The sequence below is a fragment of the Phyllostomus hastatus genome, unplaced genomic scaffold (assembly GCF_019186645.2).
Source record: "Phyllostomus hastatus isolate PE091 unplaced genomic scaffold, TTU_PhHast_1.1 phas_scaffold_142, whole genome shotgun sequence".
Classification (NCBI taxonomy): Eukaryota; Metazoa; Chordata; class Mammalia; order Chiroptera; family Phyllostomidae; genus Phyllostomus; species Phyllostomus hastatus.
Window position 1 is genome coordinate 217,585 of NW_025334010.1, and position 69,580 is coordinate 287,164.

General features: G+C 50.9%; 3 protein-coding genes across 4 annotated transcripts; 1 reads left to right on the forward strand and 2 right to left on the reverse strand.

Moving 5' to 3' along the window:
• Positions 1-8,296: 8,296 nt before the first annotated feature.
• TRPV5 (transient receptor potential cation channel subfamily V member 5) lies at positions 8,297-29,968 on the reverse strand. 2 transcript variants are annotated; one of them, XM_045857644.1, is made up of 15 exons: positions 29,704-29,968; positions 27,420-27,517; positions 27,189-27,311; positions 26,667-26,804; positions 26,292-26,390; positions 26,030-26,205; positions 25,487-25,633; positions 23,370-23,582; positions 16,086-16,172; positions 15,913-15,989; positions 15,547-15,712; positions 15,282-15,348; positions 13,788-13,990; positions 10,820-10,926; positions 8,297-10,093 (listed from the first exon to the last, which is right to left on the reverse strand). In XM_045857644.1, the coding sequence occupies exons 1-15, from the start codon at positions 29,829-29,831 to the stop codon at positions 9,796-9,798; spliced, it is 2,127 nt and encodes a 708-aa protein (XP_045713600.1). In that variant the 5' UTR covers positions 29,832-29,968; the 3' UTR covers positions 8,297-9,795. The 2 variants fall into 2 exon arrangements, with proteins under 2 accessions (XP_045713600.1, XP_045713599.1); XM_045857643.1 differs by having other exon boundaries at positions 13,788-14,056.
• Positions 29,969-33,909: 3,941 nt separating this feature from the next.
• Positions 33,910-35,187, forward strand: LLCFC1 (LLLL and CFNLAS motif containing 1). Its single transcript, XM_045857592.1, has 2 exons — positions 33,910-34,161; positions 34,708-35,187. The coding sequence occupies exons 1-2, from the start codon at positions 34,008-34,010 to the stop codon at positions 34,884-34,886; spliced, it is 333 nt and encodes a 110-aa protein (XP_045713548.1). The 5' UTR covers positions 33,910-34,007; the 3' UTR covers positions 34,887-35,187.
• A 328-nt stretch (positions 35,188-35,515) lies between these two features.
• Positions 35,516-54,617, reverse strand: KEL (Kell metallo-endopeptidase (Kell blood group)). The gene is made up of 18 exons (XM_045857590.1): positions 54,532-54,617; positions 54,084-54,228; positions 53,617-53,793; positions 51,975-52,099; positions 51,515-51,661; positions 47,713-47,775; positions 47,432-47,620; positions 47,068-47,216; positions 45,841-45,970; positions 39,706-39,816; positions 38,536-38,634; positions 38,232-38,309; positions 37,697-37,797; positions 37,410-37,520; positions 37,201-37,268; positions 36,828-36,997; positions 36,391-36,486; positions 35,516-35,677 (listed from the first exon to the last, which is right to left on the reverse strand). Exons 1-18 carry the CDS (start codon positions 54,553-54,555, stop codon positions 35,516-35,518), a joined length of 2,145 nt encoding a protein of 714 aa, XP_045713546.1. The 5' UTR covers positions 54,556-54,617.
• Positions 54,618-69,580: the final 14,963 nt, after the last annotated feature.

A 69,580-nucleotide genomic window follows, 5' to 3' on the forward strand; every position in this document is an offset into this window, starting at 1 on the left:
GCAACAGTGTGCCATCAGGATCGCCGGGTCCCAACCCCAGTTCGACCAGAAATCACTGTGTGACCTTGGCAAAGTCACTTGCCTTTTAGCGTCCCAGCCTGCAAAAATAAGGACCCGGAAGTTCTTCAGTTTCCCTGGTCCTTTCAACAGGCAGCCCCACCCCCACCCCAGCCTTCAACCTCCACCTGCAGAGGCTGGAGCTCAGAAGCACCTCACAGCGGAAAGGGCTCTTGTCTGTCAGGTGAAGTCTGTCTGTCGTTGTCTCTGAATCACAGGGGCAGATCTCCACCAAGCAGGGAGGAGAGAGAGAAGGAGGGCAGGCAGAACGGGGGGGACATGAGGCTTCTGGTCACCCTCTAGGTAGCAGGGTCCTGGGACCCCAGTTGTCCAGGGTGAAGAGAGGGGAAAGCTCTGGACGGCCAGAGAAAGGGCTGGGGAGCAGGTGTGTGGTCCTTCCCCATTCCACTCGGGGCCGTGGGATGCTGGGCTCAGCCCACTAAGCCCAGAGCGAACAGGTAGGGCTGCGGCTCAGGACACAGGATCTACTCACTATGCCAAATCAGATCATTGCTCTAAAAACCCCACACGGAAGGGAAACCTTTTCCCAAAAGCATGGGTTCCCACTGGAAACCCAGCGTCCCCCAGCAGCTGGGGCAGCATTTGCACAGCAAGTGTCCCCATCTGCATTGCTCTTCTTGTCTTCTCCCTGCTCCAACCAAGTCCGTGCAAAGGCAACAGCATGGTGATAAGAGAACGCTTTCACATGCTGCACCCTGCCACCTCTGTGATAAACACCGAGCAAATGGCAGACCTGATCTGAGAGCCAGGGCACTTGCTGACTACAGGCAGGGTGCACTGTGTGTGTGTGGGTGGGGGGGACTGGTGTGGGGGGCAGGGGGAGCAGGCAGGGTGTGAGAGGTGGCGGGGGGGGGGGCGGTGCACACAGAGGAGCAGGACGGAGGAGGAGGCTGACGCTGCAGAGGCAGATCTGGGAGGCGGCCCTGGGCCCCCTCTCCGCACAGCCAGGCTTGTGGCTTTGGCCCTGGACCCAGCAGCCTCAGGGAGGGGGCCAGGGCTGCAAGGCAGAACAAGGCTGGGGCGCGAGGCACTGGGCAGATTCTGTGGCAGATACCTAAGCAGGGTGTGGTGGGAGCTGAGAGGAGGGTGGGGAGGCTAGGAGCCAGGGGGCCAGGAGGTGGTGCCCCAGCTGGGTACAAGGCAGGGACTGAAGCCAAACAGAACATTCTCCGGGTAGCTATTGGGCAATTCTGGGCCTACCTGGGCAAGAAGAGTTGGAGGTCCCTGGGCAGCCACTACAACAACAAGTACTAGAAGAGAAAGAAAATACCAGGTGCTCTTCCGTACCTGTCTCACCACCCCGGACACGGTGACCCCGTGCACCGTACTTTCAGGTAGGTAGGAGTGTACCTGTCAAGTGTATTTCAGCACTTCCAGGCTGGTCCCGGCAGGGCATTCCACGATAGCGCTGCCTGTGATCTTCTGATAGGGATCTGCTCGCTGGCCCTGAGGAACCAGCGCATCACCACATACTGTGTCCTGGGGCCAGGACGCAGGCCCCTGGCTCCCCTCCCTGACTCCGCCCCCTCCTCCCGGCCGTCTGAAGTTCCCAACAACAAGAGTGTCTTAGATGTGGCCCCAAGCTACAGGGAAGTCCAGGATTCCTTCGGCAGCCGTCAGCGCTCGGCCTAAAACCCTCGCGGGCAGAACAGAGTGCAGATGGAGGCTCCACAGCGCAGGCGCGCAGTCTGCGCGGAGGGCGCCAGTGCGGGATTCTGCGGCGGGGGTCGCGTGCCCATCCTCAAGGGTGGCTGACGAACGTCCTGAAACGTTTGCTCAGAGGTGTGCAGGTGCCCGGGAGCTAGCTAGCGTCGCACTGAGGTGTCCGTCCTTGAGTGCCGCCTTCTGCATCGGTCCTTGCTAAAGGCTTGGTGTAGAGAGGAGTAGGGCCCCACCTAGCTGGGTCAGGATTTGTCCAGCTGTCCTTACAGGCAGGTGAGGGAGAGATGGTAGGGACAGTTCTCTCCAGGAGCCCAGGAGCCCTGGGTTGGTGTCCAGCCCGGCACCAATGGGATGTGTGACTTCAGTCATACAATCTCTCCAAGAATCAGCCCCCGTGCGTGTGGAAGAGTCACCCTGTCCCATTTACTCCGCAGGGTTGTTGTCGGGACTAAAGATAAGGGACAGGAAAAGACTTTATCCTTGGTGCAGAGTCTCACATGAGTGCGAGTCATCTGCTTTATCTTTGCTTGAGTGGGACTGTTGGAAATTGAACCCATGCAGAAAAATAGCTTTCTGGTGGAGGGAGACCTTGGGGCTGTTTTGTCTCGAGGGCTCCGGATATAGTCACGGGAGGAGCCGCGGCTTTGAGGGCAGACCCATTTGGGCACAAAGTCAGACTGTTCGCTGCTTGTGCAGAGGTCTTGGGCAAAGGAACCTACCGCTTGGGGCCCCAGTATTCCTTCCACTGAGCGAGCACAGCATTAGTCACTTGACCTTATGCCAGGCCCTCGCCCTCTCCGGGCCTCAGCTGCCCGTCTAGAAAAGCGGAACAGCCACAGCCACAGCTGGGGGTGAGAATCCAGTGAGCCAGGTGTGGGAGGCACCTGGCCCCACGGCAGGTGCACAGGGAGAGTCTCTGTTTTTATTTCCTGGGTCTTCTCTTCTGCTGCTGTCTTGGGGCCTTGAAGCTCTTTCAGTGACCGGGGGATAAGTGCCCCCTGGGGACTGGAGCAGACCCAACCTCAGGCTGTTACCCCCTGTACAGCGTGGGCTTCTGCAGCATTCATTCCCCAGGCTTTGCCCCCCGTCCTGCCAAAGAGACCGTTGAACTCCGGCTCTCATTTGCTGTGGAAGCGATCAGGGAAGAGGTGGGGTCTCTGGCGTTTCCCCCCACCGTCAGTCCCAGCCTGGCTTAGGAAGATGCCTCCCAGGAAGTGTCTGGTGTATAAACTTCAGCTCATCTCTTGGAACTCAGCTCAAATGTTCTCTCTTTTCTTCCCCCTGGGCCCATCCTCACCCAGCCAGGGCTGGGTCTCCTCTGGGCTGGTCTCCCCCAAGCTCCCTCATCCCTGTGTTCATGCCCTTTGTGTACAGGATAGCAATGCATTACCACGGAACCTTTGCGGGCTCGCCTCCCCCACTTGCAGAGGCAGAAATGGAGGCGAAATCACAGTGCATCCTTCTTTCCCCCGTTGGAGTACCTGGCATGGAGAATATGTTGAATTGTGTTCTGTGGAGCTTGATCTGTGCCAAGGACACTGCAAGCTACTTAGTGGACGCATTTCCTTGCCTGGGCCTCAAAGGCAAAAGTGGGTCCGTGTGCAAGTGAGGCGCAGGAGGTGACAGAGGGACAAGGGAAGCTGGCAGGGAAGCATGTATGTGTCCTGGGAGGTGGAAGGGTATTTGTCCATCCCCAGCCCACACACAGAGACAATGGCTGCTGTCCTTGAGAGATTAATTGGCCTGCAGGGGTGGGAAGCGAGCAGCGGCTGGGGTGCAGGGGAAGGTGTGGTGAGTGTGTGCAGAAAGCCAGCTGGGGCTGGCTGCAGCCACTCTTTCCCACCCTCCCGTCCTGAGCCCTCTGCTGGCTGGCCTAGGACCCAAGGGCAGGGGGTGATCACCAACCAGAGACCCAGAGGGTCTAGAACAGGGGCCGTGGGGCCTGGGCATGGTCTCCTCTTTGCCCAAGAGCTTTACACATGGAGGAAGAGAGAAAATGAAGAGGCAGAGACTTGTGCCAGGGATAAGGAGGAACAACTGGCAGGTACCCCCTTCAGATCTGGTTTAGGTAGGGAAAGGAGAGGCCGGGTCTCACCCAGAACGGGAGAGCGTGTCGAAGGACAGGGTCGAAGGTGACCTTTAGGTAGCCACAGGCTTTGATGTATCTGTCTCTTTCCCTTACCTCTTATCTCTGAATCAGAAGGCAGGGCCTAGAGAGGGATGAGGAAACGCAGAGAAGGCCTGAGCGTAAGACAGGTGAACTGGGGGACTGCAAGTATATCCTGACAACAGCTCCCTCTGTCGGGGACGTTTTCGTGGCCCACGTGCTTTCCTGAGCAGGCCGCTACTGTACAACTTCATCAGGGAGACGAGCCAGAACCACCAGCTGATGCTGCAGCGGGGCATCAAAGGAAAACGGGACTGTTTACCTGTCCTTCTGGACCCTAAAGGGCCCTTGCTGGCTAGTGAGGTGCTGGGGGAATGCGGAAGTTGACAGACGTAAACCCAGTGGCCCTCAGATCAGCCCAGAACCCAAGGTAGCCAGCTGCTGGCCAACGTAGTCCATGGCGGTGGGGGTGGTGGCAGGGACGGTGTCTATGGAAGGAAGCTTGTGTCAGCCCCCCACAGGTGAAGTCACAGCTTCATCAGGAAGGAGTTAGGCAAGCATCTAACTCAGCAGAAGGGCGGAGAGGAGAGCAAGCATTGTTGAGTAGAGTGCGGCCCTTTAGGGACCATTTGCACGCATATGCACACACAAGTAGACCCCTGTCACAGGTGCCCGACACTGCACAGGTGAGGAGGTCATGCCCACTCAGCCCCTCCAGCTACGGCCTGGCCTTGCACAAGCCCCCACTGCCTCGGGCCCCAGGGCTATCTCCTCAAGGCCAGGATAACAAAGAGGAGGTACAAGCAAAGGGAGCAGGTGTATCCAGTCCCGCCCAGGTGGCTGGTGCCTGGCTGTCCTGCCAGGGCAGGGAGAAGGGACACATTACCCAACCCACTCAGTTTTACCGTCCAAGCGTTTCTTTCCTTGCACATTTCTCCTTCCCCTGTTGGCTTTTAAGAAACAGGTAGGCCTGACCTGGAGAAGTAAATGATCCTTGACCCCACGTCAATGTGCTTTCTTGGCTTTTCATCACCTGAACTCAGGTGTGCGAAGGTGCCTGGTGGGTGCCACAGTTGGTTCTCGCTCCAACTCCATTTTTCCACCCTGGTTTTGCCATGCACAGCGCGTGCCCCAGGCGCCCACAAGCTCCACCTCTCTGGCTTCTCACCTTCAGGGCCCCAGACCACCTCTGGCATTCCCTCAGCGTGGCGCAGGGGAGGGGCAGGGGCCTCTGCCCTTCCTTCCAAGGCCACTGGCAGAGCCACTCCTCAGGGCCCCTCCACGGCCCCCCTTAGCAGAACTTTGTCATAAAACACTTGGCAAACAGCTGGAAGGGGACATATTGGTAAAGCTCAGAGCCTCCCGAGAGAACAAGACATCCCTCCCGTCACCGCCCAGCCTCTGGTGTGGGAAGCACTCGGGAGAGAGAATGCGCTGCCTTCTGAAGCAAGCATGGAGGAGGTAGACAGGAGGGGAGGAGGGTAACCATTTAGGGGTACCCAAAGGGTTCCCAAGGCAGGCATCACGGTTTTTCTTTGCCCCCCGTCTCTGGTCCCTGTCTCCAGAGCCACATCAGCAGGCATGGCGGCTGCCTGTTGGAACAAGGGCATCTGCCGGCCACTTACACCCTTCAGCTCGTGGGCTGCCGCCCTCTCTGCACCATCCTACGGAAGTGGCTGTGCTGGCATCTTTGCCTTCCTCATCTGGGCTCCTGACGGCTGAAAGCTGGAGATTGCCTTGACTGCTTCTTTCAGAAGAACCCACCACACACCAGTTGGTTTGGTGAGATCTGCCCCAGAGCTCTGCGGCTGGGGTTCTTCTCTCCTTGTCTTCTTCCTCATGGTGTTCCACATCTTCTCCACGTCTTCCTTCTCCTCCTTCTTCTCTCTCTCTCTCTCTCTCTCTCTCACACACACACACACACACACACATATGTACATACACATGCTGGAAAAATTTCTCGATGATCACATCTGTATTGGCGTTTTTCCTTTCCCAAGTGTTTCCACTCCTATCATCTGCTCATTTTTAATAGTTCCAGCCCCACTCAAAGGCAAGTACATTTCACCCCACTGGGAGCACTTAGAATAAAAACAGGTGAATCATTCACAGATTCAGGTCATGGATATTTATTACCCACTACCTTGTACAGGAATTATGCCATGCACTGGCAGCACGATGATGAACGAGATGGACATCCTTTGCCTTATAATCTACTAAAGAAGATGGGCATTTAAACATGGGACTTTAGGAAAGTGAAGGATGTGTAATAACACACAATCAACGTCTGATCATTGAGATCAATAGGATGCATACAAGTTACAAGGCCGGAAGGGTGTAATGGGTGCAGAAAGGTAGAAAGGTCCAGAAACTGTGAAGGTCAAGGAGAAGGAGAATATAGCCCCATTGAGCAACTAATAATACTTCGGCTTGATGAGAGAGTGCAAGAGGGGAGGGGTGTGAGGAGGCTGGAGAGGTTGCGAGAGGCCGGCTCCCAGAAGCACGCTCAGGACACCGCCGTCCGAGGCAGAGGTCGCCTTTTATGAAGGTCATTTCAGCTGCAGCGTGCACTGTGGACTGGAGAAGACCAAGACTGCCAGCAGAGAGAGCAGCTGGGGGCCTGCTCCTGTAACACAGGCTGGAGACAGCGGCGGCCCACTTTGGAGTGCCAGTGGGGGCCAGAGAGGCAGAGACAAAGGAACGGGGTGGTTTTATGCTGGATGAGCATGGAACAGTCTTCAAAATATGTTCAATGACAAAAAAAAGAACTGTTTTCCTAATATACTGTACTATTACATGTGTTTTTAAGACGAATGTATACGCACATCTGCTTGGATATGCAGGGAGTAGTTTTGGAAGGATAAATAACAACCTATATTATAAGAAAATGTCCCCAGGAAGAACACCAGAAGGGCTGGGACAGAGGTAGGGAAGCGCTTCTTTCCCCCCGTAGACCTTGTGTGCTCTTACAATTTTGTGATGTATTATTGATTCCTATGAGTTACTTTCCAAAGGAGGTTTTAGGTGATAGAATCTACAAGACTGGAGATTTACTGGAGATGAGAGTTGAGACAGATGTGCAGATGACGCCTAGGATTCTGGCTTGGGCAACTTTGCCTGTCGTTTTGTTGGAAACATTGGTGGAGGAGCAGGTTTGGTGAGGAAGCAAAGCTGTTCAGTTTGGGACATGCTGAGTCTGAGGTGTCTGTAAAATACCCAGGTACAGCTAGCTGTCCCATAGGTGGGCATCCAAGCTGTTCATGCCTGGAGCTCAGGAGACAGATCTAATCTGAAGATAAGGGCTTGGGAATCGCCAGTGTGTCCATGCTAATACAGTCTTCGAAGTGGATGGGGCTGCCCAGGTGGTGAGAAAAACAGAGCCAAAAATGGACCAAAAATGTTGAAGGGACTGGCAGAAGGGAAATCGAGTGGCAGTGCATGCCAGTGGGCATGCTGAGAGGTGGTGAGTGGCTGAGTATAATCTGACAGTTGCTACAGAGACATCAAGCAAGACCGAGACTTTCGGAGGATTTAGCTGTAGGTAGACAGATAAACTTGATGAGGGTAACATCAGTAGCACGGAGAAGTAAGGTCACATCGAAATGGACTGAGGACTCTGTGTGAGGTCAGTGGACAATGGAGTCTTCCCTTAGAAAGTCTGGCCCTGAAGAAAGAGTGAAGAAGACGGGGCAGTCGTAGCTAAAAGGTGGAGGGTGTTTGTGATGTGTTGGAAGGTGGGGAAGAATAGAGCACGGTTATTTGCTGACTAGCACCAGCGGAGAGGGAAAGGTGGAAGAGACACAGATGAGAACACTAGAGAAGACAGCAGTAGACGTGGCCGATGGAAGAGAGAGAAAAGGAAAACTGGGTCTGGAGACAGATGGGAGTTTTGCTGTCCATAGGAGAGGAGGGGCTTCCATGGTGGAAGAAATATGAGGGGTCCCAGTGACTGAGCACTTTCGGAACCCACGCCCCTGGGAACGTGCGCGTGGGAGTGTGAGCATGCAAACTCATGGGACCCCTCACTGTTCCACACTCCTCTGTGCTCTGCGTGAGTACCTAGCTGAACCCGTCCATGGCTTCACAAATCCCACATATCTCTTTGCTATCGGAGGCCACAGTCCTCTTCAGAGTTATCACGGCATCTTGGTAAGGGTGATGGTGGTGCTGGGGCGAGAAGCGAAGGGCCGGAGACAAGAGGGAGGCTGCTTCTGAGCTCCTGTCATGGATGTCCCAGATGCCTAGTTCCTACTTTCCTCCCTGAAGAAGGATCACCCCTCTTCCTTTATTGTCATTCACCCCACAGCTCAGCACAGGGGCAGACGGAGAGGGCGAGATGGTGGTGGCAGCAGACGCAGCTGGAAGCTGCTTCCAGGCGCAAGGGTGATGAGCTGCCACTGAGCCACCCGACAGGCAGATTGGGGACGGTCCCATAAGAGAAACGATTAGAAAGGCGAAATTTACCCCATATATTTAAAAACACACCAGGATGCAAATGAGATACAAACATTTTAGACTCCAAAAGCAAGAATAAGACAACTCAGAAACAACAACAAAATATCAACACAATTCAAACATGGGCGAAGGACTTCGACAGACATTTCTAAAAAAAAAATGTGTTACAGATGGCCAATGAACACAGAAAAAGGAGTTCGGTGTCACTAGGCATTAAGGAAAATGCAAATCAAAACCACAATATGGTATCACTTTACATGCATTAGGAGGGCCAGTGACAGAAGCAACAGCAAAGACAGAAAGTAGCAGGTATTGGTGAGGATGTGGAGAAAATGGGATGCTCATATATTGCTGGAGGAGATATAAAACAGCACAGCTACTGTGGAAAAGGGTATGGCAGTTTCTCAAAAAAATTAAGCAAAGGTTACCATAAGATCCAGCAATTTCACCTGTAGGTATAATCTACCGAAAACAGGCACTTAGATGTCTGTACGCCAACGTTTGTAACAGTACTACTCGCAAGAGACGAGAGGCGGAAACAAATGTGCAACAATGGATGAACGGATAAATAAAACTTGTGTGTGCATACAATTAAATTAGAACGGAAAGGAATGAAATTCTTATACATGCTGCAGCATGGATGAATCTTGAAAGCATTATGGTACGTGAAATACTGCAGACACACTAGAATTAATACTGGATGATTTCCCTTTTATGAGGTGCTGAGAACAGTGAAATTTACAACAGAAAGTAGAATATTGGTTATCAGGGACTATGGGGAGGAGGTAATGGGAAGTGAACGTGTAACGGGTACAAGAGTTTTAACTTGAGATAATGAGAACGTTCTATAGATAAATAAATACTGGTAATAGTGGTACTACAATGTGAATGTAGTTAATGCTGTGGAATTGTACACCTAAAAATGATTAAAATGATAAACTGTGTGTGCATATTACCACAATAAACTTAAAAAAAATAAAGCAAGTATCAAAAGCCTTTCTTCTTACAGTTTGCCAGTTGCCGTTTGGTTGCTAGGTGGGGAGAGAGTGCTTCAGGGCTGCAGGAAAACAGACAAGAGCCCCAGCCGGAGCGCTGTGCCTGGCTCCTCCCACATGACGCACGGGCAGCCCGGCTCCTCCCACAATAAGCACTTGGAGCTCCAACACTGACTACTTCCTAGTACCTGCAGGGGGCAGACATCCTTAGCGTAGCATCCCCATCTCGTGTCTCGGATGGCCAAGTCCAACTTGGCTAGAAAAGAGACCTTCTTTTCCCAAGCTATGGGACTTCCAGAGCATGTGTAGGACAACACAGGCCCATGGCCCGTCTCCAGAAATGCTGAGGTGAAAGCTGAGACGTGGTCTTTGAGAAATATTCTGCCCACAGCCTCCCATGATTACCTGCACGGGAGTCAGATACTGGCCCGGGAAAAGGTCTGTCTGCCTCCCACCCCAGGCCACCTGGAGCCATGTCGAGAGTAACAGGGGTCCTGATCATAGATAAAGATTTTCATCTCCATCCCCCTCGCCAAGGTCCAGTCCAAGATTCCAGTGTCCCAAGGTGTTACGACGAAGGAGCTCCCAGCCCCGGTGGCTGCCGCTGCTGCGGGATGTGGTCCGGGACAGGGAGGGCGTGGGCAGAGTCATGGAGGCTCTGGCTAGAGTGCCACTTTCAAACACAGAAGGATGTTTCTCAGAAAGAGGCTCTTGTTCATCCACCTTGTCTGAGGGCTTGAAAGCTTCCACATAGCGCAGCACTCGCAAGGAGTTTTGGTCGTGGAGGCTCTCGATTCTGAGGAGGGGGAAGGGGAAAGCACCCAGGTGAGGTGGGAAGGCGTGGGCCATAGGGAGAAACCAAGGCACACGGGCCACAGGTAGGGAAATGGACGAGGAGGGAGAGGGGAGTCAGAGAGCTGAGTTGACGTAAGGAGAGCATCAGGGCGAAGGGGAGGAAAGCGCACTAGAAAGGAGGACCAGCTGGGGCAGGGACCAAAGGGCCCTTGCACGCAGGAACCGAGTGTGGGTGTGAGGGCGGGGGAACACGGGTGCATATGACACAGAAACAGAGCCAATGAAGAGATACCCATGTCACAAACACAAGGTGCAGTTCAGGACATAAGTAAGAAAAGAGGAGAGCCAGGTTAGAGCTAAGAATAGAATATGAAGGAGGTTAGGTTTGAGGCAAGGCTATACTAGAAATGGGGGTCAGCAGAGAGCAAGACCAGAACAAGTTGGGTAACTCATGCCCACATGTCCCAGCATGGACACACATAGAACATGGTGCCTTTCACATGTCACTGCCCTGACAGACGCACGGCCCAGAGCCACTATCATCATTCTTTCTATTTCTCCTCAGCTCCAGCCTCCTCCCTCATACCCTTTACAGAGTGATGACTTCCCCTTTGGGTCCAATGTGGACCTCGGGAATGGAGAGGACGGTGACAAATGTGGAGCTGGTCACTCTTGTTCCCACAGGATCCCAGATGTTTTCAGTTCAGCCACCCACGTTGTCACTCACCGTAGGAACCAGCGGTCGCCCAGCCCGTACTGGCAGCCACAGATGCCCGAGCGAGGCCACAGGAAACGCGGCATCTTTCTCTCCAGCATCACCGTGGTGGCCACAACCTGGAGGGAGGAGAGAAGTGGAGGAAGAAAGAGCTCAGAACGAGCCACGAGCTTCGGTGAACACTGGCTGCCGGAGACAGAGGAAACTGTGGAATACGGACACCAGATCGGAGTGAAGGTCACAGTCATTAGCCACACCCTCGCCTGTGCCAGGCACCAGGCTATCTGCTTTACTCATTCGTTGTAAAAGAAGAGAGTGTCTTTTATGAGTGCTTTAAATAAAGCAGTGACTCCTGCCTTAGTATTCCGATTCACAGAAAATGCGTCACTCTAAAGCAATCTCATTGACTTTTTCATAGGAAAGCCAGAGGCCAATTAGCTTGATTTAAATCAAACTATTAAATGGGATCTCTATGATCCGGAAAATGAAGTATGTTGCTGGTGTTCAAAGAATTTGCAGCCAATTAAAGACTCACATCTGAAGGAGGAAAAGAATGGGTTAATTCTTGGCAACTTGGCAGGGAAATTCTAGTGGCGTGTCACATGTTCTGTAGTTTGCCCAGCCCTCATTAATTCCTTAGACAAAACATAGAAGGAAAACTTATCAGACATGCCTGTGACACAAAATAGGGAGGGATATGTAATTTGCAAGGTGACAGACACGAGAGAAAAATGATCTCACCAGACTGGAATGCTGGGCAAAAATTAATAACGTGAAATTTAAGGAAACCAAATGTAAAGTTCTTCATTTGATGTTTAAGACTCAAGTACCTGTAAGTGCAGGAACACAGTGAAGGAGCTGGGCTTTAGTGATTTGTGTAACAGAGATACAGGGTTCTAGTTGATCATAAGCTTAATAAGGGCCAATTGTGTATTTACCAAAAGACCTAAAGCAGTTTTAGGCGCTATTTATAGTACAGTGTCCGAGGCAAGGAAGGGCATGCCCACTCTTCATACCGCATTCCTCCGATTGTATCAGGACCGTTCTAGTTTTGAAAGGCCCATGATGTATCAGGGCATGAACAGAGGGTGCCTTTGGGATGGACTGGGGCCAGGAGGCTCTGTTAATGGAAGGAACTGCCAATCCTTTAAAAAGCCCGATTCTCCACGTTCTGCTCTTGAGCTCCCCATCCTCCTCCATACTTCTCTTGACCTTCTCTGCGTTTCTTAGTTGCACCAAAGTCCCCTCCAACCTCGGGAATCTCAATCTTTCTCTTCCCTTTCCCTGGATAGCTCTTCTCCCTCCTTATTTTAAAAGGGACATTTATTGTTTCTCTTTGGGCCACCTTTCAGCCCATCTTTCATTTAGAGAATCACCTCTTCTCTCCCCTCAGTCCATCCGTTCGAGTAGACTTGTCCGCACACAATTCTGGTTGGTTAGTCTATGCTCCCCCGGACTCCTCTTCCGCCACCACCACCATTATCTAGTCCTTTAAGGATGTGCCTATGACTCCGACTAGTTGCAGTGATATGGGACTTAGACTGGGTTCTCTGGGGGAAAGATGTCCCTTCAAAAGCGCATATTTCACAGTGTCAGGAGGTACCCAGAGTGCAACAGGCACGGTGCCCTTGGTATGGTGCTGGGCAGCACACCTGCTCGTTCCTTTGGGAGTTTAGGGCTTCTCTAAGCTGTGTCACCACCACGATGGGAGAGACTGCCTTAGAGAAGCCGGACAAAAGAAAGCAGAACGGTACAGCTGAGACAGTGTGTGAAATTGGGGCCTGGGCCCCGGTCAGACAGGCCCAAAGCTAGTTCAGTGCTTTAAACTTCCCATTCATGACGACCAGCACAGGCTCCTCCACTGCCTTTTTAAAGTCTAATTGAGTCTGATTTTCTGTTCTGGAGCCAAGAATCCTGAAGGATGCAAACCCTAACCTCTGCCCCTTTCCCTTGTCTTAACTGGCTAATTCTTTCCCGTGTTTAGGGCTCATCTCAAATGTCCTCATCAGGAAAGTACTTGCTAACTTTCCCGTCAGACTCCTCCGTTGCACTTTGTCCTCAACATCTACGTCTCCGTGACACTTTTATTACAACGGTACAGCCTTCTCAGAAGCCATTTGTTTACTGTCTGTCTTCCCAAACAGGCTGTACATTCCAGGGGGGTACAGAGTGCATTGGGGTGTTCACGCTTGTATCTCCCAGTTCCTGGACACTTCCCAGCTCACGGCAGGCTCTAAATAATTATTGTTCCATGAATGAAAAGTCGGCAGGGTTAAACAATAACCGTGTGAAAATCATTGCATGGTGCTCATTTGGGAGAGTGTGTTCTGCATGAGACAAGAAGGAAAGACTGGGACCAAAGAATGGAATTGTAGAAAGATAAGTTTCAGCTCAGTGTAACATGGGCTTTTCCAATAACAACAACAGCAAAAAAAAAAAAAAATTTAAATGTGAAATAAACTCTCTTCCTCCCAAACACTGCCCAAATCTATGGGATAATAAGATCCTAATCAGCATTTAAAATGATATTAACTGACCCTCTGACCAATAAACGATTATACATGGGGTAGAGAGTCAGCCAGAGGGCACTAAAGACATCACCGACTCTGCAATTTTGGTAGCCTATGATGGTGTATAAAAAACCAGACCACAGAGAAACAGGGCCCTACAGAAGCCAACAGAAGATAAGGTCCAACTGAAGAACCGATATATAAGAACAGGACAGTTTCTAGTTGTCACTGGACTCTACCATGACTACTTGATCTATTCTTGCCCTGCAACCAGTGCCCTTCGTTCTTGGGCGTTGATCCTACCCATTGCCACCATTTTATCCCCTCCGTCTATCCAAATGTATCTCTGTGAAGGTGACAGCCCTGCTGGGTTTTCTGTGACTCTCCTAAGAGTCACCCACCATAACATCACATTCTGCTTTTTCTCTCCATCCCCTGCGCCTTCGTCAGACAAATGCTGGTAGACTCACCTGAGCCCGCCAGAGCTCGTCCCGTTCTTGGGCCACCCGCCAGTGAGTGTCGCCCATCATGGCGATGAAAAGGTTGAGCATGAGCAGGGTGGCGATGATGGCGAAGGCAGAGTAGGTGAGGCTGTACATGAAGGGCAGGTCCACGTTGTAGTTGGCGGGGCCGTCGATGAGGGTGAGGAAAAGCTCGAAGGTGCTGAACAGCGCTGTGGGGAAGTCATAGAATTCCCCCAACTTGCTTGGGTCCTGTGTCTGGAAGATGATATAGAAGGCTGTCCCCACCCAAGAAAAGGGAATGGAGGTGAGGAAAAAAGAGTTATCAAAATAAGCATCCATTCTACCTCCAACATATATCCCCATACACTTTTGTGCACACACACAAACTTACACACCCATAAATGTAGATATGTCAATGTATATGTGTAGATCACATTTTATCTGCAGACCTGGCTAATCCTGAGATGTTCTATTACTCTGGATAATGTTAATACTCAGTCACTGAGCAAAAAATTATACATACATATAAGTTTTTACAGTCTTACCCTTTTATAGCTCAGCTGTTGGTACAGTTATTTTGGTCTACTGTTCTGTGGGATCCCTGTTCAACAGGGAATCCCTAGGTCAGGAAGAGTGGTGTTTGTACTGAGTCCTGGTCTTTTAGAGTTGGGGGATCTTCCAATGTCCTCTAGTACACCCCCTTGTCTTATGGATGTACAGTTGCAGACACTGAAGATTAGATTAGACTTGCCGTCCTCTGCTCTTCCTTCCTTTTTGTGCCTTTCCCTAAAAACGTCCTTCTATTCATTTGCTTACCCTGTTTACACCTGTCCCACTCTTATCCCTCTCCCTGTCCCCGTGCCCCCTCCCCCATTTCCTCGCTGCGATCCTCCCTCCCCCTCTGGCATCCTCCCACTGCACCTTGGGGCCTCCGGTGAGCCCCCGCTCCCTCTCTCTCCCCAGTGTCTCTGCACAACTCTCCGCCTGTTTTCCTCTCGCGCTCTTCAAGCTTTCCCAATGTTTTTATTGCTATGCCCTTTTGAGAATTCTTTCCATTTTGACCACTCCTAGCAAAAAAGCATGGTATGTGTTTCTGAACGCTTCGTGTTTCTTCTTCTGGAGTGTAAAGAGAGAAGACTTAAGCACTGCTCTGTCTCTGTTTGCCTACACCATCTCCAAAGATACACAAGTGGCCAGTCTTTCCTGTTTACTGTCCCTCTCACCCCAAAGCTCTTTTCCCACGTTGTCCTTTAGAGAGCTTGCGGTGCGGTCAGGCAACATGAGTGCCTTTGGTTCAGAGATTCAGAGCACATGGGTCTACCTTCTAGGCCAGTCTCAGTGGCCCTGACTCTGTGCACGTCAGCACGCTTTTGGACTCAATCTCCATGGTGGCGGGGGCGGGGGGGGGGTGAGCAAGTAAGAACAGAGAGCAAGAGTGAGAGTGAACTATCCAGAGGCTTGGATCCAAGGGTCTAGTAGGGGAGGGCGCTGTGCTCTTACCCGAGGCAAATCCCATAATAACCACGGCCATCAGCCAGCAGAAACGCAGCAGGTCTCCAAAAATCATCTGCAGGAAACAGAGAAGAGGAGAGAGGGTGGGGTGATCCCTCTTCCGCCTCGGCAGTTATGGCTAATAGATGAGAAGGTCCCCATAGCCCCTCCAGACCCTCCCTGAGCAGCATTTTCCTTTCTGTTCCCTCTCCCTTCCTAGGTCTGGGGAAGCCCCATGGCTGAGGCCAGAGGAAGCCTGGGGGGAAGTGCTGACCTTCTGGATCATGATGCTGAAGGGGCCCAGCATCTGGAACCCTCGGGCGAAGTACATGACACTGCACCAGCCCAGCACCAGGGCGAAGGACATGGGCACCACCTCCCCATTGGTGTCAGTGAGCCTCATCACCATGGTGACCAGCACTAGGGAGGCGGAAGTGATGCTGCAGGGGGAAGAGCAGGGGGCAGGGAGTAAGAGAAGGGCTGGCAATAGTCTAGGTCCCCTCCAGCACCATTGTAACTCGGGGGGCACCCACACACTCAGGCCTAGTTTTTATATCTAAAACACACACACGGGGGGATCAGCTGAGGTTCCAACAGTTCTGGTGAGGGAAGGCATGGGCTGGAAGGAAGGGACACTCACATGATGACATGGAATGGCCCCCCGAGGACAGTCTGTCCGAAATAGCGAGAGGCGCCGACCCTGAAGATGTCTGGGATCTAGGAAGAGGCGAGGAAAACAAAAGACCATGGAGAATGCAGTTTGGTCTGGGGTCTTGGAGGGTGGACTCAGCCTGGACCCCATCTGCACCTCACCTCAAGGAACAGCATGATCAGGGCCCCGATGATGGTCACCAGCTCCCCCACCAGCCGGATTTTGTCCTGTTCCGTGACATAGGCCTCCTAGGAGGGGAAACTCCAGGTGAGAAATGCTTTCTGACGGAGTGAGACTCCAATCCTTTTGGGCAAGCGGTTTAAAGTAACTCAAGTCTATCCTGGATGAAGAAAAGCTCACCTTACCACCACCACCACCAACCCTTGATGGTATTTGTCCTCGTGGCCAGCTCTGTGACCAGGACATCAGTGTGTGGCCAAGGTTTAATCGGGCTGCTTATGCTGACCACTTGAGGTATCCCCTCCCAGGTCACCTGTCGTGTACATGTGGTGAGTGGTAACTTAGAATGCATCCACCAAGATCACATTTCAGAGCATCAGGTTAAGAAACTTACTGTAACAGGAAGAGGTATTAGTGGCTTGGAAGAGTTTCATCTATGTGGAAAGTCCAGCTTTTCCAATCTCATTGTGGTTCCCGGCAGGAAGAACAGACTATAAACATATCATGGTATTCAGTTTCCCACTTGAGGCCAGAACCCACAAGCTCTGGCAAAACCTTGAGTCAGTCTCTCAACCTCCCCTTGCTTTAGGTCTCTCACCTGTGAAGTGGAAACTCTGATGGGTACCTCCCCGGGCTTAATGTGAAGTTGAAATTAGATGATGTATTCGGATGCACTATAAACCATAAAGTACCACAGTTGTATTTGTTGTGGTTTTATTATGAGTTGGCAATAAAGGGCAGTTGCTAATAAAGTGGGGGTGCTAGAGACATATGGATTTTAGTTCTGAGGAAGGGTCCCTGCCTTATCCTGGGCAGTAGGTGTAGAAAGTACCGTAATTTTCAGACTATATGATGCCATCCCCCACCCACATTTGGGAGGAATAATGGTTGTTAATGCTGCTGTTGCATTCTGTTTACATTTACATTGGTGAAATATTGGGTTATTTATGTTATTAAATATTTTACCATATTTTTTGCTTCAAAATTCCCCCCGCCCCCGCCATTTTCCTCCTCTAAAACCTAGGTGCGTCTTATGGTCTGAAAAATACGGTATGCCCCTAAGGTCTAGATGGAGAGAAGACCATCCTCCTGGGCACATCACTGTCCTTTCCAGTGAAAGGCTTTGTAACATGATACAGACGCACTGATAGAATTCTACAACAACAACCCTTAACCTTTGTAAAGTTCTGAGCCCGTCTGAGAATTGCGTAAAGACTACAGCCCCTCCTTCTAGAACACTGTTCGCATGGATGTCACCCCGACATAAAATCGTACAAACTATTTTAGCACATTCAAGCACCCTTCCGGCTTTTGGGAACTGTGCTCCAAGGTCCCATCTCTGAACAGTGCACCCGAGATAGGAGGGGAGGGCCCCCGGGGCCAGTGGGAAGGTTGATGGTCTCAACTGGGGAGGCTGTGACGGCTCCTGAGGCATCAGAGACGCTGAGCATATTTCCTCTGCTAAGAAACTGTGACCTCTGACATCCCTTCGCAGGCTGCTTCAGCGCTGCCCTTGCTGGTCCAGGGAGAGGCATAGCCTTTGAAACAGGAGGAGAGGCCCTGTGGTAAGAGGTAATCTGTGGCATAAAGGAGGCACCCACCAAGGGCCCTGTGGCTGCTCAGAATGGGTAGGTCACTTCAGAAGAAGCCAAGGAGGTAGCCCTTAAGAGTAGGGCCAGACTGGCCAGCAGGTGGTAGAAATGTTTTGAGTCCATCACGTGGGGCCGGGAAAGATGAGGAGAGGGGTTGGTGTCTGTGTGCCTGGAGAGCAGTGTGATCGAACAACCTGGCACTCGACTCGTTACTTTTTTGTCATGTAAAGACTTGACGATCTGTAAATGTCTCTGGCGCGATTCTCTCTTGAGAAACTGGTATATTTTATTTTATCATATAATGGGGAATTTCCCTTTTCCCTTGCTTCCAAGGAAGCTCAGAGTTCTTTCTTTATCTCCAGTGCTAGCTGCTACCACATTTTGCCATGTATAATGCGCACTTGTTTGCCCAAATTTTTGAGGGAAAAATTAAGGACGCACATTTTACATGGGTAGTGCCTGAAATAATGTGTATCTTGTTCTTGTGTTTTGTAATTATTTGTTGCATAAAATTTCATGTCCCATAATATGTTCAAAAATAAATGCTAAAATTCCTCTATAATTCAAAAAACAAGTATCTAAACATAAAAAAAATTAAAAATTTAATTAAAAAATTGAAATAAAAGATTTTTCTTGAAAGTTTAAACCAAAAATGTGGGTGGGCATTATCCACGGCAAAATACAGTACTTTGAATAACCTCTCCTCTGACCTGAAATTCAGTTCATGGGTCTTGTCCTTTATCTTAATGTCATGGCATCTGCCTCCAATTGTCAAACATGCCAATTCCTTCTGAGACCAGGTAGTATGCAGTAGGATACATAAGTACATTAACTATAGAAAAAAATAACATGTAAATATAGAAATCAGTAACTGCATCTATGCCATATATGTGTCCATACAAAATTTTCAAACTCATTTGAAAACTTGTCTCCCGATTGAGGACATCTGCAAAACTGCCAGCAATCTTTCCTTGGCTCAACTAAGGAGAAAAGGAACCAAGTGTGCACAAGTTGGCCAGGTGAGTGGTGGGGGACCCAAGTCCCCCCAGGGGATGCTGGGAGAGTAGCATCACCCATTCCCTCGGGAGACGAAAAGGTGAAACCCCAATGAAGGGAGAATGCTGGGGACAGTCTCCACCACCACCACCTCCTTCTGGGATTTCCCCTCACTAGGACCCTTAGCTTGTTCAACAGATTCCTACACAGGTAGGAATTCCCCTGCATGAGTTCGCCAGTGAGTATCAGAGGTCCAGAGACCCCAGACTTTGCTTCAGCTCCACCTGGGACCCAATCACCCTAAAAAGAAGTTCCTTCCACCACTCTGTCATCAAAGGTCCCCTCCCTTAAACCAGACACTAGAGTGCTACAGTCTCCTTCCTCGACCACATTTTCCTGGCTCACCCTTACTTAATCCCCAAGACTTAAGTCACAGCACTCCTCCAGGGTCAGGTGTCTCTTTTGTGGGCACATGGTGCCACTCTCTGCTCATGGCCCTCACCCAGCACCTCGACATTGTCTGGTGCTCCAGGTCACCAGTAATCTTAGAGCTCTCTGAGAGCAAGGACGTCTAACTCCGACGTCTTGTCCACAACGCACAACATAGCAGGTATCCCAATAATAAGAAAGGAAAAAAGGAAGGAGGGAGAGGAGAAGTTACAAGCTGAGCACTCTCTGAGAGGGGCAGAAGAGGGGTCAAGAGCACTCACAAAGTGGGGATGGGGAGAAAGGTGACAACTAGTTGCGTATTTCTGGGATTTTCAGATTCGTAGCTCAAGGTCACCTAAGCAGGCTTGACTAATGCTACATTGAGAAAATATTCCACCCCACCTCTTTAAAAACAAATGCCTTCCAGCAATGACCAGAAGTCTTTACATCAACACATGGCCTGAAATTTTAGGAGCTGTCAGCTCAATCCCCTGCAGAGGCTGACTTCAGTGAGAACTGGCCCAGTGAGACTGCTCTCACTTATCAGCTGGCTGGGCACAAGCCTTGAAGCAAATGCCCGGCGAGGGGTAAAGTTGGGCAGCATGAGAAACCTGGGCGGAAGTTGGGAGGGCACCAGAAAAAGTCATCACGCCCCAGTCCTAGACCCACTTATCTTCCCCAAGATCCCAGTCTTGCAAAGCATAAAGCTCCCAGAAAGAGTCTTACTGGCTTGTAATGCAGTTGTTATTCTAATCCTCTACCGTGCACAGGTTTCTAACCAAGCTGCCCATCAGAAACAACTGGGACATTTTTGTCCCACACCCATGCCCAGGCAAACCCTGGACACTCTCATTTCATTAGTGTGGATCAGAGGCCTACCATTATTTTTCAGACGTAGGTGTTTCTGCTACGTACCCCGCATTGAGACCCACTGGGCCCCCAAGAGAGGCAAAGGTCCCCTTTTCTGTCTAAAGCTACTTTCCAAGGATTTGCTTCATGTCCTGGTCTCCACATTTCCTTAGGAGGATTAACCTGAGAGGCTTCTACTCTCCACAGAGGAGCTCTGACCACAGAAGTAGGACTTCACTGTACGCCAAGAGGTTAACCACATCAAAAATGGTGCCTATTATCAAATCTACAAAGTAGCTCTGGTAGCTGGGGGTGGGAGGCATTGCCATATGTGACTCCGTGCCCCTGCACCCCAGTGTCCCTCGTCCTGTCAGAGGAAGGTTAGGTGTGGCCAGGTAAAGGTAAGTGTGGCAGGCCCAGGCTCAGGGCAAAGACTGGGGACAGGCATTTCTCAGAAAGAGGGCTGACATCCAGGGCATGACTTTGGAGGGAGAAATGGCCTAACTTCATATTAAGGGGGAGGGTGCTGAGCAAAGCGGGCCAGAACCCCAGGCCCAGCACTGCCCTCCCCACCTGAGTCTTTGCCAAAGTACTTAACCTTCCTTGACTCCAGAGTCACCGTCTTTAAAATGGAGATAATGACTTTATTTACTTATTGGGATATCTAAAAAGGTCAAACGCTATAAAAGTGCTTTGTCATCCAAAACGGGGTTCACAAAATCAGAGCACTGCCCAACAGTGAGTCAGAAATGCAGAATCTCAGGTCCCGCCCCAGCCTTGCTTCCAGAATCTTCATGTTCACAGGATCTCCGGAGCACCAAGCAAGCACTCAGTAGACATTCCCTTTACCCAGCAGGCTCCCTGCTTCTCCTCATCTCCTTCCCTGCCTTTAATTGGCTCTGACTGTTCACAGTAAGTGGATAGGACCCCTAAGCCAAGTAGTGTAGTGCTGGAGATCAGTGGGGTTTTCCAGTAGCAGGGGGGCTCAGGGTCATTGAGAGCTTACAAGAAACAATGGTGTGTAGGCAAATCAATCCCCTGACCGTGACAGGCAGATAATGATTTAAAATGAATGGAGCCTTGGCCAGGTGGCTCAGATGGTTGGAGCATTATCCCCTTTACCAAAGGGTTGCAGGTTCAACTCCCAGTCAGGGAACATACCTAGGTTGTGGGTCTGATCCCCAGTTGAAGTGCGTATGAGAAGCAATCAATCAATGTTTCTCTCTTACACTGATGTTTCTCTCTGTCTCTCTCTCTTTTCCCCCCCAACCCCTCTCAAATCAATAAACATATCCTTGAATGAGGACTAAAAAACAAATAAAATGAATGGAAACCTACCCACACGTCATTCCTGCCATGGTCCTCCCCCTTGCTCTCTGCATCCCATTCATGGCACAGCAGCAAAGATTTTACCCTCCCTGTCTCCTGATGCCGACCCTGTCTCCTGATTTCCCACTCACAGGCCAAGGACAACCAACCGACCATTGCATCTTGCTGGTGGACCCCTAACTACCTCTTAACTGATCTCCCTATTCTCCCTGGCCCCCTCAAATCTGTTCACCCTAAAAGAGGAACACAAATAGCCCATAAACTCCAGACCAGGTCTCAAGTGGAAATGCCAAAGAATAGGAACCTTTCATTGGTATGCTTTGCTATCCAAACCCCTCAGAGCAGCATTCTTAGCCCTCTTAGTCCCCATTTCCCACCAGAAAAGAATATTTGAAAGTCAAGAGTCTCCTATTTGGGCCAAAGTGGCTTTTGCTTGAGTAGAAGGCATGGGGTAAAAGTGCTAAAGAGGAAAATGAAGGAATAGGAGGAAAAAGAGAATAGCTAGGTACAGTCAGCTATCACACTTCACCTAGTCCTGAGGGAAGGGGAGGAGTTTTAAAACACAACGTAGACTATCTGGGTCAAAGGAACATGTTTGTACATAATTAGTCCTGCCCCAAAGAGAAAGAGTCACACAGGGAAGAAACTTGGAGCTAATTAATTGCTCAGCATTACCCAACTCTTGGGCCAGAACGTTATCTGCATTCCAGATCCAGAAAGCCCCAGGTGAGCCTGACACAGAGGAAAGCTGGGAAAGAGCACATCTGTGAAAATTGGGCCCTCGATGCTGGACAGTCCAGCCACCCCCAACCTTCTCCTGTTTTGAGTCTCCTGCCCATCCCCCGTGGCCATCTTCTAGATGACCTTGTATCCCCCGTGTGGGCTCCACACCAGGGGCAATGCTCACGCCCAGTTTGAGATGCATGGGACACAACCTCCCCCGAGTGCCCATGCCCTCCTCTAACAAGTCAACTAACCCTTTTTTGTGGGAGACAGGAGCTCTGGATACCTACCTATGTATTGAGAGGCAGTTACAGAAGCAGGAGAGATAGAGCATCTTGACCTACTTTGGGTTGAGTGAGAGCCTTGTCCCTGCTCCCTCTCACTTTGGTCCACCTTTGGGCCTGGACCAGCAGGCAGTTCACGCTCTCTTTCTGACCCCACTGCAGCCCGAGCTGTACCCTTGGCTGGCCCATCCTGCACAGAGCACAAATCTCCAATCACGTAGCTCCTACTTGCCCAGCTAAATTCTTCTTCCTGTGTCTTTGGCTTTTTTGTTTTCTGTCCACATGCCTGCAACCCCTTTCAGCTCTTTTCAGAGAAAAAAAAGTTATCTTATGAATAATCAACCAGTCCAGTGGAGCTTTGCTTGTAGAAGGTCTATGCTCAGAAGTACTCATTAGTCTACTCATCCTGTTACATGCAAAGGAGGGTTTGCTTCCTTCAATGGCAGCTCTTACATTTCCTCATCCCTCCGCTAGCGTCCTTACCACCCAAGTCTCTGAAGGGCACCCCAGGAGCCAAGCCCACCAGAGTCAAAAGGACCTCAGAGATCACTTGCCTCGGCCTGCCCTGCAGTCCAAGCATCCTCCTGCAGCGTGTTGGACAACGGACACATTCCTGCTCATGTGCTCGTATCAACGGTACACGGAAGTGAATGCAAAGCAGAAGGGCCGCGCTGCCCTCACAGACCAGAAATGGACTCAGATGTGGACTTGGAGCACGCTTTCCCTCCCTTTGGATCAGCAGGGTTTCCCTGTTCAAGTTCACCTTACAGAAGACGGGTTCTCTCTGTACACTGAGGGGAATTTCACCAAGGCACACTGTTCCCAACACCGAACACGCTTTCACAGTCAATGAGAGAAGCCACAGCTCCCCGGACAAGTGTACTTTTACCCATAAGCCTCCTTCGTGGTGCGCTAACCTCGCGTCCAATTTCTGTCTGGGTGGTTAGGACCTGGCAGCTGCTCGAGCCCAGGGAACGGTGTCTTTCCTGGGTAGTACCACTTTGGTCCCCAGCACCAGCACCCCGTGTTTCCATTCCCTTTCATCCCCTCTGCGAAGAGTCACCTGGAGTGGCTTCTGCTCCATGATGGTGATATCTCGGGACGCAGTGTGATTGCCATCGCGGAACTTGAGGGGGCGGTAGACGCAGCACACGGTGAAGCAGACCATGTAGGACAAGTACAGGGCGCCCAGCAGGCAGAAGTAGGGCCGCCCGTAGCGCTTCCACTTGAGGCTCACCAGCTGCTTCACGGGCGTCTGCTCCAGGATCTGGCGAGCCTGCCGTGGAAGGAGAACGTCACCTGGGGGGACCAACACAGTGCATAGTGCTGGGTTTCCCACTGGGTCCCCAGGCGGGCAGGGCGCTCACCAGCTATTACATCTTTCAATCAGTAGTGAATCAGTCATTTTATTTTACAGGCAACCGGTCAATTTCTACTATACGCTAGGCCTTGTGCTATTGCTACAGGTAAACTACTACAGAATCGAACACAACACACTGTAGCATCGGGGAGGCTTTGCAGGATGAGCAGCGGAGAGTTGAGTGAAAGGAGAGTTGGGAAGATCATCCCATGCAGTAGTAGCAGTTGCCGAGGCAGGGAGGTATGCGAAGCCACTTGCAGGAGAGGTGTGGTTGGGGATAAGGGGCAACCTGTTGGGGGTGATGGGCAGGAGTTACAGTGAGTGAATTAGATAACGGCCAGATCACCCTACATCTTGAACGCTAAGGTGGGGAGTTTGAAAATTTTTTTCTGAACATAATGGGAATTAACTGGGAGTCCAAGCAAGAAAGTAGCCAAGTTTGTTCTAGAAGTCCTGTGGTCTGGAGAAGAGCGATAGAGGACCCAGGTCGTAGAACAGGGCACTGGCCTAAGCCAGGTGGGCTGGTGCTCTGCTGTAACTACATAGTGAAAAGGTAAAGATACAAATGAGAGAGGGTGATGGGCATCTGAGAAAGCAGAAAAAAAGGAAAATTCAAAGCACAGTTGGAGAGATTAACCATTGGCGAAAAGAATATCTTTTCCACTGAACCTAGAGAGGAGAGACGGAGCCCAGGGCCCAGATACGCTTGGCAGGACAGGGCAGGAGGGTCAAGAGGCTCCAGCCATAAGGTAGGAGCCTGGGTCTTCTGATGGAAGTAAGGCGGAAGGCAGTGCGGGATAGAAAGGGAGCTAGAAAGGAATCTTGAAGGAAGAGGAAACGGGCCGACGAAGACAAGGACCAGACCTACGGGAGAACATTGAGAGCCAGCTGAAATCCGAGACCAGGAATTTGTGCTGAAACCGTCTACCCGAGAGGCTGAGGCTCTAGTTCCTAAGAAATCCTGCACAAAGTTTATCTGTTTCCAGAAATGTTTTATGAGGAAGCTCATAGTGTGTCAGCCACTCACCTTTTTGTTCCGTTCATCAGTACTTACCATCATCTGAGTTTATGGCTCTAGAAAGTTTTCTAGGAAATTATCAACTAGCAGATAAACAGCACAAGCCATACTTGGCCACTGTCTTGGAGGTTCCCGGAAGCTGGAAGCATGTTCCCCTCTCTCCTTGTCTTGAACACACTTTCCTTTCCTTCAGGTCACTCAGCTCGGCCCTGTCTGGGCGGCCCCTGATTTTCCCTCTCTGCAAGGCTCTCTTTTTTCTCCTGTTCCTGGTGATTCCCAGCTCCCCTTGAAGCCCCAGCTCACCTACTCCGGGGACACTGTCTCTGGCCCACCCAGCTTCCACTTTGCTGCCACTGTGCACAGCACAGACCCCCGGGGGTGGTCTAGTTTGTGCTCTACCGCAGTTATTGAGGAAGATACCCCGCACTGTGTTTTATTTATTTCTGTATTCTCAGTTCCTTGTACAGCGCGTGGGGCACAGAAGGTGCTCAGGATGCTGAATGAATGAATGAATGAACGAATGAATAGATGAATGAATGATAGGAAGCAATGTCTGTTTGGAGAGTTCCTCAGCTGAAATGTCAGTAGGAGAAAGGTAAGGGAAAGGGACTACAGCTCAGCAGAGGGAGAGTGTGGTCAGGAAAAGGTGCTGATTGGTTGATTGGACTTTTCTCCCAAAGGCCCCAGGCGTATCACATCCATCTGTTATCAGGTGAGGGAGTGTCCGGAGCCCAGAACCTCAGCAAACGGATGGACTCTGCCCAGACACGTGACAGTCCCAGACCCTCCACGGCACCCGTACCTCCCGCTTCTTGGAGGAGACCACCAGCTCCAGAAAGGACACCTTCTCCCCCCAGGAGTCGATCTCTGTGAGGTCGTAGAGAGTGGAGGTCAGCGGCCCGCAGGTCCACTGGATGTGCTTCCGCTTCTGCATGAGGTGTTGGAACATCTGTGAGGACACAGCAGGGAGTTGGAGGGTTGGTGGGGGAGAAGCCAGTCAAGGGGCCACCACCACCGTTGAAGAGCCGGGGGCCCACTCCTTGGGACTGACCGACAGTTCTGAGTTGGCAAGCCTTTGATTACATGAACCTATGTATTATATTTTGGTTATCTCTTCTTCCCACACACTGTATGAAGATCTGAAAGAAGAGAACAGGCAAAGGGAGCAGGACTTGGGGTTCCCTACAGATCTTCTAAAGGACACATCTCAGGTCCTCCTGAGCCGGGGATTCCCAAGGCTGTGCCTTTTAGAGACAGAGTTGGAAGTGAGGGACCAGCACCCTTTTGGGGAGTTTGGGAGAAGGATCATGAGAACAGCATGTGGGTTTGGGGGCGTGCCCCTCACCACAGTGTTGCCCTCCACGCCCGCCAGCTTGAAGGGGGTGAGGCCCTGGTGGTTGGGCACGAGGTCCAGGGGCTGCAGGCGGCCTCCGCGCCCGTCGTAGGACAGCAGCAGGTTGTACATCTGGCAGGCAGAGGTCTTGTTGGGCTGGAAGACGAGGATGTGCAACACTGTGTTTCCTGGGGGACGACACGGGTGTCACGTGGCCACTGGACCCACTGTCCCAGCCCCTCCGCGCCCCTCGCTTCCTGCTCCCAGCGCTTACCCAGGGAGTCCTGGGCCCGGATGTTCGCTCCATGTTCGATGAGCAGACGCACGATCTCCTCGTTGCCCACGCAGGCAGCGAAGGACAGAGGGTGCTCCCCTGGGGACACGGAGGGCTCTGGAGCGTGAGTGCGGGCTGGGGCGTGAATCCTCCCAGGGACTGCCTGTTCCTCCCCAGTTCCTCCCCAGTTCCTCTCGGTGCTGGGCTTGGGGACACCCGTCAGCAGAACCAGAGGCAGGGTGGGTGCGGGAGTGGCTCTGGCCTCAGGCCCTCTCAGGGCGGACCCTGCCCCCAGCCTCCCAGGCACGGGGCACAGGGCCCCCCTCTCTTGCCCACCACTCACCTCCCTCCCCCCGGGCCCACCCCGGCTCTCACCAAAGTAGACGTGGTTGTGGGGGCTGTGGCGGAAAGCTGAGCCTGTAGCTCTGGCAGAGATGCTGGCCCCGTGGGCGAGCAGGGCTCGCACCAAGTTCACGTTCTGGTTCAGGATGGCCACGTGCAGCGCAGTCTGGCCTGGTTCAGAGAGAGCCCTCGGTCGTGGGGGTCTGTGCCCAATTCCTTCAGGCACACCATCCACCTAGCTAGCTTGCAGGATGTCCCTAAATGTATTTTTACTCTTGGCTCAGCAGAGTGGCCTGGTGCCTAGGGGATTGAGTCCCTTGCCTGTCTACGGCGTGGCTGGTGGGTGTGGGGCATGATTCCAATCACTTTAGTATTGCTGTGAGAGAGAGTCCTGTCTGTCCAGGCACATGAAAGTGGTCGAAGGAAAATAATAAATGGCTGAAGGAAGCTATGAAAGCCATGACCAGAACCTTTGTATTCCTCCCAACTCGGGGGCCCTCACATGCAGACCCACCCCCCTTCATTCCCACCTTGAGAACCTGGGCACCTCCTCACCTACGAAGGGCTCATACAGGGTGGGTTCCAAGGCCAGGTCCGGGGCGGCCTCCATCAGCACCATGGCCACCTCCAGGTTGTCGTAGAGGGCTGCTATGTGCAGCGCCGTCTCCCCCAGGGCCCCTGGAGCACAGCAGGACAGGGATGTCAAACCTTCCCCTTGTCCCCGTTGCAGGAACCGGGAGACCTGGCCTTGGGGCCCGTCCCCATCCCAGCGAACTCTGAGCCCACCTCTTTGTCGCAAGTCGCAGGCTCTGTCCAGCAAAAGTCTCTTCAGGGCGCACAGGTCATTGTTCTTGGCTGCCCAGAGCAGTGGCGATTCTCGAATCCTGCGGGGAGGTGAACAGGAGGCGTCAAGCAGCGGCAGAGCTGCAGCGAGGCCAAGAGCAGAGACAGGCCTCACATCACACGCGGTCCTTCCAGACCAGGGCGTCGGGGCTCACTGAGGGGGAGGCTCAGCAGAGGGCTGCCGCGCCCAGGGGAGGACGGCCCGGGCTACGGAACGGGCGGGTGGCCCTGGCAGCTCGGAGAGGAAGCCCTAGGTCTGGCTGAATCCATCTAAGCCGTGTAAACATTTCAGGAACCTGGGGAGCTGGAGCAGGTCAGAGGTGAAATTTCTGTCCCCAGTTGACACCCTCACCTGCTGAACTGGCTCCATCTCACCAAGGGGAGCTTGGGAAGTCAGAACTGGCTAGGTGTTAGAGCCGGGGATGTTGATGCATTGCTCAAGTTCTGATTACCCCCCTGGGCTGTTTGGATACCTACCCCTGCCTGGGGGCAGGAAGAGTTCGGGGTGAGTTATGGAGGGTCTATTCCTTCTGGGTTTGGCCCTCCAACAGAAGGGTCTGGACCCAGGTGTACCTGAGGAAGAGCCCAGCTTGGAGCTTCTCTGACCGCACGACTCGGAGCCGGCAGGAGAGCCCCGTGGAGACGCCTGTCCCAGGGCACCGCCCCGGGGCATCTGCCCTCCCCCCGCCTGGGTGAACCAGACACAGGAGAAGCCGAGCCAGTCCTGCCGGGCAAGGAAGTCTTAGCTGGCTAGCAAGGTGACCGCGGGGTCTGGCAGGTTGAGGGTCGTGAGGCAGAAACAAACTGACTGGTGACCATGGTGTCCCCCAACCTCAAATTCCTCTCCTCCTGTCATCACGGGAGAAAGTGTTTCACTTCAAGAAGCAGCTTTTTTAAATCTCAAGGGGGAGCCCGGATCTGCCCCCATTTGGGGAAGCACTCTCTGGGGGCACCGGCAGCGTGAGGGACAGCCCCTGCCCTTCTCACCTGGACCCTCAGCCCGAGCGCACTCAGCTCGGGGCGGCAGGGCTGGGCTTCCCGAGTCCAGCCCTGTGGGGAGGGCCCTGTACTCAGCCTCTTCTCCCCGGGCCTCCAGCCCACTGCCCCCCCCTACAGGGCGGGTGCGAGAACCCAGCTCCGTCTCAGAGACTGTCCTAATCCACTGCGCAGCAGGGACGGAGGCGGGGAGGCCCAAGGTTCCGTCCATCACAGGGCCTGGGGCGGGTGTCCACGAGCAAGCAGGAGGCCTTTCCGGAATGGACGCTTAGACTGCACCCAGCCCGCTGCTCAATGTACAAGGCCCAGCGCAAAACGAGAGTGCGGAACTCCTTGTTTTAAAAAGTACTAAGAATCTCAAGATAACAGCAGACGCGCATTAAGTGGCATGCAGGGCTTTTCTGAGGCCCAGAGCCGTGTGGAACTGTAGAGGCCACCTGCCCTGTTCAGTTCAATTCCCCGCTCTTCAATGGGAGACAAGGCCGCCCCGACGCCGTAAGGCAGAGGCCCGCCCGCAGGCTGGGTCCCTGCCCTGCCTGCGCCCCGGGGCCTGGACCTCGGGGCTAACAAGCCTTGAAATGACCTGCCCCCAGGTGATCAGCTCCACCTGACCCGAGCATCCCAGGTGCAGACAGAGATTCCATCAGTCTGTGTCCTCGGTTCCCAGCGCACTGCACCGCACTGCGGCACAGAGTAGACTCAATAAAAGGCCAATGAGCTGACCTGGGGACTTTCCAGTGTCCCCTGGGCTTCCCTCCTCCGTTGGTCAGTTCCAGGTAAACAAAACTCTCCTCTTTCCAAGCAATTTCCCTTTATACTAATGCTAATTCCTCCCTCTCTCTTCAACCAGCAAGACCTCGAAAACCCACAGGGTCCCAACCATTCCCCTGCAGCCTGCTCCCCACCAGCCTGCACCCGCCTGCAACCACCCCTGCCACACTGGCTTCTGCTATCTTGTCCCTCCGGTCCGTCATCCTCCTCCCCCATCAGGCAGGCAGGCGAGACCCCTGCCTCTGAATCTACAGAATCCACATTCAAGGTCTCCGTGCCAACCCCCACCATCCCCCCTAGAGGGGCAACTGGGGTTTTGTGACTGTATGTAATGAGTGGGTGGGGGGGAAAGGGCACGTCCAAGTGCCTGGCGCTGAATTCTGGGGATAGACCCGAGAGGGCAGGAAGGTTTGCGGGTCAGCCAGAGCTGGGATGCCGCGAGACTGACTGGACAGCCTACCTCTTCTGTTGCAGCAGATAGGCCTCGTCCAGACGCTGGTCCCACTCTTTCTCTCGGAACAGCCAGGAGGTGAGAAGTTTCTGGAGGTGGGTCCAGGACCCTCTCAGCTGGGGTGGAGGAACGCGCATCTCCTCTCCTCGCAGGCACTGGCGGGTGATGGGCGAGGCAGAGCAGCAGGTCCAGCACTCAGCAGCTGCCGAGGCAGTGGCAGCGTTTGCTTGGGGTTAAGAGTAGTGTGTGCAGCGTGCGGCTGTGGGGGTGTGTGTGATTGCTTGCACGTGTACTGAGACTGGCTGTCTCACCAGGAGAGAGCCGCTTTACCTGGAGTGGGGAGGAGCTCTTTCTAGGACAAACCTCTGGGACACAGACCCTGCCCTGGAGCCAGGGGAAAAGAGGGGAGGGAACTTTGTTCCCGGCAGTGGGCTGGGGCTGAGATCTGGATAGGTGAGGGGTGGGGCAGAGCGATCCGGACCGGGAATAGGGCGAGAGGCCTGGAAGCTGGGTCCTACCAGCTAGTCTGGCAGGGCTGCCGCCAGCAGGAAGTCCAGCCCTGCAGCTGGGCCGTCAGCCAGGCTAGAGCCCTGGCTCCCTCGGCTCTCGCACCTCGGCGAGGTGAGCGTGCTGTGCCTCAGCCTGCTCATCTGTTCTCTCATGGACGTGGCCGTGAAGCAGGATCCTAAGAGCTTAGTGATGTTGGTTCTCCCTCTACTGATGAGCATGGGAGGGAGCTCCTGGCCAGGGCTGCTTCCCTCCGTTGTGGCTTTTTATCCCTGTCCTCAGCCCCGCCGCCCTGCCTCTCACATAGGGTCTGGCCCCCCGCCCCTCCTTTGTGAGAAACCCACGGTGACTCCCCTCCCAGCTTCTCAGAGACACCCTGAGAGAAGACCTACAGGGGACCCTGTGGTTTCACAGAGGCTGGGCAGCTCGGAGTGAGGGCAGGTGGGGGAAGAAGCCCCATGTTTGGGTCCTTCCCCAGGAACAAAACGGCAAGAGGGAGGAGTAAGCCTGAGAGCGCGTTCTGTCATGATACCACAGTCCTTTTTCTCCCCCCGATTGTTTTCAAAGCGGTACATACCCACGACTGAACTGTGGCCGTTCGATAGCCCTAAGAGGTAGGTGGGACTACATGGGGGATTCTCTTAATTTCATAATGGGAAGACCAAGCGCAGACAGGGAGTGTGATTACCCACAGCCAGCAGCAAGCCTGGAACTGGCTTTCAAGTGGAAACCTTAGCTCTGGACCACACGCCACACCTTGTCGCTTCTGGGGAAGCTTCTGCCCACACTGGTGTGAGAGACTTGGGCGGAGACAGGCGGGGGGGCCTCCCCTTGGGGGTCCCCAGAAGCAAGGGAATGCTGCCTTCTTTTGCTGTAAGAAGGAGAGCAGTTTTTCCTAGCAGCTGAAGGATGGACAAAATGACCTTTACAGAAGGACAAGAACTGAAAGGGAAGCACATAAGGCCAGGAAGAGTAGAGGCTCAACGCCCCAGACAAGGAGAACGCACGCGCCTGCCCAGTGGAGGGGCAGATGAGGGCTGGGGGCAGGGGCGGGGGTCACCTTGTGGGACGTTTTCCTGCTTTGCTGGGGGTTGAGCAGTGCGAGGTGGTAATAGGTTTTGCAGCCTTGGGATTTCCAGCCTAAGGAGATGGAGGAGCGATAAGGTTGGGGTGGGGGTTGTAGATGGGGCTGATAAGCGGGGCGGCCGCGAGAAAGGAGCAGCACCCAGCCCATAAAGCTAATCTTGGAGGGGGTGGGTGCGGGGCGGCCCGGTCCGAGCTGCACGGAGCAGGTGTGCCCCGTCCTTGGGTCCCGGAGGGTTGCGGGGTCTGCACCCTCTCGCGGGCCCTTCTGTGCCTGCCCATGCTCTCCCTCCAGTGGAAGGGGCAGGTACGAGCCGCTCGGAGGGGAACCAGGTGGTCCCACCTGTCCCAGCCGTAGACTGGAGATGTAGAAACAACTTCATCTTTAAGGAGCTCTCTCTCCTCCCCTCCGGTTCTCCTCCCCGCCACTCCTTCACCTCTGTCACATTCCACACCACTGCCCTGCCTGGCCTTTGTCTCCTCTCCTGCTTCTGCTGCTTTCCTGGCTTCCTAGGGACAAGGACCCACCCCTTCCCCCCAGCCTCTCTCCCTCAGGGAGCAGATTCCTGGCCCCATGACAATGCCTCAAAGTCCAGTGTGACTCAGTAATGCCTGCCAGGTGCCAACTGGTCAGGAGCAATGTCAGGTCCCAGAGTTCCTTGGTACCAAAGCAGCCAGCCTCTTACTCTGATGGGGTGAGGAGGAAGAACACGGGTGATGACTGGGTTTTAATTTATAGGAAATGCGCTCCCACCCACACGCCGGCGGCCACACAGGGGGAGGATGTGAATGCTGTACTTGAAAACACTAATAGTGATGCTGGATGGTGGAACTATTAGCCTTTTTTGTTTGTCACACTTCTTAAATACTTCTGTAATAAAAAAAAAATTAAAAGGCTTCTTGGTTCCTTCAAGGATATTTCCTTTTCAGCACGGGGAGTGGGGCAGGCTGGCGGGGGGGCAACAGAATTGATGGTGGTCAGTAGAAGCAGTTCTTTCCACTCCCTCCTGCACCCACAAGATGCTCCCCACCCCCAGCCACCTGCCCCCTTTAAGCTCGCCCAGCTGGAGATGGCTTTTCTTTCCTCTGGGAACAAATAGGCTCCTCCCCCCAAATAGCCAGGAGGACATTTGAGGATTTTTTTTCCACCCAAGCATCATTCCCTGGACCTGTAGGTCAATGAGTCCAAAGTAGGGGTGAGCAAGGTTGCCTGCTTACTTGAATCTTTCCTCTCCCACCATTAAGTGACCTCCTGTCCTACCCCCCAGCCCCACCTCCCGCCACCTGGCTTGGATCACCAGGAAGTGTATGAGATAGGCAACACGAGTTAAGACCTGTGGGAAGAAATATCACATGCCATGCCCCCTCCCAGAAAGGGTGCATGCTTCTGCGCATGTTCCTGCCCCTGTGTTGGGTGGTTCGTGCGGCTGGAATGTGCAGTGAGCTCGTTGGGACAAATCGAGTGTGTCTAACATCTCCTCCTACCTGTCCTTGTCCTTGCGACCCTCCTGGGCCGCAGGGCCTGTATCTGTTCCTGGTGTTCAGGGCAGGCCTCCATCCTGTCTCCCCAGCCGCACCCTGCCTCATCCTTAACCGTCCTCTCTGTCCCGAGAAGCAGGTGGTAGTTAGCCACAGCCAGGGACTGCCAGCAGGTGGGTGTGTGCTCACCGGGGCCACGGGCAGGGGGGCAGTGGGCCACTGAGGCGGGTTTCTCCAGACCTGTTACTCAGGGCTCCTTGCCCCTCTGCCGCCGCGCTTCTTCTCTGAAGACTCTACCGCCTCCTTCTACCAACGTAAGAAGTTCAGTGAATGAGCCCCTGACCATGTCTCCTCCGTGTCTAAGAGAACACGAGGATGTACAATGAGGGAAGAGGCTGTTCCAGTCTATCAGTACGAAGGACAGAGGCCAGGATGGAGGAGGAAGGAGAGCGTGGGTTCCCCTTGGGCCCAGGGCACCCTCCTGTCTGTCTCTGTCTCTGTCCTGACTCTCTCTCTCCCCCTCCCTCTCTCTCTCACAGACAGACACACACACACACACACACACACACACACACACACAGCACATGAATGGGCCCTTCTCCCACCTTCCACTGCTTGCCCCTCCTCCTCTCTCATTTTCAGGGGACCTGAGTTCCATGCACAGCCCAGCACTTGCCAGTTCTCATTTCCCTGTGTTGTCTGGGCTTCCTCCCAGGCCAGCCCCTTTCCTCAGAGAAAGGCTGCCTGGGAGAGTGGGGAGCTGTGACATTTAGAATCAACCGAGTTCATCGGCATCTTGAGCGGCTCGTTGTCGTCTGTGTGATCACGAGCGGGTGAGTCATTTGCTTTGTGAACCTCGGTATCCTCATCTATCTAATGGGTGTGCCGACACCATTGCTTCGAGACCTGCTTGCTGGAAGGATGTGATGGATGTGAAAGCAAATCACGAACTCTTAAGTCACTGGTGTTGCTCTCCCCAGGATGAGCCACTACGGTCATCCTCAAAGGTCCTGTCGTTCCCTGCCAGCCACTCTCCACTCTCTTGCCCAGTGATGGAACTCTCTAGTGAACTGGAGTGAGTCAGCCCGTGGCTGTGATGTAACAGAGCTCATGAGGTCAAAGTCCTATGGAAGGGAAGGGAAGAAAACAGTGCTGGGAAGGGGTAAGGGCCGGGACAGGGACAGGGGAGGGAGGTGGCAGGTAGCCTGCTGGGCACCGGGGAGCAGGAAGGCCGCAGGCAGTGAATGGGCAGGCCCATGCCTTCCCTGGGCTCCCAGCTCCTCAGGGCAGCGTTTCTGGCAACCCTCCTCCTGCTGCTGCAAGTGAAGGGGGCGGAGCCGCAAAGAGAGAGCCCAGGCCCCAACGAGAGGAGTCAGGAAGAGCAAATACCCTCTGCAGGTGAGTAGAAAAGGGGCACACCATTTGGAGTCTAGGGACCAGAACTGTTTGTAGTCGGTCTCAGATTACTTATCAGGTTAGAGCGAAATCTGAGAGAGGTTCAGGTTGTGGGAGAGTACCCCGATCCCCTATTATTGCCGTGCGAGGGGGGCATGGGAAAGGCCCGCACGTGGGGCCCCGCTCAGGGCAGTGGGAACTGCATGGGGCTTTCACGTGGAGGAGCACAGATGCACCTGTCTGGGAACAGGGCCTCTGGTTCTCCGTCTTTCCCTAAGATGGGCCCCCACTCCCGAATGACGAAATGCTTCGGAAGAGGCGGTGTGAGTTGGAAGAGGAGTGTGCGCGCTCTGGAGTTGGAGCTGTGGTTGCACACAGACCAGAAGGCACACCTCCAGACAGAACGTCACCTCTCTGGTCAAGGATAAGGATGCGGGCAACTGAGTTAAAAGCCCCGGGCCCTAACTGCTCCGGTATTCTCACTTCTTCCCCTTCCAAGGGGCAGGTTAGGATCAGTATTTCAGCATCTTCCCCTTGCTCCTGTCGCAGACCAGAATCGAGAGCAGTACGAAGAGTACTTCGTGGCCTCCTCAGTGGGCGAGAGTTGGCAGAAGGTGGACATGGCCCAGCAAGAGGACGACAAGGCAGTGGAGGGCGCCGCAGTTTGCGAACACCTATTCGACCTAGCCTTGTGCTTGAACCTGGCCAGTGCCATGGTTTTTTTATGAGGGACATTGAGGATGGGATGGTTTTCTGGGCCCTGGGTGAGGACCTGGATAGCTACCTCAGCTTCATGATAGCATACTGACCCTCGGTCCCCTGGGCTCCAGGTCACTACTCCCCAGGGAGACGTACACGCGGCTTCCTGCCCTCCTCGCCTCCCCCTGCCCTGAGCTCCGTCTTCCAGGGCCGGAGACACCAGACCTGTGCCCTCCTCTCGGTCGCCCCTCCCTTGGCCTTGTTCCGCGCCGCAGATTAGGGGGAGGAGGCAGCTACAATAAAAGCAATAAAACCCAGCGAAACAGTCAGGCGCAGATTTGTGAGACTTAATCAAAGCCCTCCCATCTCTAACTGGTCTGTTTAACCGCCCAACGTCTGGGTCACTGAGCATTAGACCTACCAGTCCACCCGTGATTGGTTCTCTCCTTTCTCGTGCCCGTGCGGCTCTGCTCGGAAGTTTCTCCTCTTCCCTTTTATGACTTTGGGGCACAGAGTAAAGCGGGAAAGAGTCATTACGACGCAGGCAGAAACCAAGTTCCAGATTTTATTTTTGGAGAAGAAGGGAAGGGGAGACATCACCCTGATTCCATGGAGGAGGCACTGACACATCCGTACTGAGTTCTCTCTGGGAGCCGGGTTACCAGAGCTGGCAGCGGTGGGAGGGGTTCAGGGGGGCACCTTGTGGACAGTGGAAGTGTCTGGTAAAGTCTAGAGTGTTGCTCAGAGGCCCATGGACCCGGAGGGTGGGTGGGCTCTGAGTGTCCTGGGAATCCTGCGTGCTGAGCTCCCTACACATCACCTGGGAAAGAAGGAAGGTCCACAGCGGGGAAGGAGAATAACAGGGAAGATAAGAGTCAGTAGGCAGGACCTGGCAATGAGGTGGTAAGTAGGGACAGCCGACAAAGACAAGACTACGGATGCGAATGACCGAGGGCCACGTGGAGAAAGGAAGAGTATCTCCCAGCTGTAGGTGATTTAACCTGGCCCTAGGCATCTGGGACAGAGCCTGGCCTGTGGAATCAGACCATTTATAAGTGACCGAGGGGTGGGGTCTACTGGGAGAATTCTGTAAGTGGGAGTTTAAGCATACTGAGGAGTTGGGGGCAGCATCTGTTGAGGGAGTACCTAGTACATGGTGCTTGGATTGTACCAGGTGCAGACCACACCTAGGGGTGAGGTCTTTGAGGAGATACATAGTATATAGACAGCCTGTTAAGGCTCATTTTTTAAGGGGTTTGTATTTCCAGGGAAGAAATGCAAGGGGAAAAACGTCACGCTCCTCTCAGGGAGGGATTTGGGAGTAGTGTTATTGCAGGTGCTGTTTGAAGGGGATTCTAAATTCGGCAGGAGAATCTGTAGCAATATGGAAGGATAGGCCCCAGGGGCCATGTGAGAAAGGATGGTGGTAGGCACATGTCGCAGGTGCCTGAGGAGGAAGAGATTCTTTAAGCATTACGGAGAGGGAATTCATCTGACACAGAGCAAGCCGTGGGGGACATGGTGACTGCCTACCTGGGCATAGCTCCGGAAGAACAGTTGCTGGGGGGTGAGGTCCAGGTCGGGCAGGGTGGCCTCCCCACGGCGCCATAATAGCCTCTTGTCGTATGCCTAGATATGGCGGCGGGATAGGGAGGAACCCTCAGGCTCCAGACCTGGTGCCCTGCACGCAATGCCCAAAACCCGTTCACGGCCCCCTTTCCCAAGTTTTGCACGGACACATTGGTCTGAGACAGGAGAAAATGGACTTGTCAGGAAAACCCATGGATCTCCTAGAAAAGAGGGATCTGTTCGGTAGGAGGCGGGTTTCCCAGGTGGCGACTCTTCAGGGGGATGTGAAGGGCAGAAAGCTTTGCAGCTGTGCTTGCATGAGGATGGAAGAAGGAAAAGTAGGGGGCAGGGTGTCTGTCCTCCCGATAAAAGGAGACCCTGGCCCTTGGGGGATGAGTCACCTGCAGGGCGATGGCCAGCGCCCCCACGTCGGCGGCGCTCTCCAGAGGCGAGTGGAAGCCACCCAAGGAAGTTCCACCGGGTGAGGGAAAGGCAGCGTAGCCTCTCTCCAGGCACTGCAGCTCCCTCTCTAGGGTGTACGTGTCACAAGCCAGGCAGTTCCCAGAGAATACTGTTGGAAACGGGGCCCGGGGAGAAAGCGGTGAGGCCTGGTGTGGGGCTGAGGGCGCGGGGGCGCCACAGACCAGGCCGGCCCCAGAGGTACTGCGAAGGCTCAGGACTGCCCAACCCGGAGCCCTCGCACACCCTCCCCTTCTCCTCCCCTAGGCCCGTGTTCCCCGTGGCCCCGCCTCCCAACGGCCCACTGTTACCCACAGAGCTGGTCGAAGATGTTCAACAGCTCACGGGCCATGATACTACCGGCAGCGCCAAAGTTCACAGCCCTAAGGAGACAGGGCGGGTCTTACCCCCAGAACCCTGTGACAATTTTAACCCCAGTCCTCCAGCCACAAGTCCCATCCATCATAACATCTGCCCATCTCTCTTAGGACATGTCCTGCCCTCCCTCATGGAATGGCCTGTACCTCGGGTAGGCGGGGTGAAAGAACGGTGGTTGTAGGAGTCCGGCGGGGAAGACCACCACGTGGTCAGATACTGAGTAATAGGCCTTGACCCCCCAGGGAGACACCTGCCACCTGTGGGAAGAGCACACAGGAACACCAGCTCCATCTTTTCTTGCCTCTCCCCGAGACACAGGCAGTAACCCAGCTACTTTCACTGTTCCTGTCTCCCTGGGCGCTGGCTCATTCTCTTGCTAATCATGGGCGGGCTTCTCCGGGATTCGGTATCTGTGTCTCCTTTGCTCTCATACCTGTGGTGGGGGAAAGGCTCCAAGAAGCTCTGGATGATTCTGGCTCGACGGGATTGAATGCCACTCAGGAAGGACTGCAGGAAGTTGGGTCCGAGGTGCACCTGGGAAGAGGCAAGAGGCGACGAGTGTACATGCACACCCACATGGCCCGCTGGATGCACTGGAACCCAGCAAGATACGCCATGACACGGGGACATCCCCCATACAGTGGAAACTAGCATGATACCACCGCACCACCAGAGGGCTGGACAGGCCTCACGGTCCGCACACAGATGCACACGCTCAGGTGGGTCAGGGGAATGCACACATGTATGTGTGCACACACACATCGTGACCTGAAAAGGTTCCCTTCTTTTGCTGGCAAGACCCACAGTGTGGCTGTTTGCCCATGAGGCCTGGTGGGCAAGGGGCCAGGAGGGGGTTCTCTTGGACCACCCAGGGAGAGCGGATGGTCTGCCACTCCAGGAGATCAGCAGGTGGAGGGGTGGCGAGGACGTTGAGGACAAAGGCGGGGCGGCCAGGGGCAGGGACCCACCTCACTGTATTTCTGGCTGGCAAGTGCTGGCGTCATGGCCCAGCCAGGGGCCCCCATCTCTACCTGCAGCTGGGTCACCTAGGGAGAGACACGAGGTAGAAGCAACCCAGCGTCCCCTGTCTGTCACAGGGCATTTCTCCTGCTCACTGCCCTGTCCCTGCCTTTTATATTGTCACTAGGGTGTGCATGCCGCATGCTGGTGTTTAAACTTTCTGTGTCCCCTTGTGCCTTTTGCACCCTCCTCCAGCCACGGGGATCTTCTGGTCCAATACTCAGTTGCACTCAACTCCTTCTCCTGGCTCACCCTGTCCTGGGCCTCCTTCCGGGTCTCCTCATCCATCCAGGGAAGGCTTTGGAGGCGGGTAACAAGGGCATGCTTGATGGTAGTGAATAAGTCCATGGCCTGTGGGTGTGAGGGGGCAGGGACAGAGGAACAGGATGAGCGTCAGCCTTGGTCCTGGGTCCTGCCCACTAGGCCTCTGGGAAGCAGCCTTGGCCCTGAGGAGCTGCCAGAGAAGGTGGACAATCTCAGAAAGAGAGAGCAGAAAGTGGTGTTTCCTAGGTGGCCAAAAACCCAGGGTAGAAAGATCTGTGGAGACAGAAAGGGAAGGTGGGAAGAGCCGGTCACTCCTGAGGGTCAACAGGGGAGACAGTTTCTTTCTGTGGGGAGATAGCAGCTTGCTGAGGTGCGGAGACCTGGTCCTTACTCTCAGCCAGGCCATCCACGCAGAAAGCAGAGGGAGGATGAGGACCATCATTCGTCCCTGCTCACCGGGACCCTTGTCCTCATAACCCTCCTTCTTAAGGCGTGCTCTTCCTCTCTCCATCTTCCTGGGTGCTTCCGCATCCCAACAAGTTGACGTCTCCCTGGCTTTACAACCTGCCTGTAGAGTCATCGCTTCCCCAGCCACCTACCATCTAGTGTGTATCTTCTCTCGATGGAGGAGAGTGGATGACAACATCAGGAGCCTGATACTTAGCCTCTCTGTGCTTTAGTTCTCTCTTGATAAAATTAGGATGATGCTAGGATGAAAGTAGTTCGAGCAACGTGCTGACAAGAGTGCCAGGCACATGGAAGGCACTCAAAATGTATTCAGTAGTTATTTATTTTCACTTCTTAAGATCGTATCATCCCATCCTCAGGTCGTTCCCTGCATTTTTTAAAGATCGTAAACAGGGAGTAGCCCTGCAGGTCATCGAGTTCAGTTTTCTCATTTTATGGTTGAGGAAACACAAGAGCAGGAAAGCTGGGTGACCTGTCCAAGTTGGTGCATGTTGTGTACCCTTTGTGCCCCGTGGCCAAACTCTGCAGACTCTGGGGACGTAGCGTGTCCTTCTTTGGGTTCTGTCTGCGTGACCGCCTGACTCCTTAAACGCATCACCATCAAGAAGGGCAAAGCCAACAGAATTAGGAGACGACGGGTTAGGTGGGGAGGGGTGCAGGGACGGGGGCTGGGGAAGAGCTCTCACATACAGCACTCTGGGTGCTCGGGCCGAAGGCCTCACGAACAAACAAGGCTGCCAGGGCCGGCTCGAAGAAGGCTCCGGTCTCCTCCACGCACTGCATCTTTCGATCGTAGGCAGGCTGTGGAGACAACGCGGGATGAGCGGTTTCCATCAAGGGTCTTCCGCATCTGTTTCCCAGGCCCACCTTTTCTAGTCCTCCCCCCAGAGGTTGCTCTCTTTTCTGGACATCCTGGGTTTGTCTCACTTGACTCAGTTATCTGTTCTGTGGGGCACACGTGGGTTCAGTGCTGCTCAGCGACAAAGAGGCTTACTTTTCCAGGATTAGTCTCCTGAGCCTGGACTGGGCAAGTCATCCTTATTTATAGCCTACTGAATGTGAAAGCAAGGCCTCTGGGAGGCTTCCTTATGGAGAATGGAAACACTCCGGGGAAGGAGAGGACTCGGTGCCGATCCTCGCGTGTTCCCTGGCCACTTCACTCCCACCCACCGCAGGCACCGCGCCGGGAGCCCAGCCATGTCTCCCCTTCCCGTGCTTCTTTGCTTAAAATGCAAATTAGAGAAGAGAACTCCTCTCGCTCTTCCACTGCCCTCTCCCACTCTCCAAATGCTTATCGGGGATCATAGGTCTTATAAAGAAGCAAGTCATCAGAGTGAAATTGGGGTGCAGATGCCATCCTGCACTTTGGCAGGAGGAGAGGACTGAAGAAAAGACTGGAGACGTGAATTCAGAGAGCTAAGACGCTTACAGCCAGAGCCGGATGGAACGAAGAAGAAATAGGATGAGACGGGAGACATCTTCAACCTCAAAGGTGGGGAGATGGTAGGATAAAAACCCAAGAGGCCTCTGGCAGCTGGGGTGTTTTTTCACAGCAGGACAAAAAGAATAAGAAAAAGAGAGCTGCTGGGGAGGTTTCGGCGGTGGGCCTGGCTGGCTTGGAGAGTTGGCCAAGGGGCAGGCCCAGAGACGGTAAGAGCAGGCTGAAAAATTGATTTTAGGGGCCAGGGTGGGAATAAGAGAGCTGGCCCAGGAATGACTGGGCTGGGACTGAGGAAAACCAGCTACTATGCTAATTTGGGCTAAGTAGTGAAGTCACAAGACTTCATTCCTGTAACTGATTTACTCCCCTTAGAGCCCCTCTCAGGAGAGGGACTCTAAGCTCTGCTTCCTGAAGACTGGAGAGAGAGTTCCCAGGGCCCCACAGAAGAGGGACCAGAAGGAGAAGGCCAGCAGTGCCCTCATGAAGAAGGGAGTCCAGGGCCTGCCTATTAGGACATTTATCATTTTGCAGGTGGCTCCAGACTCAGTCGCTCACACTGTGTGTTCTTGTCCCCTCCCCATGAGACCCGTTCAGGACCTGGTGAGAAGGGAATGAGATACTTTCTTTAGTGCAGTAGTTGCAGCTCTGGAGCGCAAATGTGAAATGCAAACACAAGTGGAAAGGAAACCTGGGTCTGACAGTAATGACTGGGGGCCTCCCTCGGTGTCCATTCCCCACCGGCCTGCCTGCAACAAGCTTGGCTTTGAGGTGACACCGGGTACAGCAGGAAATAGCATCTGCCCTTTCCACACCTCCTGGTCCTGGAGGTGTCCCCTGATCCCTTTCGCTGCTGCCTGCCCCTTTCTCCAACCGCCTTCGCCTGCTCCACACTGGTCCCCATGGCCTGGGCCATGGCAGGCCTTGAACTGGTTGCAGGGAGTAAAGGTGCTGCCTCAGGCTCACCCCCGTGCCACTCTGGGAATCATTAAACTGACTATTTCTTAAACACTCGGAAAATTACATGCAATGACTGAGGGCCCATCTAGGATCCCTGGGGACAAATAAGGTCAAAGTAATAGCGATTTCTCTGGTTAATAGGTTCACCACACTAGGACATACCACCAACCAGGAGTCACAAAGTCAAACAGGGGCCATGAGGTGACATAACTGAGAGGAGCTGACCAACATCAGAAGCACAGGATGTGGAGAGACGATGGCAACTGGAAGAGAGCATGCCCAGTCCAAACTGAGATGCTGCAAGTTTTTGCCCGGGCAGAGGCTGGCCCAGCTATGCCCAAGCATCACGTCACGTTTGCAACAACAAAGGATAAAAATGCAATTCTTGGTGTGCCATCTCCTCATTTTTGAAGCTTGGTGATTAATGAAAAGTTTATAAAAAGCTTCCAAGGCCAACAAGACACAGTGATAGGTCAGATCCACCCTCTCGGACCACCTCAATACCACCTCCGCACAGAGAATTCAGCATTTACCGAATGCCGCTTTTTAACTTAAACCTCAGCACTTCAGACACACTGGCTACAAAAGTGAGTGGACCCAATACCTGGTCCAACTTCCTTACAGAGCTGTTTAAAAGAAGAGATGAAACAATACATGGAAAGTACTCCGTAAATTCTGAACTATCACCCCACTGGCATGATTTTGATTTCAAGAAGACATCTCATAAAACCACAAATTAAATCCTTGTGAATTAGATGGAGAAGTCTATGTTGGATGATAGTGTGATTTGAGTGGATGCTCAGCGGGCTGAGCCACAACAAAACCTCAAAGATGAATGACTCCAAGATGGTATGAGCTTCCCTGGCCAGGACTATGGAAAATTGTAAGATGCTCCCCACCTAACACGCCCTCTCTCCTTTTCCTGTCTTATTTCTCCATAACATGCATTACCACCTAAGATATTTTATTTAGTTAGTTTACTGCCTTTCTTCATCCATTAGAATATAAGTGTCTGAGGGCAGAGTTTGTTGTCTATTTTGTTCACTGCAGTCTGTGGTGCCTAGAGAAGTGTCTGGGGTCTAGTAGGTGCTCAGGAAGCATGTGCTACATAATGAATAGATAAATCTACAGGCCTGGCTTGACCCAACACTCTTCCCTCTTCAGAATCTTAATAGTAGCCCTGGCTGGCGTAGCTCAGTGGATTGAGTGCGGGCTGCAAACCAAAGTGTCGTAGGTTCGATTCCCAGTCAGGGTACATGCCTGGGTTGCAGACCATGACCCCCAGCAACCGCACCGCACATTGATGTTTCTCTCTCTCTCTCTCTCTCTCTCTCTCTCTCTCTCTCTCTCTCTCTCCTTCCCTCCCTTCCCTCTCTATAAATAAATAAATAAAATCTAAAAAAAAAGAATCTTAATAGTAGTCTAGACTGTAGATGAAGATACACTATAAAACTGCAAATGATCTAAGGTGGAAAAGGAAAGGTAATATAATGGATGACTGACAAAAAAAAATTGAAGTTACCTGAATAATTTGGGCCACTGGGCTAAATATAAATAGCTCATATTTCACAGGTACAAATGTGAAGCCCTACTTTTATTCCCCAAAACTCAGCTTTCCAAATTTAATAAGACCTGGCTTAATAGCCATTTTTATTGACTGGATCTTCAAAATTCATCAACAAAATATGGTCATATAATGAGACTTAGCAGTCTTTTTGTATAAGGCCACTACTAAGTAGAATGCATTCAAAAGAACATGGTTAGAATTCTTAACTTAATAGCCATTGAATAACACCACAAATTCTTCCCTGGCTGGCATAGCTCAATGGATTGAGCATGGGCTGCAAACCAAAGCATTGCAGGTTCAATTCCCAGTCAGGGCACATGCCTGGGTTGTGGGCCACGGCCCCCAGCAACCGCACATTGATGTTTCTCTCTCTCTCTCTCTCTCTCTTTCTCCCTCCCTTCCCTCTCTAAAAATAAGCAAATAAAATCTTTAAAAACCCCCCCACAAATTCTGGTCAAATTAAGGCCGGAACCTTGGTAGTGTCCCCAACTTCACTCTCCTTCTCACAGCACACATCTGTCAGGTAATCTTGTCCCTCACTTCCAAATCACATTCTTTTATAATATGCCAAAGTCCCTACAGTGACCTACCAGGCCCTGTATGCTCCCCAGCTTCCCACTCTGAACTCCTCCCTATTACAATCCTGTCTGCACCCTCTGGTCCAGTTGCGCTGCCTCCCTGCTGATCGTCAAACCTCTGCGCATGCTCCCTTGGCAGAAAGCCACTCTTCTCAGCCAGAGTCACCAGGAGGACTTCCCATAGTGCACCACGATTTAGCCAGCCAGTCCCCTGCTTTGACCCAGGGAGACAATAGCCCTTTCTTTGCCAGAAATCTTCAACTCTCTAGACCTTGCTTCCATCCTACCTCTTGTGCAGAGAGCCTACGGGTCCGTCAAACCCACCCAGACCTCTCCCTCTTGGGAATTTCAAGAGTATCTGTTGTCTAAACCAAAGTTTCCTTGGAATGTACCTATGCCCTTTCATTTATTTGTTGTACGCCTGCTTTTGTGTTACAAGGACAGAGTTGAGTGGTTGCAACACAGACCATTAGACCAAGCTAAAAATTTTACTATCTTGACCTTTACAGAACTTGCCGACCCGTTTTCTGTGCCACCCACGTATTTCTTAATCCTGCAGAGTACATGGTCGACAACATGGCCTCATGAGCCAGACGAGTTGTTCTGGTGTCTGTTCCTTCATTTCTGAGCTGTGTGGTCTTGTGAAAGTTACTTGTTGTCTCTGAGGCCCTCAGTGTGTTTCTGGGAGGATTAAATAAAATCATTTATGCTAAAAGTTGCATGCAATGAAAAGGGTAAGCTACACAATGTATATCAGCTATTATCACTACGTTATATTTGGTACCGTTGTTTCAGAGAGGTGATGTGCCTTCCCCAGAGTCACACAGCTGTTTACTGGTAGCGCTATATCCTAATCAATGCATTATGTGTGTGTGTGTGTGTGTGTGTGTGTGTGTGTGTAAAGGATGGCAGCTTTAGCAATTTGTAAGTCTCCTAAGTTCGACTGTCAGTTTCAGCATTGGTGCTCTTTCCCCTCAGTCAAAAAATGTCATCAGGCCACGGCTCTGGGATTTACAGGAAGCCGTTCATTGCCAGGGATTTTGTAGCAACCCCAACGCCCCAACTAAGAGGAGTGAGGACTCTGCTCTTCTTCATCGGAGTCAAGAGAAAGTCTGAGCAGAAGGAATCCTCTTGGGGCCTTGCCCACATGAGTGAGAGTCCTAAGGAGGAGTGTTTTTGTTGTTGTTGTTGTTGTTGTTGTTGTTGTTGTTGTTGTTGTTGTTTTAAGCACAGTGATTAAGCACGCAGGCTCTGGAGCCAGACTGTCAGAGTTCAAATCCTAGCTCTTCCAACTTCCTAGGCATTCTACCTTGGCCAGGTTCTGTAACATGTGTGCCTGGACATCCCTGTTTATAAAACTGGGACACAATGATGTGCCTACCTCGTGGGAAAGCTGTGAGGACTGGAGCAGCTCATCTATCTAAAGGGCTTAGAGAAATGTCTAGCACATGATAAATCCTTAATGAGCAATAAGTAAACTCCAGGCCCCATGCACACCTAGCCCCTCTCTGAATCCCATAAATGTTTCAGGGTGCCAAAGCAGTGAGCTTCGCCAAGGCAGAAAAATGGTTCATAAACTACTAAAAAAACACAGTGATTTTCAAGACGAAACTGAGACCTTCACTAAAGTTGGGGTGTCTCTAACACATGAGATGCCCCCACTTGCGTTTGGGTGTGTCTACCTCAGGACTTCACCATCTTCTGTGGAGGAGTGTCTCTAGTCTTCCCTAACACGGTAGACTTTGGTAGGTGGAGTGCACTTGCTCTACAGCGCCCCCCTCAGGTGTACTGAGATCTGTACCACGCACCCCCTAGCGAGGCCCGGCCGATGCCACTGGATGTTGGAGATGGATTCTTGGTGAAGAACTTGAGCACCAAACACCGGAATCACCCAGAGAGAGGAAAAGCTGCTGCTTGCTACATCTGTCTCTCATCCCGTCCTCCAATCACACAGCTCAGGAGAGCGAAGCAAATAGCTTAAGGGTCTTGACACAGGAAAAGTACCTCTCGATGATTTCAGAGTTCTATATTTAAACTTCCATACTCAGCACAGGGCCGTAGACATAGCCAAGTGTGTGCCTAAAAGGTCTGGAGCCTTGTACCTGGGTTCTCAAGGTCAGCGTCGCATGCCCAACCTGTGTGCTTTCATGGAAAGCCCAGACGTCGAGAGGCACCTGCCCTCATGTCCACTACCTGAGAGCAACAGGGCCAAATGCACCCTCACAATGACAGGTGCTCCTCTAGCCCCCAGTGCGAGACGGTTCCTCCCCTCCTCTCCTCACCGGAGGTGGCCGTCCCATCAGCTCCTGGAGTTTCCAGTTCAGCAATCGGCGTGCCTCCCGGAACGAACTGTTCAGTGCTGGGGAAAGGCTCCCCACCAGCCCGAAGATCATGTGGCTCTGCAGGAAGTCACTGCGGAGGAGAAAGAGACCCACACTTGCACCCCGGTGCTCTGGGGATCCCTAAAGCAAAGCCTCCCCTTGCCTAGGTCCCCTGCACTCTGGGGAGAAGCCCCTGCTCCTCTGTATTTAACAACTGTTTGACTGTGAAAAAGTGAAGGAGAGCATTTCTCAGTGTGGGATGGGACTGATACAAAAAAGAAAAAGAACTAGGTGAAGTATCAGACTTCTCAAGTCCCAGGGAGAGAAGGATCTGGACTAGACAAAGGCTGGGCGTTGAGTTAGCAAAACTGATTCATCTACTTCCACAAGCAATAAACCTCGGCTCATCTTGGGATGTGTCTTCCAAGCACAACAAAGCTGAGGTCAGGGAGCTTTCTGCGACCTGCTGGCAATTCGATGAGCAGGTTGGCCCCGTGCCCTCACCTGAACCTGCTCACGCCCACACGAACGCTTGTCTGCTTCCATCAAGAAGCACTTCTAGATGTTGCTGCCACCGAGTTTCTATGAAGAAGGGCCCAAGCCCCTGGGCAGAAGCCCCTTCCGGTGGTGGCCACACAGACATCAGGGATGGCGGAGAGCCCCACACACAGTCTCCCCCTCATGTGCCCACCTTCCTTGACTTCCTGACCGTTCTCACAAGGTCTCCGGGGTCCTCTCATCACGCCCGGGAAATGGCCTCTCCCTCAGCTTTCCCCCCGCAGAGCGGCCCAGCCTTCACTTCCTTCATCTGCTCGTCTCGCTGCCTCCTACTCCCGCCTGTGCCCAGCGGTGGCTGACAAGACATACCTGGCCGAGCTGTCCCCATGACGGGCCTTCCAGCACCTCCTATAGCTCATAGGCTCTTCACAGGCTGGGTTCTACTCCCGGCAAATCTGGTGTCTTCCCAGACCCCTGTATCCCTCCTTTCATTCACGTTTTCCCTTCCCCGTGACCCCCAAGCCTCCCAGCCTTCCTCCATTCCCTTTGTGGCTGTCCACCCAACCCGTTCTGTGGCCCATGTGTCCGAGTCTCTCCCATCCTCCTGGGAGGCCCTTCCCGGCCTGCATTCTCCAAAGTCGTCTGTACCCCTGATGCCTCTGGACCTCCCCAACCCCTCCTGGTGCCAACCTGTGGTTTGACAGCTGTTCTTCCACCAGTTGCGACATGTTTTTCAAATAATCCAGGTCATGGACCACGACGGCCTGGGAGGGGCTCAGGGACATCTGTGTGAATGTTGCTTGCAGGCAGGACAACCAGTCAATGGCCGGGGCCATTTCCTTAGAAGAAGGACACAGAGGCTGAGGGGAACGGGGAGGAGGAGGGGGGAAAGGAGAAGGATCTTCCTGTCTCCCGGATTTGAGGGGAAGCAGGGAAGGGGTGGTCAGGGATGGAAAAGAATTGAGGGAATGTGGAGGAAGAAGGTAAGGAGGTGAAGAAAGTGTGGGAGAGAGACCTTCATGCCCATGCTCCTCCAGTCCCCAGTGCAAGTCACCTGCAGCTGCTCTATGGTGACAATCTGGAAGAGCTTCTCCCGTGCCTGCTGCTGTTCCAGGGGCCTCAGGAACTGGAACAGCCGCGAGGTGATGGAGATGGACACGGAGGCATGCTGTTGCACTTGGATGGGGTCTCCTCCCAGCAAGGACCCCAGCTCGTTCAGGTAAGTCAGGTACTCCCGCACGATCTAGGGGACGGGTAACCTCAGTCACAGCCACCAGAGACCCCGCCTTTCTCCTTGCATCCCAGGTCGAGCCCTTTGTCCACCATCCATCTTACCTGGGCGTAGATCTTTTGTTCCTGCTTTTGCTTGAGGGGAACGTCAAACTCTGGCTGGTCTATCTGGACACAAGAGAGACTGGACAGAAGTGGGTCGTGTGGAGGAAGGAGAGGGCGGGTGTGGGGGCATGGGGCCTGCGCCATGCAAGATGGCCTCAGGAAATGGAATGAAGACGGCGCAGGCAGAGAAGGAGCGAGAGTCCAAAGAAAGGAAGGGGCTGGGGGCAAGGGGCATGGAAGGAAGGAGTCCAGACAAGGAACTGGGGAGAGAAGGTGGGCATTTCAACCAGTTTTGGGGGTGCTTAGCAAGAGAAACCTAATAGTTCATGTCCTGAGGGGGACCACTTCTGGGTGAGGGCCAGATCTGGATGTAAGGGTGAGATGCCGCTCCAGGTGCAATATTTAAGAGGTACTAAAAGCTGAGTATCAAAATAACTAATATCCTAATTGATATTTTTAAAAATCAGAATGAATGCTAAGAATCCATACTGATTAAAACAGCAAAGCTTTGGTCATCATGCTGGGGGGGAGGTTCCCCCCAAAATCCTCAGTGTACTTTTGATCTGCTTTTTTGAAAAATTATAGATGTTTTCAAAGAAGTCTACAATAGCATTTTAATTCATTTTGAAAAACAAAATTACCTTTTTTCAAATAATCTGTGATGAACAGAAATGTGATATTTTGTTCATCATGGATTGTTGCACTGACTTTGATTTTTAAAACCTATTCATTAAAATATGGTTTATCTTGACTACTGAACCTTGGGTACCCTCCTAAATCTTGCAGCCAAGTAGCTTGCTCACGTGCCTGGCCTCACCTTAGTTCTGGCACAGGCGTGTCTTTGACTCTATTCTGAAGATTGTTTCTCCCACACTTTCCCTTTTCCCACTTCAATATCCACCCCCACCAGCTTGAGCTCTATTCCTGTCCCTACTTTGAAAAAACTTTCACCTGACTCCTCTGTTGTTGGGAGCCGCCCTGCCTGGTTTCAGAAACTGTAACCCCTCCTGGCTAAGGCTGAGTAAAAAGACCTCGGGACCATATGCCACTTAAGAGACAAAGCTTATCTTCCTTGTAGGGGCCCCGCCTCTGCCCCCTTTCACTTCACCCTGCTTGGCCCGGGGTGGGGGTGGGGGGATGACTGGTTAGCCAATGATGGGTAAGATTCCTCAAAAAAGGGACGACCTAAGACAGGCATGGTCTCGAAGGGGCCCTCAGGGAAGGACTTGGGGGGCTATAAAGAAAGGGGGTGATGGACCCTCGCCCCTTGGCTTTGACATAGCTTGAGTCCTTATTCTGTCTGCAAGAAGTCTCCTAATCTCTTGGCTGCCTTACTTCCCCTGCCTGAATTAAACCAGAAACAATGCCTTAAGCTAGAAACAATTCTGGAGGTGGGTGCAGCCCTGTTCTGAAAAGGGTAGGTTCCCTGGGGCGATCAGGCCTAAGAAAATATGCATAAAATGCTATAAAACCTACTTTGCTAATACCCTCAATTTAAATGATAAGGGTCTAAGCAGGAAGTGAGTTTGTTCCCCAAAGTTTTATGGCCCTTAAACTATCTGACCCTGACTCAGAATAAGCTCTCAGAGTTCTCTGAATGTTACCTATTGTTTAATCATTTCTGCCTGACAATGATTGATGAGCTTTACGTGTACACCCTGTATTCCTATGCAAATTAAACACAGTAAAAGCCCATTGAGGAACAGGTTCCTGGTCCTTCTCCTTTGAGAGATTGGCTACCTTTCCTCCCAAAGCAGATCGTGTCTTCACAGACTTATTCTCATCCATGAGGGCCTGGCAGGGAGGCGGGGAGGCTCTGTGGGCAGAACCCCCCCATACTTTGTCACATGTTATGTCCAAACTAAAAACTACATTGTCTGTATCACTGCTTCAGCTTCCTCACCTTCCTCAGAACCTGTGCAGGACCCGTGAGTATCTCCATAGCCATCTCTGATATTATCTCTAGGAGGTTCCCAGTGCTGTCTCCTCATTCCTTATTCTCTGAGTTCAGAAACTTTAGAATCTGAGATGAGCCATTCCTCTAGAAACTGGCTGCTCTCCTGTCCTATGTGGCTCACGCATGCTGGTCTGACTCCCGCCTCACTGCCTGTTCCCGCTCTTCTCTGCCCCACCCCCTCACTGGGCTGGGCCCTCTGTAGTCCATTCTCTCTGCCCATTCTCCCCAGAGGCGACCTGGTCTCAAGTTGCTAGTGACCACCCTCCTCCCATTCACACCAAATCAAAACTGGGGCTGGAGGAGGGTCATTTTTTTATTTATCTGCCTTTCTTTTGTACAGTCAATCTGTCACCAATCGCACTGGACCATGAGCACAAGAATAAAGTCACCTAAGCCTCTGGGCCATCCTGACCTTTCCTTTCCATTTCTCCTGCAAGCATCTTAGTTCATAGCCTCAAAATTGTTCAATTTCTCAGCACTTCCAGGTTGACCTCCCAAACTGCTGACTCTGCTGAAGCTCAGTACACAACCATTGTATTTGAAAGATCTTTTTTTTTTTTTCCTATTGTCAACAGTTATCATATTAGTCTGGCTCCTTAGATATGGAATAACTAGTCCAACCTTATGTCTTCAGGCTTCCTTCTACGTCCAACTGCATACCCTCCTTAACCCCTATTCACTAGACCTGCCTCCTCACTGAACCCACAGAGGAATCAGACCATCCCAGGGTCTTCCCTTAGCTCAGGACTTTCCCCTGCTGCCCTTTCCTTGCCCTTCAGCTTCACCTTTACCTGTGTGAACCAACCATGCTTCAGGGCTCAGCTCCCATTCTCCCCTCTCTGAGCCTTTCCTTAACCATTTCAGACCTTAACTGATTCCCAAAGGCCATTAATCTGGGCACCCCCTTTGGAACTGAAGTCTAGGACACCTCATACTTCTTATATATTTATCCTCTTACAAATCTGTGAAATTTTTGAGAATGGAGCCAAATACATAGCGTCACATTGCCTACCACAATACCAATGCCCCCAGTGTTTTTATTTGTTGATTTGCTCAACAGACACCTGGTCTGGGCCTCTAGCTGCCTGGCCTTGTGCTGAGGAACAAAGGTGAATGAGTGGACTTGTTCTTAAGAGGCTTATGGTCTTCAATACAGTGTTAAATGCTGAGAGCATGGGGAAGGGGGGAGTGGCGTTCCCTAAGTCTTGCAAGGGTATCAGTGAAGAATTCCTAGAAGAGACAACAATGTAAGCCAAAATTTGGAAAATAGGTAAGTTTTCCAGGCTGAGTGTAGGAGACTGGGGAGTAGTGTTGCAGGCCAAGGGAGTCATGTATTGGAAGGACTGAGGGGCTGTGAGTGAGCATGCCTTGGAGTTCAAGGAGCAGAAGGAGAGGTGGCAGGAGATGCAGAAGTCTGTAGGAATCAGACTGTGAAAAGACTGGCAAGGCTTAGCTAAAACAATTAAGAACTACCTCCTGATGATCTGGTGATTGAAGGCATTTACACAGAGATAATGGCATAATTAGCTCTTGATTGAGAAAGCCCCTCAGAAGAGAATAAAGTAAATAAGAAAGGGGTGATGTGGGAGATAGGAGTTAAGAGGCTCTGGGGTAATCTGATAAGCAAGGAAGACCAAAACCACTTCTGTTTTCCTAGGACCAGCCTTGCTACTTTTCCCCCTAATCTTGCCTAGTGTCCCTGACTCTCACATAAATAATTTGCCCTAAAGATAGGTCTTTTCCCATCGCACATTTATCCCGTCTCCCCCTTCCCCTAAGAGATGATAGTCTAGAATTCCAGGCAGGCCCAGGTCTCCCCTGCGTTTTTACCAGGACATCCCTCACCTGGATGATAGGCGAGTGCGAAGAGGTGGGATGAGGTCCCAGATAAGCTCTGAAGAAGGGGAAGTGATCATACTGACTCATCAGAAGTCTCAGAGTTCGGTTGAAATCTAAGGAAGTCCAGTTACTGGAGACTGGCCAGCCTCCAAGCTGGGAAGAAGAGAGAAAAGGCTTCAGCATACTGGCCTCCTCTGGCACCTGCCCCCCCTTCCTCAGACAGGTGTTATTTCCTGACTTCTACTCTCGATTCCTTTGATCGCTCCAGAGCTCCACCTCTATCTGTCTTTCTCCAGCCTCACCCAAGGTCCTAATACTTCCACAGGGCACTGCCATTTCCACCTCCTTCCTACATCTTGGGCATCCCTAGGAAAGAGACCAACCCTCTAGAAAATAAAATGGCAACCCTGAGCATACATTGGTCTTATATAACATGTGTCCAGAGAAGTCATGCCCCGTGTCTCACCTCCTCAATCACCTGTCTGAGGGGACCAGCCCCTGCAGCCTCGATGGCATTTGTGTCCAGGCAGGAGCGGTAGAACTGGAAGGCTTTCTCCTCCCCAGACCCTGGGGGCCATGACTGGGGGTCATCTAGAAAAGAAACGTGGTTAATGACAGGAGTGGGGCCCCCCTAGAGACAAGCAGAGAAGGTGTGAGACAGAGAACTTATAGGGAGGAAAGGAAAGACTGGAGGGAAAAGGGAAAGGAGGGAAGGAATAGAGAGGTGAGGAAATTTGGGAATACGGAAGACTGTCCAATTTGGATGGGAACACCTACATGGAAGGGTCAAAGCAGGGAACAGAGTGCAGAGAAGACAATGAGGAAAATAAAGGGAGGGTGAGAAATAAAATAAGGAGGAAAAGACAGGGAAGAAAAGGAAGAGCGAAGAACAAGTGGGATATGGCTAAAGGAGGAAGGGTAGAAATGGAAGGCAGGATGGAGACGAACAGGAGAATTAGAGAACCCAGAGGGACCGAAGGGAGAAAAGTTCAGAAGGAAAGGGTTACCAAAGGGGGGAAACAGGATGGGCTCCCCTAGTCCAGACTCCTCACTCTTTGGTTCCGCCCAGAATGAACAGACACATGACAACAACCCAAACGCATACCCACTGGGATCACCACCCTCTAACATCCAGCACCTCTCCCTCCGCCCCCTGATAGCTCTTCACTCCACGGTGGGCAGCAGAATTTGTCCTAAGCCTATTGTTCCTTTTCATCTCTGTGCCTTAGTTCAAAACACGGCCCCCACCAAGGGCGAGCCTACTTCTACTCTTTCTGCATCCCAAGGAGGGGAGAGGGAGCCATTTATTTCTCCCAAATTTCAGCTGGCATTGCCAACACACTGTCCAGGTTCCTTTACGTGGGCAATACATGGCACTCTTAAAAGTTTGTATTCCCAAATCCTCGCCACCATCCACCAGCTTTCTGGGGCCCATTTCCAACCCCCAGGGGGCCTCAGTTCCCCCCTCATTACTTCCCTTTCAGGTCTTTTCTCCACCATCACTATCTCCAGGACTCTTCTTTACCCCCAGGGTTTTTAATTTGGCTCTGCTCTTCGAGCAGATCTATATTCATTCTCTTAACACAGCCATAGACAGTCTGCTGTGTCACTGGTTTCCCAACTCTGCCACCTTCTTCTTTCCACCTTCATCTCCCATTGTCCCTCCCCATGATCCCATTTCCTGAAGATCAAGAAGAGTTTGAAGGCTAGAGGTTGAGAGTGATGGAGAAAGGAATTCAAGTGCAAAAGCTCTGGGGAGATGCTGGCGGGGAAGGTACCATGCACAGGACAGAAATGGAGAATGTAAGGGACACAACAAAGAAGATGGAGCTTGATAACACGGAGAATGTGGAGAGAGCAGTGTCATCATGAACGGAAAGGAAAGAGGATGATGGGGATTAAGCCAAGACAAGTGAGGGACCAGAAGACACAGATGAGAGGAGGTGCCTGGGGCAAAAGGTACAGCAAGAGAGCAACAAACCTGGGAGCCCACTGGGGGTGGTGCAGACCAGCTGTGCGACACCCACACAGGTGTGGGAGCCGTGATGGCTCCAGGCTCGGAGTCACGCATTTGCACAGAGAATCTTGGCCCGGCACTCCTTACTTACCCAGTATCCTCTGAAGTCGGCTCTTGTTCTCCTCAGCAAGGGCCTGAAAAGAAGTATTGGCTCCTTCGGCCTCTGCACAGGCATAACTGAAGAAGTCGGTGCAAGGGGGCACACTGGTGTTCCCGGAGGCCTGGTAGTATTTCAGGAGACGCCAGCAAGCGGGCGTCTTGCAGGGGCCTGTGGGGAAAAGCTCAGAGCTGGGAAAGAAGAGAGAGGCGAGGGCTCCCCCAAGGGGCTGGGCAAAGGAATGCTGGGTGAGGACCAAGGAGAGACCCTGGTGAGAAGGAAATGATCTTGCCAGTTTCTGGGGGAGGAAGTCAGGGGGAAAGGACCTAGGAGGGGGTAGGTGGGAGGGGCAGGATGAGTGGTGGATTAAGTTGGGCTACACGGAGCCTCAGGTGATGGATGGGTGGGGCCCATGACTGAGAGAGGGCTGATGGGTTTAGGGGTTCCAGGATCCTGCTTACGAGGCCCACAGCTCCAGAAGATGTAGTACAAAACCACAGAAGAACCAAGGAACAGGCCTAAAAGCAGGACAGCTGTTAGCAGCCGCCTGGCTGGGGCCCACCATCTGCTCCGTTGTTCCGTGGGCTGCTCCTCTTCTGGGGGCCTCTGTGCACGCAGGGAGCCAGGGAGTGAGAAACACAAGAGGGAGGGGGTTGGGACAGCAGGGTGGGCGAAGGGAAGGGGACAGGGTAAAGGGGAGAGAATGAAGAAGTTAGTGCTAGGGCCCCCTTGTTCGGAGGTCATTCTCCTCATTCTCCCTAAACACAGACGTGTGCAGCCCCTGGGAGGTGCTCAGACAAGGGACGCCGCCTGCCCTGCGTGAAGGCTCAAGCAGGCAGCGAGGGGCTGGATGCCGGAGCTGGAAGGGTATCATACACCCCCCCAGCACAGGTCAAGGACATCACTTACCTCCTGGCTCCACAGAGTCCCCATTCTGCTCTCCCAGCTGGGTCCCCGTGGTTCTCTCCGCGTGTGTCCCCACCCTCCAGAGCCGAGTGAGCAGAAGGAGAGCGACACTGGTTCAGGACTTGGGGCGTACACTAAAGAAAGTTAGATCGGCTCCTTTTGACACCTTGACCCACCCACTCCACCACCACGTATTTTCCTCCCAGGGAAGCGACCCCAGACGGGCTGCAGAATGAACCTGTGCCCTGAATGCACCACTAGGCACTGTCACCTCCTGTCCCTTCTCCCTTATACCCACCAAGCCTCTCACGCCCCACCCCTCCCGTGGGGATGGGGCCTTCTCACACAGCAGCCACCCCCGCTCCTCAGCCCAGGCCTCTGACTTCAAAAAGAAATGGTTTTCCCCAGAGGACTTGCCTTCTGCCTATGTGTCCGTCTGTCTATCCTTTTCTTTGGCTCCCCAGATCCTTCTTGGTTCTGCTCTGGACGCTGAGTCTGAAGACTGGGATCCAGGAAATGGCCTCCTGCCTCCTCCCACCCCAGTTTGTTGGTCCTGGAGAAGGGGCACTTCTGCCACTCACCGCCCCTGCCATCCCCATACGCACACCATTGGCCTCTGGGTGGAGCCTGGTTATCAGTCCAGAGACACCCTGGCCTCTCCTCCTTTATCTCAGCTTCTCAGGGGAGGCACAGCGGGAAGTCCTCACTCCCCCAGCGATCTTGCCCTTGGGAGGCATCTCTTGCCCTGCTCCGGGCCTTTGCCAGAGTCTCTTGTCTTTATAATGTTCAGACATAAGTCATGTGCTACTTCCTGATATGTCGAGTTCTCCAAATTAGCCTCTGGAGCATCCTAATTTGTCCGACAGTGAGTGGTGAACACTACTCACAGCGAGGGAGAGGAAAACCCCGGTATCCCCAAACTCTCTTTAAAAAGTCCCCATTTTCCAATGTCTGAGCAACTTCTTATCCTCTTCTTGTATTCCACCAAGATGTGAGACAAACCACAAGTGGAAAAACAGGTTCACCGTCTCTTATCCTTTACTGCGGCGGAGATGGTCTGATAGGATTGTATTGCTCTTAGAAACTCTGAAACACATGCAAAGGATGACAGCTATTATTGGTTGTTGGCCCACAATATGCAAAGTGTACACTAGTCCTTTAGTCCTACACTAATCTGTCAAAGGAGGTATGATTATTTTGTTTTATGGATGGGGAAATTGGAGGTACAGATTGAGAAAGATACTTTCCCAAGATTACATGACTAGTAACTGGTAGAACCCAGATTGAAATCAACTCCAGGCTGTCTAGATCTAAAAATCCTGCTCTGCACTAGATCACATGATCCTTATCTGTGAAATACAGAGTATATTTACTGAGTCCACCAGATGAAGAATGGTAGAGCCGAGACAGACGCAAAGGGCTGGAGCACAGGGAAGGTGTGGCCCATTGAGAAATGACCACCTCTGATTGTCTTGTTGCTGGGAAGGGGAGAGGGACAGAAGATCAGAACGGTAAGGTCAACATCTGAAAATAAAGGAGGCACAAAGTTACAAACAAGGATGCAATATTTTCTAGGTAAGGTGTGTGTGTGTGTGTGTGTGTGTGTGTGTGTGTGTGTGTGTTTAAGTAGAGGTAAGGAAATGAAAGAATTGAATTTAGAGGGGAAGGAGGATGGGAAGAAGTAAAAGGAATAGCTCCTTGCTTTGTTGTGTGCAACACAATCAGTAACCAGTAAGTGTTATTTGTAGCAGATGCTCTAACTTAAGAATGAGAGCATCAGACCAGGCAAAGGTATGAGTCTTTGGTCTCCATGAAGACAAGATACAGCTAATAGCTATCTATGCAAACTTCCCTAGACTCTCATACTGGATATCTTCTTGCTGAGTCTAGTGTTCTCACCAAGCCAATAGCTTCATTTCATACCTAGTTCTTGAACTCAACACATCTTGCTGGTGACTTAGTATCCAAACTCAGCCATGAGTTTGACTTTTTCTATTGATGGCACTCAAAGGATGTCTACCTCCTGTAATCCCCATGGAAGGCTCACCTGGGCATATTAGGCAGCTAGTGCTGGAGATTGAGAATAAACGTCTGTGGGCGTGGAGCTGATTTACAAGACTTCACCTGAGTCTGCCAGGGGTTGGAGAGCCACAGTGTGAATTTAAGGCAAAACCCTTAGAGTGTATATAAGCCTAAATCTGTGCAAGCAAGCTCAGGTGCAAACTCTGAAGGATAAGTGTTAGGCCTAAAAGAGGGGGAAGAGGCAATAGTCAGAAGCATAACCGGAAAGAATTTAACTGGTCATGGTCAATGTTAAAATCATTAGTTTTGGAAAAAAATTTTCCATAAAAGTAGGGTGGCATTATGACCATTTACATGAGTGGAAGTGCTGGTTTGAAGTTCACAGATAAGAAACTGCCACATTGCTACGGGGCCTGACATGCCCTGCAATGCTCAAGGGCGTGCATAATGAGGGCCACCGTTTATGTGATATAAGTATTTGTAGATGCTCCTCACACAGAAGACTAACCTAGTTGGGTTCCTCGCATTTCTTTTCTATGTTTGATTTCTGCTGGTTTCCTATAAGGCGCCAATATTTCTGCTGCCATACAGGTGGACCAAGACCCTTACCCGCCCTGGAGAGGGTGTGAGGTTTTCAGTAAAGTGGGTGTGATGGTTTGGATTTCTTATCTAGCAACTATTCACTACTCTTCCCGTCCCACTAGCAACAAAACACTTCTCCTGGTCCATCGAGGTTGGGCTTGGCCATGTGACTTACTTTAGCCAATGGAACATTACTAACCATGATGCAAATGGAAACTGAGTCTTAAAATTACTTGCATGATTTGGCTTGACTTTTGCACTCAGGAGATCCTTGATGGGAAACCATGACTTGCTTAGCCCCTGCTCCTTCAGCCTCAGTCCCTGAACAAACCCACGCAGCAGACTTGCATAAAACTGTGTCCTAGATTCAAGCCCATCCACATGCAACCCAAAGCACAGTGGAACACAGCCTGTATCCACTGGACAGCAGTCAACACACGGACCTTTGGACAGGAGAATGCCTGCTTTTGTAACCATTGAGTTTTGAGCAATTTGTTACGAAGCATTATTATGGCAGTAGCTGACTAAGACAGTAGGCTGAGCGAGGCGTTATACAAACTCTTTTTCGAGGAAGCATACACTGAATTGATACCTGTGTGGGTTGGAGTTTCCTGTGTCCAGCATGTTTCTCTGTGCCCCTCTGAGATTGGGAAGATGGGTAGCGTGGGAATATGCCAAGAAAAATATCGGACAAGATCCTCCTTCTGAGATGCGTCAACATGTACACATACAAATTTGTCTTTGGGTATTACCTTGAAGTTTCTGCCATATTCAAGTACCAACTCAACTGTTATCGAATAACGTTTGATGGACTTACTAATTTAATTAAGCAGCAATTCATGTTCTTGTTCTACTCCTGCATCTATACAAGAAGTGTACATGTTCATAAAAATGTTAAAAGTAGTCCTTTTACTTGTTACTTAAATTTTTTTCAAAACCCATAAATTCTTTTTTTTCAAAGGTAATCCCCAACTCTTAATATAGCTTCCTTTGAAAGAGTAATTAGAATGTAACCAAACCTGTCCCAGTGATCTGTTTCTTCCTCTTCTGGTCAAACCCCCCAGCAAAGCCTGGGACATCAAGGTTTATCGTCTTTTATCCAATAAAACAACTATGGGATATTTACACAATGGAATACTACTTGGCCATACAAAAGAACAAAATTTTTCCCTTTGTGACACTATGGATGGACCTAGAGAACATTATGCTAAGTGCAATAAGCCAGTCAGAGAAAGACAAACACCACATGATTTCACTCATCTGTGGAATCAAATGAACAAACTGAACTAACGAGGACAATGGGGACAGACTCACAGACAGAGGGCAGTGTGACAGCTGGGGGACAGGCAGAGGTTAGGGGGTGGAGGCATTGAGCAAAAAGGAAAGAGGACTCATGGACATGGACAACAGTGTGGTGATTGTGGGGGGAAAGGGCTGTAGAGGGGGACTAAATGATAATGGAAAAAATGCAATGAAGATGTTTTTTAAAGGCTTATCCTGGGGTTCATGGGGAGGTCACTTCTTAGCAGCTGTCACTGAAATCAACTGATCTTCGAAGTGAATCGCCAGCGGATGGACACATCTGAGAGGGCCACGATGGGTGGATGAATGTCCCAACCTTGATTTTGATACCTGAACCACTGCAGAAGGCAGCTGATTATATAACCAGAAATGGACAGACAGCAGAGGCCACTGTCTTCAAAGGGGGAAATCGGATGGCGGAGAGTTTGGAGAATAACAGCCCCAGGCAGTCACGGAACAGGGGTCAAGCAGCGAGGGACAGTTACAAGAGTTTAGATCAAAGAAGATTCTGACTAGGAAGAGACTTCCCAAAGCAGAGTTTTCACAACTGAGAGGTTCAATGGCTAAGACTTCCCAGCTCTCATCATGATTGACTTTAATAACTTTGGACAAGTTTATTCTTCTTTCGTGTCTTCTCATCTGTAAAATGGGGAAGATAATAGCTCTTAGAATTACTGTGAAGGCTGAATTTGCTGAGATGTTGGAGAATGGGACACAGCACCAGGCACACAAGATGCACGTCTATGCACGTGCCCCGTCTGCATACTTTCCAAGCTCCGTGGATCCCACGGAGGGAGTTGGCCATGAGCTGACTTGGAGTGTATGCGCAGGCCTTCCTGCCGGAACAGAGGTCACCCAGAAAGAAGGCTGGACAAACACCCTTGGGAGAAAAAAATTAAGGCAAAAGTAAGAACAGCATGCCAAAGGAAGGATAATTTGATTTGGAGGACTTCGGTCAGATGTCCCTAGTGAGAGTAACTCTGAAGAGCCCACAGGAATATCCCATATGAAGGAGGCAACTTTGGACTTTGGTCTCATCCAGAGGGCTTCAACAGCAGGTTAAAAGCAACACTTTTTCTATCCTTCCTGCTCCCTCTTCTCCAGCATCCGCCTGGAAGGAATCAAAGCCGAAGCCATCAGTTAGAGAGGAGATAGGTAGAGAAAGAGAGGAAATTCTGACCACGACCTGCATTCCCTACTGCAGTCATCGAAAGACATTTTGAAAGAGACCATGACCCAGAGTTTTGGTGGTGGGCTGCCCTTTTTATTACCTAAAAACAACTGCGGGACTGCTTGTTATCTAAAGTATGTGGAGAAAGCTCCAGGACTTGCCCAAGATCTCACTCAGAGGTGGTAAACAAGCTGATGGAACTGGTTTTGCAGGAGTGGTGGTTCGAAAGATTGGAGACAATTCTGCTTGCACCTGGCTGGATCTCGCTCCATTATTCCCCGGCCTCACTCACTCCATGGTCAAGGACAAAGAGCTTCCTTGTTTCATCCAGTGGAAAATGAGAGACTCATACTTATGCATTATGTCAACTCAGTCTGTCTTATTAATAAAAATATCATACAACACTTAGCACTGGGTGGTCCTAAGGAATGTTCAGTAGGTCTTCCATGTTGTAGAAGGGATTAATGAACAACAATTTTCCCATTTGGAGCAATAGGATACCAAACAATGGGGCAAGTGTTGTGGCCTTCCTCTGTGAAGCTTTAAAACACACACACACACACACACACACACACGAGAAATATGATTGACTTGTTTGGGAGTATACTCGTTATTTATTGCTCCGTAATAAACAACCTCAAAATTAGGGGCTTTAAAAAAATTTTTTTGGCTCTTCATTCCACAGCTTAGCAAATTAAATGCACCTAGAGTGTTAGCTGTGCTCATTGATGTGTTTGCTTTCAAATGGCAGGCCAGCTCAGGGCCACCCAGTCCAGAATGGTCTCACCTTTTGGTGGTTGGCTGGGGCTCTGGGCCAGGGTGTCTGAGACCTCCTCCAGGGAGTGCCCTCCAAAGCCACTGCTGGCTTGTTCCCTGGGCAACTGCATTTCAAAAGAGCAAGAGCCGAAGCCACAAGGCTTGGACACCTAGGTTGGAAATGTGTTCGATATCACTTCTGCATATTCTGTTGGTCAATACAAGCCTCAGGGGCAGCCCAGGTTCAAAGGATAGAAAAATAAACTCCACCGCTTGAGGAGAGACACCGTAAAGAATTTGCATGTCTGTCTAATGTGCCGCAGGGCGAAGGAACGCCTTCCCTGCGAGGCAACAGGTCGCACAGAGATCACTGACTCGGAATCAGAAACCCTGGCTTTCAATCCCATGTTTATCGTAAACTAGTTGTGTGATTTTGTACTCATTTTTCACATCTGTAAAATCTAATACTCAGAGCCTGTGATTCCAGGTGTCTGACTTAGTCTCTCTTTCTTTTATGGGGGCCTTAGAAATTCCTGTAAGTTTAAGGCCACAGTATGAGCATCCGCTTGTTCCAGCCAACCGTAGATGACTGCAGGAACAACCTCCTCCAGTGGTCGACCCCCACTCCTGAAGGTTCCAGCCTAAGAGACGCGAGAAGTGTCAAGCAGTAGCTATTTGTAATCTTTCTCAGGAGACATCTGGTTCTTTTCCCATTGCCTCTCCATGTGTTCTGCCCCTTCCTCCAGTCTGCTTCCTGGGGGGCGTGTGCTTCACGGGTGATAAAGCTGAGGTTTGCCCTCAAGGGATGGCAGGCTGGTGAGCTGGAAGGAGCCCAGTGTGTGTGTGGCCGTGGACTTGATGGAGCTCAGTGGCCCTACCAGCCCTGAACTACGTCCCTTCGGACTTTTTCTGAGAAAAAATTACTGTTTTCTTTAGGCTGTGGTAGCTTTCTCTCTCTGTCAGAGTTGATTCTAGTCTTACTAACGAACAGATATCATTACCTAAGACAAATGAGGTTAATATCCACCCACCCAGGGCTGTTAGATCCAGATCTCCGTGTTGTGAACTGTGCAGCTCTAAGGGTCGCCCGTGACGTGGACTAGGATGGGAGGGAATTTCTATAGGCTGTGCCATGAGGCAAACCTGCAGGTAAGAACCAGCACGATGTGAGAACAGGAAGGAGCTCTCCTACTGCTATGTTGTTCCTCTAATGCTTGCTGGTTCACCCGGAGACCTGGACATCATTGTTCAAACTGCTCAACTTGGCAGTATTTTTATGAGTCTTTAACAGTTAGAGTCCTCCCGGGAAAATGGAAATCACTCAAAGTATTTCAAACAGAGGACATTTAATATATGTAACTGGGTACACAGATGATAGAACTGAGAAGCCATATGGTTGGGGGACAATGTGACACCCCCCATATCATCAACATTAGAAAACAATTACAGCCCTTATTCCTGTAGGAACAAAGGGAGGAGGCCTTTGCTGGAGCTGGGGCCACCCGGCAGAAGATGGAATCCTACTGGGCGTGCTAGCAAACTCAGGAACCATAGGAGGAAGAGCCACCCAGTGGGAGCTGCAGCCATCGAGGAGATACAGCTGCCACCGGAGGTGACCTCCAAGGCATAGAGAGAGAAGGGGAAACACCCTGTGCAATGGTGTAGCCACCTTGGAAGACCGTTTGATGGTCACTAACAAAACTCAACATCCAACTCCTTGGCATTTACCCAAAGGAGTTAAAAACTTACGCCCACACAAAAACCTGCACACAGATGTTCATAACAGCTTTATTCATGCCAAAACATGGAAGCAACCGAGATGTTCTTTAGTAGGAGAATGGATAAACTGTGGTAATGTCCATCCAGACAATGGAATATTCTCCAGTGCCGTAAAGAACTCAGCTATCAAGCCATGAAAAGACATAGAGAAACTTAAGTGAATGTTACTAAGTAAAAGAAGCCAATCTGAGCCCTGGCTGGGTAGCTCAGTAGGTTAGAGTGCTGTCCTAATATGTCAAGGTTGCGGGTTCGATGCCGAGTCAGGGCGCATACAAGAATAAACCAATGAATGAATAAATAAGTAGAACAACAAATCAATCTCTCTCTCTCTGTCTCTCTCTCATTATGGGGGAGGGAGTACAGAGATTAGTAAGTAGAGCACAGAGGAATTTGAGGACAGTGAAACTATCCTGTATGATGTTATAATGATGGATACATACCATTATACACTTGTGCAAACCCATAGAATGTATAGCAAGAGTGAATCCTAATGTAAGCTATGACTTTGGGTGGTGCTGATGTGTCATTGCAGGCTCGTTTATTGTAACAAGTGTACCACCCTGGTAGGGGAAGTTGACAATGGAGGAGGATATGCACGTGTAGGGGTAGGGAGTATATGAGAAATCTCTGTACTGTCACCTTAATTTTTCTGTGAACCTAAAACTGTTCTAAAAAAATTAAGTCTTTAAAAAAACAGTATGGTACTGGCATAGAGACAGCCATAAGGATCAACAGAACAGAATAGACAGCCCAGAAATAAACACGCACATATAGAGTCAACTGATCATAGACCACAGAGCCAAGAATACGCAATGTGGAAAGAATAGTCTCTTCAACAAATGGTGCTGGAAAATGATATTTCCACATACGAAAGAACAAAACTGAACCTTTATCTTATACCACACACCAAATCAACTCAAAATAGATTTTAAAAAATGTAAGACCTGAAACTGTGAAACTCCGAGAAGAAAATATAGGAAAAAAGCTTCCTGACACTGGTATTGGCAATAATTTCTTGGATGTTTTACCAAAAGCACAGGCAACTGTGCAAAAATAAACAACTGGGACTACGTCAAGCTAAAATGCTCCTGCCAAGCAAGAGAAACAATCGACAGAGTGAAAAGAAAATCTATAAAATGGGAGAGAAAACAATACATCAGATACGGGATTAATATCCAAAATATATAGAAGAACTCATACAACTTGACACCAAAAATCAATACATTCGTAAATAAATAAATAGAACAAATAATCTGATTAAAAGATGGGCAGAGGAGCTGAATAGGCATTTTTCCAAAGACATACGAGAGGGCAACAGGTCCATGAAACAATGCCCTGCATCACTGATCCTCAGGGCAAAGCAAATCAAAACCACAACGAAATATCACCTCCTCTATGTTAGAAAAGCTACTATCAAAAAGACGAAGGGTGAATGCAGGTGAGGGTGTGGAGGAAAGGGGACCTCGGGCAGTGTTGGTGAGGCTGTAAATGAGTACAGCCACTATGGGAAACACTACGAGGGCCCCCAAAACATTAAAAATAGAAGTACCGCATGATCCAGCAATCCCGCTTCTGAGTGTATGTGCGAAGGACATGAAATCAGGATCTTGAAGGGGTATCTGCACCGCTATGTTCATTGTCATTCTTCATAGGACATGGGAAGATATGGAAACAATGGGTGAACGGATAAAGAAAATGTGAGATATATATATACACATATATATATGTGTGTGTGTATATATATACACATATGTATGTCCATAAAAATGAATGTATTATGATAACTGAAATAAGCCATACAAAAAATACAAATATTGTCTTATATCACGTATATGTGAACTCACAGAAACAGAGAGTAACACAGTGGCTGCCAGGGGCGGGGGTCGGGGGGAGGGAAAAGTAAGGAAATGTTGGTCAGAGGCCACAGACCTCTGTGACCTTCAGTGACAAGATGAATACATTCGCAGGTTCTAATACACAGCATTGTGACTACAGTTAGCAATACTGTATCATGCACTTGAATGTTCCTAAAAAGATAAATCTTAAATATTCTCACTACAAAAAAAAACACCCCACTAGTTATATGAGATAATGGGTGCACTAACTAACCTTATTGTGGTCATCATTTTGCTTTTATATACATGCACCACATAATCACATTGTGTACCTTAGACTAACACAATATTGTATCTCAGTGAAGCGAGGGCATCACCCAATCTGCCGCCTGCCTGAATAGAGCAAAGAGGCGGAGGAAGGGCGAATTTGCTGTCTGCGCTTGAGCTGGGACATCCATCTCCACCTACCCCGGGGCACTGGTGCTTCTGCAGCTCAGGCCTGCAGACCAAAAGCGCAATCCATAAAAGGAAGAATTAATAAATTGGACTTCATCAAAATTAATAGTTTTTGCTGTGCAACAAAACACATAAAGAGGATGAAAAAACATTCTACATGCTGGGGAAAAATCTTTGCAAACCACACATTCAACAAAGAACTAGGATCTAAAATACATATATTTAAGAAAACCTTTCAAAATCAACATTAAAAAAGAAAAACAAAGAATCTAATTAGCAACTGTATGGTAGAGCTGGGAAAACATTTCTCTAAAGAGAATATAAAGATGAGAAATCCATTTGACCCTTGATTCTCATAAGCCTGTCCCAGGTCATCTTCACTTCTTAAGTAAACAAAATAAGAGTTCCAGATCTATCACAGGAGACAAGAATATGAGTATTTTTGCCTCCATCCCTGCTCTAGATCTTGTGGGGCTGCCGCGGTAAGGAAGTCTCCAGGACAATTCTCTTTTGGGGACCTGGAGTCTCCGAAGCAAATCTGCTTTTGAAAATGGAATTCTCTTACTTGGCTCTCCAGATTGTCCTCTACATTTTCTACAGCCTGTGGTCTGCAAATATAGAACTGGCGGATGTAACGTGAATTTAGTACCGCAGTTGGGGTTTCGGTGCCAAGGCTATGTTTGAAGTGTAAGAGTGTGGCTAATGGATTTGTACTATCTACTTTGAAAAGACTGCTGGGTTCCGTGAGCCTGGAATGCCTAACACCCCTGATGAGGGACCGAACCACACCTCGGGGCTCTCCAACAAAGAAATGATGCAGGGGCTGGCTGTTGGTGGATGTCTGGAGCTATGGGACATGCACCCTGTCCAGGCTACTACCCCCAACCTTACGGAAACCCAGTTAAAAGTGCCGTTCCTCCATTCAGGAAACACAAGCACAGCCAGTTTTCCTGTGGGCTCACAGACTGTCGAGACGACCCCCGGCTTCATTCCCAACACTCCATACAGAGAGTCTCAAAGCCTTTCTTTGATCTCAGTTGCTCCCCTGTGACTGGAGTGGGGTTAGAGCTAACACACTTTGTTTATACTTTGAGACTCACTCCGAGAAGTGAAGAATCCATTCTAGCTCCACCCCAGAGCTGGAAAGATCATCCAAGTAGTGAGAACTTCACCCCCATTCGCACATTCATGGATGGAAGGTAGCACTTCTGGGCCTGGTCTGTCTTTCTAGCAGGGATTCGTTGGCACAGCTGTTCTCTGCTGAGGTCACGGCGTCTCAACTGTCTGAATAACTCAAATCCCCAGGCTGTGCTGAAACGACTGTGCCCATTGTTCCTGCCTAGGACCATGACATATGGGGACCTCCCATGGCCTCAGACAATTCGTGACCTTTTCCAGGCCTCCACTCCACCTTCTTGCCAAGGTGTTCTGGGGAGTAGGGGTGAACAGGGGTGGGACGGGGCAAGAACACAGGCAGTGTTCTGGCAGCCCCGGGGAGAGACAGGCAGGCCGTAAACACGCACACAAGTAACTACTGTGATCTCAGGTGGTGATCTCGGCCGTGAGGAAAGACAAAGCAGGAAAAGGGAGGGGAGGGAGACGGAGGGTGGAGGTCATGAAGCACCGCCGTTGATCCTGAGATCTGGCATTTGGGCAGGAAGAAAGGGGTTAGCCATGGGATGTGAGGGAGGGACTTGGAGCTTTTCTTTCCGTGGGGTGGGAAGTCACTGGACAGCATTTGAGGGGTCACCCAGTCTCCTGGGGAGGGGGTGTGAAATGGAAGCAGGGAAGCTGGTTAGGAGGCCAGGGTAATCGTGGTGAAATCCAGGCAAGAGAAGACGAAGGTATGGCTTAAAGGCATAGCGATGGAGGGGGCAAGAAGCAGCTGAAACGGAGATGTATTCAAAGACAGTGCCTGTAGGACTAGCCGACACATCCCGTGTGAGACGAGGGGGGAGAGAGAGATGTGGTAAGCCAGTGTCCAGTTTGATACTTGAAGAGCTCATCAGACGGTGGTAGCCTTTCCCAAAGGAAAGAAAGTGGAAGAGTAAGCTGTGAGTGGGCGCACGTTGAGTGCTCTGCCCAGGTGTTTAAAGGATGCTGACCAGACAGGGAAGTAGAGATGCTGAGCAGGAAATTAGACAGAGACATGTAGAGCTCAAGGGAAAGGTCAAGAATAGAGGTAACAGACTGGGAGTGTGAATGTAAGTCTTGATAGGTTATCTTTGAAGGCAAGGAACCCAGGAGAGCACACAGGGATGAATCTGAGAGATCAGGTCCCTCCCACATTTGATGGCTAGAGAGAGAAGAGGCCAGCAAAGCAGATTGATGTGGGCAATGTTAAGAGCGTGTGTGTGTGTCTGTGTGTGTGTGTGTGTTGATAGTTTTAATTGGTAGGTATCACGGCTATCCAAGAGATACAATGGGAGATGTACAGGTGTCCATACAGACAGTTTATACACTATTATTATATGTCTTTTAAATTATATGTATCCAAGATTTATCCATTTTCTTCTCTTCAAATAGCCAGCTCTTAATTTTATATAATTTATACTTCTTATTTTCCATGTTATTAACTTATGCTTTTATATTTTGCTTTAGATTAGTACTTTGTCCTATTCTAGAATTTTACAGTGTAATAATTTTTCATTAATATCTCTTTGTTAAATTTCTTACTACAGACCTCAGTGAGTACATTTTCTTCTCAACACTGTTTGGTCACATCCCAACACTCTGATACGTATGTAGAGCTGTGTTTATTATTATCTTAAAATATATTTTTATTAAATTCTTAATTTCTTCCCTAAGCCAATTTTTACTTATAAATATATATATATGTGTGTGTTTAATATCTCCCAAAATGAAGGAATTTTAAAATATTTTTATTATTAATTTCTCCTTCAAATCTATTGTGGTGAGAGGTGTGGGGAAGGACACCTGCTCTTAGGAAGTTTCCTCATCAAAGTTCACAACAGTGCGTTAAAACCGCCTAAATAACTGGATCGTCCAAGTCTTCGGTTTCTTGTGTGGCGGTGATGTGCGTCCTCGCCTTCCCCCTTCCCTGAGAATCGCCGGTCTTGTTGATGTAACCCTGACCGACAAGAATGACGCCGCGAGCCTTGGTTCCGTGAGCACGAGCAGTTTGCGGTGAGTGCTGTTGCTCCTTCAAGGTTGTCTGTGGTGGCCGAGGGAGCCTCCTGGGCCACCGCTTTCCAGCCGTGACCTCCCCACTGACAGATGCCACAGACCTTCTGCGTCCATTCCCGGGTGTAACCTCTGCCAGGGCTGGATCCCGGCTCCAGCTCCACCACGGCTCTTGCCCGGGAGGCTTGATTCTGCTCCCCGAGCCCTTGGCCCTGATGAACGGATGAGCCGGCCACAGTAACACATCCCCAGTTACCACTCAGTGCTAATGCTCCCTGCATTTGAGGCCAAATTCGAGATCTTCTCAAAGAGCTGAATTCGGCCAAAAACAAAATGACATCTGCCCCTGGGACCTACCCCCCTGGGGAAGCCACCGCGTTGGGAAGTCTAATTCTGACGTCCTTCTCCTGCCATGCGTGAAACGTTGAGGTTCTAGCACGCCCGCTCCCTGCACTTGCCGAGGTAGCTGACACTCTGATACTGCGAAACTCTCATCACACGTGCATTACTTTGTCACTCTCTCTGAGTTAGCAGAGGACCCGATGCCAAGACCAGATCCATGTTGCAACTGTTTATTGCTGAAGTGCCTGGGAGAGAGAATATAGGGAGGGAGCTGCAGAAGGCTGGGAGAGTCCTCGGGCACAATGCGAGTCTGACCTGCAGGGAGAGAGGGAAGGTGGGTGGACGCATGTTAGATCACACAGTCCAGGAGGCTTGGGAAATCATCAGGGAGTGCATCGGCTGAAGCTTCAGTCAGAAGAATCCCTTGTCCCCAGGAACGGGTGTGCCTTAGGTCCCATGGGAGCAGCCTGTGGGTGGCACAGCCTCCCACGGTGATGGATTTCACAGTCCAGCAGCCGGAGCTCTCTGCGATCAGTCCGTGAACTTGGAGGTCTGCAGGCTGAGTTCTGATGGCTGCAATACTCGGTTCCATTTCAAACGTGTTTCATGAATATGCATTAGCGCTATGTTTGATTGAATGTAAGATTGTTCAAGTATTCTTTTCCATTGTGCCTTTTCATTGTCTTTTGTAGTGACCATTATGGTTAATAATTCATGCATTGACATCTACTGCAGTGAATATCATTTATACTTTTCCTATAATTTAGTAATAGTGTCTTAGTTCACCTTCTATTTTTAAACTTAATAAATTGGCTATGCTTTTAAGTACAGAACCAGGCTTTTCTTGAGAGCCATTTTTCTTTCGAGAAATAGAGATGGCTCAAATCCACTCTACTGAATTGTTTCCCTCCTATATTCATTATTTAGTTTTGTTTTAACTATTCTGCCTCTTCATGTGTAGACTGCGCTGATGACGTGTACTATTTCATAAAACAGGTTGAAGACAGCTTCATTTAACTCAATTCCACAAGATTAACAAAAACATTCTTGTCTCATTTTAAAAACCAAAAACAGAAACTTTGGACTCTTGTCTCTGACGTGAAGTTTTGCTCGAACTGTGCCATGTCTAAATATGGGTTTGATTTCTCTTCTTTTCTGATCTCATACATGGGTTCGAGTCAGCATTATATTGGTCATGACAGCCACCTAATGGATTTCAGAGTTTCTCAGTGAAATCTTTTCAATGTAATGTTGCTACATAGTGAGCTGCTAAAAATAAATTTCAAATGTCATTTACAGATGCAATATGTGGCCAGAAAAATCTGTCTTGGGCCTTTGAACCTGTAAAAAAAAAAAATCTTTCTACTTTTTTTTTTCTAAATGGTCACTCAACCAGAAAAATGATCTCTGGGGGAACAGTTAGTTTTCTTTAAGAACTTAAAAATACGGCGCTATATCGGGATTTTATCATTTAGGTTCTAAAACTTGTAGCTACCCTTCTCTGTAAGCTTGTGACTGTTGTCAGCTCCGCGTGGATCCCTGTGTCAGTACGACACGGCCATTGCAGTGAAGGTAAGATGCAAATAAATGTGTCAGCTTGCTCCCCCTTTTTTTTCTGTGGTTAGCCAGTATGTTTCTGGTTGTGAAGGACAGAAACCCAGCC

Bases quoted from the DNA above. Each gene is read 5' to 3' on its own strand.
- KEL (XM_045857590.1), bottom strand. From the start codon at position 54,555: ATGGGGACTCTGTGGAGCCAGGAG. The intron at 47,217-47,431 runs GTGACTTGCACT...CCTTCTTCTAAG, and splicing joins TCACCATAGAGCAGCTGCAG to GAAATGGCCCCGGCCATTGA. The intron at 36,487-36,827 runs GTGACTCATCCC...CGCCATATCTAG, and splicing joins CGCTGGCCATCGCCCTGCAG to GCATACGACAAGAGGCTATT.
- TRPV5 (XM_045857643.1), bottom strand. From the start codon at position 29,831: ATGCGCGTTCCTCCACCCCAGCTGAGAGGGTCCTGGACCCACCTCCAG. The intron at 26,391-26,666 runs GTGAGAGCCGGG...CCGTGTCCCCAG, and splicing joins CCACAACCACGTCTACTTTG to GGGAGCACCCTCTGTCCTTC. The intron at 26,206-26,291 runs GTAAGCGCTGGG...GTCGTCCCCCAG, and splicing joins CCGGGCCCAGGACTCCCTGG to GAAACACAGTGTTGCACATC.
- LLCFC1 (XM_045857592.1), top strand. From the start codon at position 34,008: ATGGGCAGGCCCATGCCTTCCCTGGGCTCCCAGCTCCTCAGGGCAGCG. The intron at 34,162-34,707 runs GTGAGTAGAAAA...CTCCTGTCGCAG, and splicing joins AGAGCAAATACCCTCTGCAG to ACCAGAATCGAGAGCAGTAC.